The sequence below is a fragment of the Rattus norvegicus genome, chromosome 19, assembly GCF_036323735.1.
Source record: "Rattus norvegicus strain BN/NHsdMcwi chromosome 19, GRCr8, whole genome shotgun sequence".
Lineage (NCBI taxonomy): Eukaryota > Metazoa > Chordata > Mammalia > Rodentia > Muridae > Rattus > Rattus norvegicus.
This window is the reverse complement of record NC_086037.1, coordinates 70,855,972-70,927,575: the sequence shown is the minus strand read 5'-3', so window position 1 is coordinate 70,927,575 and position 71,604 is coordinate 70,855,972. Positions and strand designations below refer to the sequence as shown.

Below are 71,604 nucleotides of genomic sequence, written 5' to 3'. Positions count from 1 at the left end.
CTTTTGGGTCTATGACAAGGCAGCATATCATGGTTGGAGCATGTGGTATAACCCATGGCAAACCCTGCAGTCCCCTTCCTTCTGGGCAGCAGTGGAAGGACAAAGACCTTCACCTCTCCAATAACCTACAGACCTCTCATGAGGCCACTCCTCTTAAAGATGTCACCAGCTCCCAACACTGCTGCCCCATCAGATCAAGATGACAGCAGAGTAGACACAACTCAAGGTTGGATGGACAAGGACCCAAACAAGTTGTGTCTGTCACTAGATCTTCTGGAGCCTGCGGGAGGGCAACAGACCAGGTCCATCAGAGAATCTGTCAGCACCTTAGCTTTTTTTTAGCTTAAATCAGTAGGGAAACTACCCAGGAGAGAATAAAATTCTAAACCAGAGAAGACCAACCGTCCTTGAACAAGTAGGGTGAGTTGGGAAGGTAAGAGCTATAGTAGTGAATCTTCAGAAACATGGGCTTGTGTCTCCAGACACCTAAGAATCAGCATGTGACCCACAAGAAGAGCCATGACTTTGAGGAGCCTCATCCAAACCACTGTCACCAACCAAGTCAGGTCTGATCGGTGCTTGGTAGATATCCAATGCCGTCTGCCAAGGGGCACTCTCATTTAAACGTCTCTCTGAATAAACAAAGCACATTTCGGGTTGGAAATCTCTGCTCGCTCATTAAGGAGCTCCTGACACAGTCCAAGCACTATGCTCTCCACAGACTCTGAAAGTGTTTGTTCTCTGTAAATGCAGATAGTTCAGTTTTAAGTATTTGTCTCCTGTAGTAAAGTAAAAAAAAAAAAAATAAAGTCTAGACTTTCTCTCAATCTCTAAGAAAAAATGTAGTCACAACCACAGACCAGAGGGGAGATATTCCAAAGAGAAAGGCGATTTATTTAGCTCGTCCACATTGGAAAGAGGAATGCAAGGGTCCAGTGATCCCCACAAAGTTTATCGCTGGGGCCTCAACATTAGTTTTAGGTTTTAACAGAGGGCTAGAGGTATTCACAGCTAAGCAGTCCTGGTCAAGGTGCGGCCTTGCTGTCCCCTGACCCACCAAGGTCTTGGCTCCAGTCTCTTCTGCAGAGTGGTTTTTGGGAACATGGAGGATTGTAGGGAGCGGCACATATGGATAAAAAGATGGTGCTGACATCCGGTGGTCATTTGTGGCAAACAACCTTTCAGTGCATGTGTTGGCATACCTCCAGCATCTACAAGGCCGGGGTGATATTCATGCTAATGAGGTATTTCATGCTCCACCGATCCCCAGAGGACAAGTTTACAGCCATAGCCTGTTTTGTATATAAGGCTAGTGCCTTTGTTGCTCAGGGTCCCCGTATCAACAATGAGGTGTTCTTGCAATAAAGGCTATGTTGCGTCTTCCTTGCCGGCCGAGGTGGGCGTTACAGGAGGGGACAGAGACAAAGCTCCACACTGACTCTTCACAGCCTGAAGAGTTCTCCTCATCCTCCAAGGATCTCAGTTCTGGCCAGATCAAACAGGGTTTGTGGCTTCCATGCAGAAAAGAATTCCAGACTAGCTGATTTATGAAGCATAACTGAAGAGCTTTTTTAAAATCATTTGAGATTGTAATATAATCGCTTACTTCCTCCCTTTCCTCTCTCCAACCTAACCCCCATACTCCGTATTCTTTTTCTTTGTCATCACATGCATATACGTGTATACATGTGTGTTTAAATGCATAAATGCAATCTGCTAATCAGCTAATTACATAAGATGTCACTTGTGTGTACATGCTTTCAGAGCTGACTGTCTGGTACTGGATAACCAACTGGGGAACGCTCTTTCTCCTGCTCTTAGCATTCCTTAGCTGCCTTTTTAGTAGACCTTTTAGTAGACCATTCCTTAGTAGACCTTTTTGTAGGGTTGAGGCCTCCTGGGCTCTCCCCTTCACTTGAACATGTCTGTCTGTGGGTAGAGACAAATATTTAAATGTAGTTAGGGACTAGGCTGGTTTAATGAATTACAGATTCTTCTCCTAGATCCATGACCTCATTAGCTCCATGTAACTGGTTAGGTTTCCAGTCCCAGGCCTGATTTCCTGCTTGTCGAACAAAGCTTAAGTCCAGTTAGAGAGCTGTTGGTTGCTACCAGAGTATGTGTGACACTACTACATGTTTGGGTTGTCCTGCCCTGTCGGTCATTGTTGCGGTTCATAGCTGTCATAGCTGGTTAGGACTGGTTCATAGCTGTCATAGCTGGTTAGGACTGGTTCATAGCTGTCATAGCTGGTTAGGACCGGTTCATAGCTGTCATAGCTGGTTAGGACTGGTTCATAGCTGTCATAGCTGATTAGGACCGTGGGTACTTCCCTCCTTTGGAAGCTTGCATAGGGAGGGCCTCCTGGTAAAATGAAGAGTTGGAGTTTTATTTAAGTTATTTTAACACAGACTTGCAGTGTGAGGGCTAGGAGAAAGGCTCTAAGGAAAAAGGCAAGACATGCCCAAGTATGGGTCTTTGCTCCTCAAGAGGGAGCTGAAATTAGCAGTAGCTATATATACTATTTTGGTGGCTCTCAAGCTACATTTCAAAGTTGCTAAGAATTTCTTTCTTTTTTGATAATCAAGATTTACAGTGGTTCCAGAACTGCCTCAGGTGGATTATAGTCTGACCGTGTAGAACGAGGGGTCTATGGGGTTGTAGTCTGACCATGTAGAATCAGGGGTCTATGGGGTTGTAGTCTGACCATGTAGAATTGGGGGTCTATGGGTTTGCACACAGGATTAAGTGTGTGGTAACCTGTACATGGGATTTCTGGTGAGACTCCAGGAAAATTGTAGGCTTATGGTGGAAGAGAGAAAGGACCAGAGTAGTTGTTTTTTTTTTTTTTTTTTTTTTTGGTTCTTTTTTTCGGAGCTGGGGACCGAACCCAGGGCCTTGCGCTTCCTAGGCACAGAGTAGTTGTTAACTATGTTAGAATTATGGTTTCTTTGCTGGTGAAAGGCTTCAGCCAGACTCCATGGTGAGGGCGGGGTTCCTTTTCTTTCTCATGAACCCATAATTTCCCTCTTTCATCCCTGCCTTGGTCTGACAAGGTATAAGAGCTGTGTGAAATCTCTTTACGGGAGACAAGCTCCCCTTCTGGCTGACACCAAACTTTAACCTTTGCCTTTTCCCAGCCACAGGATTTCTCAGGGGAATTCACATTTTTTGGGGATCATTCTTCCACCAGTCCAACAGCCAGGGTGTAGTGAGGGGTATCTGTGTTTCTTTAGAATGTTTGTGTTCCTGCTGGGATTGTCATTGTTCAAGAGGCAGAATCTCATAGTGTTGTAAGCTATGATATCTGAATGTTCAGATTTGAATCTGTCTCCATCAGTCACTAAAAAGGTGTGACTGGCCAAGGTGTTAACCCCCATGCCTCTCTTGGGGCAGATAGGCAACACAGATGATAGCAACAGAGGGACGCTTAGAACAACACAAGTGCATGCTAAATGGTCATCTACAAACAACTGTTGTTCCAAGGACAGAAGGCAGAGTGCAGTGTGCAGAACTTAGCTGTGTTGAGGTTTACAGATGATGTAGCAAGCAGTTAGAAGCCAACTCCTGCTAAAATGCACTGACTCCCAGAACAGCTCATCTTCATTGTCGACTTCACAGAATTCAGAGTCACCTTGGAAACACACCTCTAGGCTTATCTATGAGGGCATTCCCAGACAGGGATAACCGGGCACTCTGAATATGGACAGCAGCACCCGTGGGCGGGAGTCCCTGAGAAAGGGAAAGTTCAGTAAGCCCAAGCATTGATCTCTACATCTTGACTCCAGATGAAATGTGACCAACTACCTCACTCTCCTGCCCTGCCTTCCATACAGCGATGGACCACGCCTTCTCTACCATGATGGACCATGCCTTCTCTACAGCAGTGGACCATGCCTTCAACCTGTGATCCCAACTAACCCTCCCTACCTTAAGTTGCTTTTGCCTGGCATTTTGTCACATCAATGAGGAAAAGAACTAATACAACCTGTCCCTCAAGTCCACAAGGTAAGTGAGGAAAACTGGTGTCTCCACTTTCATCACTTGTCTGTCTCCATTTTGCCCCAGACTTCTGCAGCACTCCACTGCCTAATTGTCATGTTCTTCAAGGCTGAAGGAAGGAGGGGAGAGAACTCATTGTCCTTAACCTTTCTTCTTGGGACTCCAAGAACTGCAGAACAGATTCATCAATATCTTTGTAACAAAGGACCAAAGCCACCTCTAGTGGGGAAAGCCCTCAGAACAGACCCCTAAGACGGGAACAATCATCTGCAATGGAGAGGGAGAGAAATGCAATCCCTGCAATGGGGGAGAGAAATCACCCCCAGAAGGTGACAGAGGTATGTCCAACCTTGTAGGACTGTTGCTAAGATACTTTGTCCAAGATAACTTATGAATACTTGCCTCATGCTCCAGTTCTTTCTGTGTTTAAACCTAAGCTATATCTGTACCCTATCGTACCCTAAAGCCAGATGTAGGGTCTCTGGGCTCCCTCATTATGTTCTTCCTAGTTGGCCCCACTGAGTGATTCTCCATTACATCCTCTTCCACTAGTACATTGAGGAGGTGACAGAGCCTGGCTTGTTAGAGCTACAAAGACTAAGGTATCTACCCTAAGACTCCAGTTTGAACGTGGGACAGGCGAGGAGGAAGATGACGTCTTTGCATTCACCCGGAGGCCAGAGACTGTGGCCAACTGTTCAGAAGAGGCCTGACCCCCCACCCCCTACCCAGCACATTGTGGTGCCACAGCTGTGGTCTGCGGGTGCTCTGGAGTAACGACGCTCTTCCTTGCACAAACAGAACGGGCTACCCCTTGTATTGGACCATATTCTGTTGTGACTTGGTTCCAGCCTTCAGATAACTTCTAAGAATGGACAGTGGGACAGCCAGAGAAGCCAAGTTCAGGGGCCGATGGGTTCTTACGATGAACAGGAGGAGGTACTTGCCAGAGTTTCAGCTGGAGACGAAGAATCGGAAGGTGAGTTTTTCTGATAAGCAACTTCCAACAGCTCCCCTTAAGCCCAAAGCTTTCTGCTGACAGGAGCTAGGGGTCAGAGGAACATCACATGCGTGTCTAGATGTGCAGAGGAGCGCATTGTCTAAACACATATTTTGGCACACCCCTGCAGACATTTCAGCCAGGCTGCACAGAGAGCCAGAGCCTCTGTGGAAGGATGCTGCATCCTGATCAGGGGCTTTGGATTCTACTGGCCAGAATAGCCCCCAATAGAAGGGGTCCTGAAGGATCCTGTTCACTCACAGAAGGACCCTCCCATGCCATGGTGACAGAACCTGTGGAGTGTGGCTAGCACACACCTCTTTGGGTACAAAATTGCCACTTTGTCAGGCTTTGAAATAAATATATGAACCGAATGTCATGCAACCACTGTGTCAGAAACACAGATAAATATGTTTGTGTCTTTCTACGGTGTCAGAATTTGTTGCCTAACAAATTCATAAGGGTCAGTGATTTCACAGACAGCAATTTGCCACATGGTCTGGCTTTTCCTGGACAGTGTGGCTGAGGCAAACGCAGTGTGTTTAGAATTTCAATCTGTCCCAGTGTCTACAGTTGCGGTAAAACATTTTGACTAAAATGCAGTTTGGAGAGGAAAGTGTTCGTTTGCCTTATACCTCCACACTCACAGGCCACACTGAGGGCAGGAACTTCAAGACAGGAACTGAAGCAGAGGCCATGCAGGAAATCTGCCTTCTGGCTTGCTTACCTGTGGCTTGCTCAACCTGCTTTCTCATACAACTCAAGGCCACCTGCCCAGGGGTGGCACTCCCCTGCAGAGGCCTGGGCCCCTGTACACCAAACAGTAATCAAGAAAATGCCCTATAGGCATATCCACATGCCAATCTGATGGAGGCGACTCCTCCTTCAGACTCCGTTTGCCCAGGTGTGTCTAAGGGTGTATGAAATTGCCAAAAACCAACTGTAATGAAAGCTGCATTACTAATAGTAACTCTCAGGTCACCCGTTACATATCTCATAGCAAATGCATGTGTGTGCTGGCAGGGGCAGGGGTGGTGGCAGAGTGAGGCCGTGGCAGAGTGAGAGATGTTTGTGAATTCCTAAAAACAGGAAAGCGGATAGAAATGCAGCTAGAACTCATGAGAGAGAGAAGTGACTGCTACAGCTGGATAAGTTGCCCCAGCTGCCATGTGGGCTCTGATTGAGCGGAGAGGTTAAATCCAGCTGCAGAGGTGATGGCTGAGGATGGGTCTAGGGACAAATGAGTGGATGACAGGACAAACAGATAAGCAGGAAGAAGAACAAGCAGTGGACAGACCACACCAACAGCAGGGCCAAAGCCAAGCCGAGATCCTTGGGACAGTCAGGTATTATCTACCTGTTTATCCCTCAGCTCACACACCAGGAGGTCAGATGACAGGTCACTGGGGACAGTTGTCATCATAACACTAGTGGCATATTTCTTCATGGGTCCAGGTGAGAGCGTCACACCATTTTCTCGGTCTGTTGTGTCCAGTATATACTGGGCGATAGTTTTCTTGATGTGGCCTTAATATGCCAGTGTACTCTGACAATTTCAATTCGGATTTATGGGATGGCAGGGAAAACGACTCCAGAGTGTTGTCCCCTGACCTCTACTCACACCATGGCTTGTGCACTCAACAAACGTGCTTCAAAACAAAGACACAAGCCTTTAAAATAAAGACACATCTGGAAGAGAACGTAGGAGAGAAAAAAAAGTGACCTTTTGTCTAACAAAAGACTTCCGGGGTTGGGGATTTACCTCAGTGGTAGAGCGCTTGCCTAGGAAGCGCAAGGCCCTGGGTTCGGTCCCCAGCTCCGAAAAAAAGAACCAAAAAAAAAAAAAAAAAAAAAAAAAAAAAAAAGACTTCCAAGTAAAGACACCAAAATAAAACAAATAAAAGAAAATAAAAGTTGTGAACTTCGCCGCCATTAAGACCTTACACCCAAACGTGTTGTCTGCATCTCAAGAGCCTTTGCCTCCGTGGGGGCGGGGAAAGTCAGGCAGACTCATTTCACTAATGAGGATCTGGAAACTGCAAAATAATCGGGACGGAGCCATTATCCTGGGCAGAGAATGCAAGGGCTGCAGAAACGCCGTGTTAATCAGGGCGGTAGTTACACTACGAGGTGCGTTTGTCAAAAACCCGCCGGGCTGTACACTTAAGAAGTAGTGATTCTAAGCGACGCCTCTCAGTTAACTGATACCTGAATTTTAAAATGGAGGACTTTGAGGTCAAGGGAGGTGTCAAATCGGACAACACAGTTGCCCAGAGGGACTCCAAATGGTGGAAATAAAGCTCACACACGGACTGAATGAGCGTAGAGACGGGACCAGCGTCTGAGAAGCATCGCACTTAGAACCTAAGCCTCCACTCACTTTGCCTCATGGCCTGAGACTGACAGGCTTGCACATTTGGACCCCTGACCCCAGATTAAGGTTCCAGTGGCAGCCAAACTCGTGTTTGAAGATGTTAACAAGTGAGTCTAGCTAGCGCCCAGGCATTGATCTTCCAAAATGATGCCTCGGGCACGGGAGGGCAAGGACGCCCCACACCTCTGCATCCTGTCTGGTGCAGAAAGTATTTAGCAAAAAAAGTGTGTTGGTCCAGCGTGATCGTTGACTCTGAGGGATTTAGAATCACCCTGGAAACACATACCTGGGGTACTTCTGTGCTGGTGTTTCCGGAACGGTTAAACTGAAGAGGGACAGCCCATGCCAAACGGACCTTCTCAAATCCCGTGAGCCTGGGCCTTAGACTGTATATTATGTGGAAAACCAGGGGAGTGCATTGGAGGAGTTAGAGGAAGGATCGAAGGAGCTGAAGGGGCTTGCAACCCCATCGGAACCACAATGCCCACCAACCAGAGCTCCCAGGGACTAAACCACCACCCAACGAGTACACGTGGACAGACCCACGGCTCCAGCTTCATATGTAGCAGAGGATGGCCTTGTTGGGCACCAATGGGAGGAGAAGCCCTTGGTTCTGCCAAGGCTGTCCCCCCCCCAGTGTAGGGGGATGTTGGGGTGGGGAGGCAGGAAGGGGTTGGTGGGGGGAACACCCTCATAGAAGAAGGGGGAGGGGGATAGGACAGGGGGTTTATGGACGGGAAACTGGGGAAGGGGACAACAGTTAAAATGTAAATAAAAATATCCAATAAAAAAGTTAAAAAAAACAAACAAAAAAAAACAAAACAAAAACAAAACAGGGGAGTAAACTGGTGACCACCTGTCATTGTTTTGCTCCCTAACAGAGGAGATGCTGTGACAGCCCCGTCACAGTCCTGACACTCTGACTTCCTGCCACGATGGTCAGTATCTGTACCCGAGCTGTGAGCCCAACTCGACCCACTTCTCCTTAAGTGCCGTTTTCAAGAGCTTTATCACCTGAGAAGAGAAGCCAATCCTCCAGCCTCTGCTTCTCTAGATAGCCAACGTCAACCAAGAGGAAGTCCCAGCCGTTCAGTGAGTTCAAAGCCGTGCTCAGTGTCTTTTCTCCTATTGGTTCTGTGATTCCATGCTCCCCACTTTTCCCACCTCTCAAAGGACTCTGCCCCTGCTCTCAGCGCAGGATTCTGCCTTTAGAATGTTGCTGCTCCAGGCCGATGGTCAGAGCTTCCTGGCAGGTGCTCACAGAATGTCTGAAAACAGCTTTGCTTCACCTACAACTAGAGAGGACTGCCTCCTACAACATTACTGTATTCAAATACCACTGGTTAACCATTTAACTGCCTGAAGAACATCCTCCAAGAAAGGGTATTTAACCCGGCCTTTCCCGTCACTAGAAGACTCTGTCCTTCAGTCTGGCCAGATTCCCAGCAATCTGACAGTCTTCCTCTCCAGGCCTGCCACTTTCCCTTTGGTTCTTCTGCTGAATGTGTTCCTTCTCTCTGGACTCCACGGCATTCATGTGCCCTCCCCCATACATGTCTGGGTTTCTGAGTGTCTGTATGTTGGGTGCTGACAGCCCTCAGGAGAGGAGACCCCAGGAGTGGAGACCAGGGCTGACTGGGCAGCTAAGGTTTGAAGTATCTCTCAAAATGTATGGGCTCAGGATCTGTGCACAGGCTAGCCTCAGATGCTAGTCAGCGCTATATGCTCAGTTCCTGCAAGTCTCTTCTTAATCTAAGCGTTTTCTGAAGAACTACTTAATTTTCCACTGTCAGAACTTACAGAGGAGTTTGGGCACAGGCCACCCATGTTGAGAATTGCAAAGAGTCATCACAAGCGAGTACAGCCAATAATTACTGAGCGCCTCCCACAAGTCAGCTGATTGGTGGGGGTGGGAGTGGGCAGCAATGAGGGGCCTGGAGTACCTAGAAATAAACCCTTTATGTCACAGCTGGGCAGAGACACTACTCTGAAGTCCAAGTTTATGGAACCCACGCGGGATGCCGTGTTTATCCCATCCTGACCACAGAGGGTGAGGGAATTTCTTGAAATGGGAACCTGGTGACCCGGTGCTAAACTGGCACACAGGACACATTTAAAAAGGCTGTGGATCCTCCATTCGAGACGTGCATGTTGCAGCTCGGTCTGTGCACCCTAACTACCGTGAGAGGCATGGGAGTAACTGAGAAGTGTCTCTGGACTGGATGAGATCTCTGCCTCTGACTGGAAGTAAACACAATTGGGTGTGACTCTGACGCTTCTAGGAAAAGGTATTTGATAACCAAAATCCATAAGGATGTTTGCTAAAGAAAAGCCCCCCAGGCTTCTAAATGTCTCCACGAAGCAAGTCAAGAGTACGACCGAAGAGAAGTCATCTTTCCCAAGAGAAGAATGAAGGTCGAAGACCATCAGAACGACTGACAGACTCCTCTCTCATCTGTGAGCACCTTCTGGGGGTGGGAATCTCCTGTTAGGACTCCAGACTGACCCAGAGGAGGACTGTGGCCAGAGACAAGTCCTGGCAGGCAGCTCTCTGTGCCTCGCTGAAACCTCCCCCACCCCGTCTTTGCTGAACAGTTTCTCTTATCTGCAAAGCGAAAGCGTAAAGTATGTGCTTTCCAGATCTAGTGTAAAAATCTGAGGAAGCCAAACAGATCAAAGACAATTCTGCAGGAATTGACCACTGATCTCAGCTACTCACGGCTGCAAAAAGACACAGAAACAAATGTGAATGGTGGACAGACTTGGTGTCCTGCAGTCCTTCACAAGCCATCAGCACCAGGACAGTGCCCTGTCCCTGTCCCTCTCCCCCTTCCACCTCCCTCTCCTCTCTCTCCTCCCTTCCCCTTCCCTCTTCCTCTTCCACCCTCCCCCTCTCTCTTCCCTCTCCTCCCCCTTTCCTCTCCCTCTTCCCTCTCCCCCTTCCACCTCCCCCTCCTCTCTCTCTCTCTCTCTTTCTCTCTCTCTCCCCTCCCCTTCCCTCTCCCCCTCCCACTTCCCCTCCCCCTCCTCTCTCTCCCTCCCCTCCCCCTTTCCCTCCCCTCCCCCTCCCTTCCCCTTCCCTCTCTCCCCCTTTCCTCTCCCTCTTCCCTCCCCCTCCCCTCTCCCTCCTGGGTCTGAGGATGATAAAGAGGCTCCCAGCCAGCTCCAGCTCCTGCTGAGGTGCTGCACTCCCTTAGCCATTACAGACTCTGATCCCCCTCATAACCCAAACGACAACAGCAAACAAACAAATCCTTCCTTAAGTTGCCTCTGTTCATGGTGTCTTATCGCAGCCACAGAAAAGCAACTCACATATCTTCTGCTGTTGAGTCTTTAATATATAATATATATTTAATATATTTAATATAAACGTGCCTTGTCATTAGGTAAAGGGCAGAAAAAATAGGCAGAATTATGAAGTAAAAAAAAACTGATCTGGGTTAATTATGTACCTTGAGAATATGAATGCAGTGCAAAAAAAAAAAAAAAAAAGTCAAGAGGCCGGGGAGATGCTGTGAAGATTGGTCACAGACTGAGGGTGCAAAATGAGCCAAGCCAAAATCTCTGTGGGCTCCATCTCTCCTTCCCCACTCCCCATCCCGGTCCCGGTTCTGACACCTTTGTAATGACAAACCACATGGAAGTCATAATCAATATATTTATCGACTATGTCGATGGGCACATCAGGTAGGTGGGCTTCAGCAGAGCAGGGACTCCACATCTGCAGATGTTAGATAAGGACTTACAACCTTGTCAGCTAGAGGAGACAACTGCTTCCCGGAAGTCACCTTCTTTTCTCTACATCTAAGTGTTGCCCGGTGGCAACAGAGTCTGACAGATGCTACCCTGCTTTTAGGAGTCTCTGTCTTGAGAACTGTCTCTGAGTGGTTAAGCTCCATTATGTTCATTTTTGTCTAAAGTCTTTTTCTTTTAGCAGCGGGAAAGAGAAATATTGAAGTGAACTAGGAAGGGTGGGAAGGAAAGGGCATCTGAGGGGAGAAGGGGATGGGAGGCCTCGGGTCTCTCATGACTTTGTGAAATGGCCTACGCAAAAATTCGGCCCCTGTGAGCCCAAGCGCTTGCTCTGCAGACGCAATAGACAAGGCTTCATCCTCTAAAGGCCCCTTGGAGGTCAGCGCAGCTTAAGGATATGTTGTAAGAGCTGCGTCTAGTCGTCACAAGGATGATGAGTCAGATAAAGAGATTGACAGGAAACGGTCATTACCAGTGACTAAAGATAGCCCGGGATAATTTTGGCTCTTGATCTTTAGTACTTCACCTCACCACAATCACGGTGATTTAGTCCTCCAAGGTCAGTTTGCAGGCTCTCCCACCGAGCTGTGGCTTCCCCAGACAGGTTCGGCTCATGAGAAGATTTCTTTAATCACATCACTTTGAAAGACTAAAAGGAAGCGTTAAACCCAATTTGGCCGTAATGATCTTCCGTGCAAATATGTTCATATCCTTACTTGGCCCACTGCAACTGAGCCCTGTATGTAAACAAGTATGGATCTTAAGAGGAATTTGTCTGTCTTGCAGCTTGCTGAGTCTCAATGGACGGCAGCAGGGCTTTCAGTGAAGCAACACTGAATAAGGTAGAAATCACATTTAAAGATCTTTATTACCTATATGTATAGGTGTGTGTGCATGTATGTGCACATGCATTTTGGTACCCAAAGAGGCTAGAAGAGGGAGTTGGATATCCCTTGGAGCTGGGGATATAGGTGGTTATGAGCCACCCAATGTGGGTGCTGGGACCTGCATTTGGGTCCTCTGTAAGAGCGGGAAGTATTCTTGACCACTGAGCCATCTCTCCTGCAGGAGACAGGATGGCACTCAGGTCTTCAGGCTTAAGCAGCAAGCACTTTCTCACCCTGAGATGTCTCCACCCCCTAGAGTTACTCTTTAAAAAAAAAAAGAAAGGAAAATAAAAGAAAAACAAGGAAGAGAGACGGGGAAGGACACGATAAACAGAAGACGACGCTTGTATGGAACAATTTCTCACGAACAACTCCATGACTCCACACAGGCAAGTCAGTCTGAGAGTTCTCACATAGTAAATGGAAACAGTGATAGGTCAGTGATCTAGCTTGTCAACACTGTGTGGTGAGTCATACTTAATAACACTGAGGGAGAGCCAACGTCAGAGAGGTGCTTTTGTGAACCGTGCGTTGGGAGGTACGTCAAACGTCACATTTGGGAATTCTTTTTTCCCAATATCTGAAATCACTTTGCTAAAAAACCAAAGCTACTTTAAAAAAAAAATAAGGGAGAACAGAAAAATTTCTCCTGCCAATAAAACAGTGATTAATCAATTCTCATTATGCTCCTTTCTCTATGATTTTCCACGTTAACCCATATTTAATGAGAGACATTCTACCACATCACGAATGTAATGAACCCACACAAGGTACAATAAACAAGGTGGCTATTAAAGGTTCCATTCGGGTCATCGTTAGTTTTTATCAAAATTCTACAGAAAAAAAGTTATTTTGGCCTCGTATATCTTTAATACAGTCTCAGGCATTTGTAGGATCGAAACATAATTTCGATATTTTTATATTCATTAATTTTAGTCAATTTGGCAGGGTTGCATACTCCTCGAAGTGTACACATCAACTTATCTGTCCTGCAAACGCAATGCTAAAACCTAGGGAGGAGGGCACCGAGGCAGCAGAGGTCACAGCAGCTTGACACAAACGCATCATTGGCTCTTCAGAAAGGCCAGGTATGGGTCATCCACCATCCCCTGGCACTGTTAAAGTAACAATGACATTGTTTTTGCAATAGCTGTCCCTTTAGTGAGGAGATTGGCACCATTTATTCCATAGCCTGGGGAGGACAAAGTCTGTCTCCAAGACCTTGTTAATAACTTCACGATATATTCTTTTTCTTTGTTCTGGCTAAAAGGCCTCTAAATCCATTCCTATGAGCACATGGACTTCATCACACTGTAATAGGGGCGCCCGGGGTTGTGAAATGAAGCATTTCCTTCTGAGCAGGTAACTCTTTGTGGTGGCACACACCTGTAACCTCGGCACTGGGGAAGACTGGAGCAGGATATTGAGTTCAACACTAGTCTGGGTTGCAAAGTGGCCTGGAAGCCAGTCTGGTCTATAGTGACCCAGCAGCTCCTGCTGAAACTCTCCATCCTTGAACTTGAACTCTCCATCCTTCTGTCTTAGTTCCCCAAGTGCTGGGATTGTAGACACGATCCACCATGCCTGGATGCATCATTCTACTTTATAAACACATAAACCACAGGAAAAACAGAGCCTGAAGATGGTAGATATCTCCGTGTGCAAATCGTTTGGCGCAAGGACCTGAGTTCAATACTTAGAATCCACACTAAGAAGGCCGCACAAGTTAGCTCTTGGCTTCCCTGTATTAATGTATACAGTAAGACTGTATTGTTGAAGACGCTTCACACTGTGGCTGCAGGACATAGGGGAACTGATCTTAAACCAACCAGGAAACCTCCTCGCTTCTGGGTAGCTGTTCATAGCATTGGGGGTGCTCTGAATAATACTGGGAAAGAGAATACATTGATAGTTTTACCCAGCTCTGAGCTCTGCACCCTACAATATTGGCCTGCCACGCATGGTGTGCCCACTTGTGTAGCAGTGGGCATGGGTGTTCAAGGGTAACTAACCACTTTCCGATTGCATTTAAGACCTTCTCCAGAGGAGGGAACTCCATGACTGGTACTATAATCTTGGACATGGCTAGGCCAATGAGAGGCCCTAGGTAGAACATGCCTACTGTTACTTTGCTGAATGGCTATCGTGTCACACTGCCTTGTGAATATTTATGTTTAAATCCATATTCTGGACTACAGTCAACCTTGTCCAGAGAAGTTTCTTTCCACAGTGGGCAGCAGAAAGCGCTGAGACACAGACGTGGTCCAAGTGCAGAGAATAAGAGACCGAGTGCTAAGCTCTACGCAGGGTGTATTAGTCAGGGTTCTCTAGAGTCATAGAACTCATGGGTAGTCTCTGTATAGCAAGGGAATTTGTTGTGATGACTTACAGTCTGCAGTCCAACTCCCCAACAATGGGCAGCTGTGAATTGGAAGTCCAAGGATCCAGTAGTTGCTCAGTCCCCAAGGCTGGTTGTTCCAGCTGGTCTTTCTTAGAAGTAGCTTCCAACAGATGTGCTGGTGGATAAACGCAAGCAGGTGAAGAAGAACCAATCTTCCTTCCTTCAGTGTCCTTCTGTAGGTTCCATTATAAGGTGTGTCCCAGATTAAATTTGTGTACCACCACGCCCGGATCTGGGACTTGTTTTGTCCCAGGCTGAGCTTGAACTAAGAGATCTCCTCGCCTTAGTCCCCTGGGATTCATAGCCACTATGCCTCAAGATCTCCATGCCAAGATCCTGGTCAGAAACTTGTATCTCTCAGCCTCAAAATCTGGATCACAGGTGAGCTCTCCAATTCTGGACTGGAGTTCATTCCAGATATAGTCAAGTTGACAACCAGGAACAGCCATTAAATGGGATATCTTCATCAACATCCCCCAAGACCACCTAGGCTCCTGGGAAATCACAGAAGACAGAAACAATGCAAGAGCAGGAGATCGGGAATGAATGTGTGAAATGCTGGTGTCTGCACACCACTGTTGTCCTCATGAACGTATGGTAGCTGGGGTTACCCGCACAAGATCAGTCCTGCCAAAACTCTGGCATAGATGGGGAAGGCTCTCTCTAGGCTCCACCCTTACAAAGGAGCTGTTGGCAGTTGATAGGTATTGAGGGAGGAAGAATCATCCATTTTTGAATGTGTAGCAACTGCAAGATTTCCCCTGCTCCAATGGGTGACACACACACCCATACAGATAGGGACAGCATTGATCACAGGTAGTGAGTTATAAAAATAAAAAAAGGATGTGGATTTTGGAGGGGGTCTTGCTGGAGGGAGGCACGGAGATAAATGCAATCATATTTCATTGCATACATGTGATTCTCAAAAACAATGTGTATGTATTTAAAGATAGGTGTGGTCCAGTCAGATGACTTAGCAGGTAAAGGTGAACGAATAAAGATTTTAAAATATCCCCCACTGACCCTGCTGTGAGGACAAGTGCACCTCACAGCAAAGAATAACATACCATGTTTTGGGAATGTAGCCTGGCTATAGCCACCACAAACCATCTGGCCTCAATAAGGCCTGACTCAACAGTCCTGAGAAAAACAAGAGCTAGGGTCAGCTTGCCCCAGAAGCGGGGTGGCCTAGAGTTGAACTGAGCCCAAGTTAGATCATGTGTGCCAATGTAAACCAACCAATGAAATTGCTTTGTGTGACTGTTGCCAACTGCCTATAAATACCTTCCCCCTAATTGGGCTTGGGGTCGACTCCTTTGTCTCCTGTGTGAGATACGTGTCATCCCCAGAGCTCTGGTTCCTCAAATATACCTCTTGTTTATTACATCAAGACCGGTTTCTCGTGAGTTCTTGGGGGGGTTGCGTCGTCTCGAGATTTGAGTGGGGGTCTTCCCCACCCCGGTGGTCTTTCAAAGGCAATTGTCCCCAAAACTGATGGCCCAAGTTTGATCCTTAGAACTTACAACTTGTTCTCTGATGTACACACACGCACACACACATGCACACACACTCACACACACTCACACTCAAACACACACAACACACAACACACACACACACGCCACAGAAAACACACAAAGGAGAGCCTGCTAAATAGAGCCTGTGGCAGCTGTCACATCTCTGCCAGTCCTCGAACGATGTTCTCATCACTGTGACTGCCTTCATTCTCCACCCTGGCTTGACAGCAGGTTTAAATGTCAGAGGCAAACAACATATTGGAAGTCTGAATCACAACAGCGGAGGAATGAGAAAAAATATTAGCAGCTACAAGCCCAAATCCCCACACCTCTTCCATGCCTCCTCTAACTGAACAGAGCAAAGCAGGTGCGGGGTTTCTCTAGGAAAACATAGTGAGAGCTGGAAACCCTTCGGCGGGAGACCTGGGAAGGTTGTAGACAGATGGAGATGAGCCCCACCTGTGGCAACACAGCCGTTGCACTTTCTCCAAGGTGCTCACACAGGCTAAGGACCACGGTGTATTGAAGATTCCCAAATCATGTTTACTTCTAGTGTGATACGTTCACATTTTGCATGATTTAAGAGGGGATCAGAACAGGTTGTCCTGGTAAGGTGGGAAGCCAGGGTGTGCATGTGGCTTTGCGAAGCTAGCAGCCTGCTATAGCCGGAATGCCTGGGCGTGCTACTCATTGCAAACAGCCCCCTGCTATAGGAGAAGGCTTGACAAGAGCATCAAGGGGTAACAAGTATGACCTGTCTCCATGGGGCATTGCCATCCAGTATTTACACCAATGAATTTAGAAACAGAAATTGGTGGTGAGTGGGTTGGGTTCTCATATGTCCCATAGGAGGCTGACTTGTGCCAACTCACACACATTACTGGCACACCAAGAGGTATAAGAATGGTGGTAGCTGCTTAGCTTATAAAGCAGGCTGGGTCCCACTCTCTCTACCTCTCTGCCTCTGCAGGCATAACAAAAGCTGAATGATACCAATCACCCCCATAATCCCCCAGCCTCACTCCAACTTCTCTGCCATTAGCTCAGATACAGTCCTTTAGCAGAGGACTCCATGATATCTGTAGTCCCTTCTCCCCAGGCTAACAGACATTGACACCCTGACACCCCGTGGAAAGCACTGTGAAACTCTAGCTAGCAGGCTTCTCACCTGAGGAGGATGGGGAGATTTCTGTGGATGCTGGTGGCCTTGCATGTCTCTTTCTACACCTTTCTTGAATTCTGTTGAGGAATCACTCTGGCTACTGACTCCCTATGAGACCCCCCCCCCTCTCAGACACCTATAAAAAGGGACACCACAACTCTGCCATGTGGTCCTGATTCCTCTTCAGAACCCTGTCCATACTGTTGGTCTGTGACTCAGACCTGAACTTCCCTTAGAGTCCCAGTCAGGCTGTCTGTCTGTCTGTCCATGGCTGTTATCACTCTTCTAATAGACCCCTTTAGCATCAATAGTTCATCTCAGTGTCTCTCTTGAGCTCCACATCTGAGATCGTTCAGCCTGCCCAATGGATGGCCCTATTTTTCAGAGTCTGGACACGTTCTCCGGTGCCTCATCCCTCACCCACGCTCTGTGAGACCCATAAACTTGCACGGAACCACACTGCCTCTGTCCGTCCTTGATGCTCTATCTGTGGTAAATTCATATTCGGTTGCATATCCCAGGGAAAGTTAATGCACCAGCAATGAAGGCTGGGACTGAGAGGCCAGCAGAAGGTCATGGGAGGGCAAGAGGACTGTCATTTTGCTTTTGTTTTTTCTGGTTTTAGGACAGCACCACGGTCCCTCTAGCACAACACAGCAATTACTTCTGCAAATTGCCATCCATTATAAAGCACCTTTGGATAAGAGCGCTATTAAAACGTGTTAAAATGCTGGCTTTTAACACCACATAATTAATAGTTTAAAAGCCTAGATGTCTAACAAAAGAGGAGAGAAAGCTAAGTTTTTCTGGGCCATGGAAATGAATCTAATCTTTGTAGCTAGTGAATGAAAGAGAAAAGGGCCTGAGGTCCCAGGAGGTCAGAGAATAAATCTTGCATTTGGAATTTAACAAGTGAAATGGGATGCCTGTATAGTGCGCTGACAGAAATCTTCAGAGTGGACAAGGTGTCAACTGCAGACTGACTTAAATAATTACACGGCAATTAAGAGAAGGTTAAATCCAAACAAGGTGTTATATACGATTAATTGAACACCCCAGAGGCTGAGACAGGTAAGCTCAGGGCCAGCCTGGGCTACACAGTGAAATCCTGTGTCAATCTTATCCTTCACACACACACACACACACACACACACACAGAGAGAGAGAGAGAGAGAGAGAGAGAGAGAGAGAGAGAGAGTCTACAATCACCTGAGAAAAGGGTCCTCAGTGAGGAATTATTTAGATCAGGTTCACCTATAGGTATACATGTCAGGGGTTGTCTTTGCTCTATTGAGGTGAGAAGCTCTGTCCACTGTGGCGAGGCACAATTCCCTACGCAGGTGACATGATAATGGAGAAAATGAGCTAAGTGCAAATATACATGCATCCATTGCTCGGGTCTGACCCTGAATGTCATGTGACCAGTCCTCTCATGCACCTCCTCAGTGTCTTCCCCACTCGGATGACGATAGCCTGGACCTGTGAGCTGAAACTCACTCTTTCCTTCTTAAATTGCTTTTGTCAGGATATTTTATCACAGTGATAGGAAAAGAAACCAAGACACTTATCTATCTGCACAACAGGATCCCCTCGCGCATCTGTGCTACCAACAGCAAGGTCGGTGTTGCCAGTTGATACATACTTCGATGACATATGTATTAAGTCGCCTTAATCTGTAAACCGATAAAATGGCAGGAGAGGCATTTCCATTGCTTCTCCTTGGACGATAAATGAAATAGGCGCCCTGTCTCGAAAGCCTGATCCTCCGAGATTTACAACCCAGCTGAAGTCCCAAGGGTGGTAAGTTTCTCATCCAGGCTGTTGGTTGATACCTTTCCTTTGCCCTGTGTGGTAGCTGTATTTGGACAAGTCGCTGTTGCCTAAACGTTACGGCCATCCTAATGCAGTAGCCTTCCCCCTAAGGAAGTCTCCGTCAGACTGTTGCTCACAGTGAGGTTCAACAAATATTTGCACAGGTGACCAAGCGGCTCACACAGCCAGACCTCTGCCACGGCAGCCTAAGACTTAGCCCAGTTGAAGCCTTTGGTTCTTTACTTTCCCTGCCTCACCTAGGCTTCATTTGTGAGTCAATGGTACATGCAGGATAAGACCATCTCATGTTCTAATCACATAAACAGCAAAATGAGGGCATTCTCTCAAGGTCCCTGGTGCCCCTGGTACTGAAGTCTGTTGCTGTGTTTAGAGACAGTGATTTCTGTCTTAGAATATTTGTTTGGTTTGCTCCTTGGTTTTTAAGGGTTTTGTGTTCCCATTGTGTGTGTGTGTGTGTGTGTGTGTGTGTGTGTGTGTGTGTGTGTGTGTGTGTTGGGGGTGGGGGTATGTACAGGTGAGCACAGGAAGTGCCCACAGATGCCAGAAGAAGGTATCTGGTCCCCTAAAGCTGGAGTCGCCTGCGGCTGTGAGCTGCCCAGTTGTTCTTGGGAAACACACTTGGGTCCTCTGGAAGAGCAGCCCCTTGAGTGTTTGTAGGAGGCTAATTGAGCCTGCTCTTTCATCCCATGCTTTAAGGCCAGGGAAATGTTTCTTTCACTCCAAGGACACAACTATGTATTTACCTTTTCTTTTCAGGAAAAAGCCTGGAAGTGCTTTCTATGAGTTTACTGTTTGCAACAGAGTCCACTGGAGGACTTTTCAATACGGTATCTTTCCACATTATATTAAAAATCCCCCTACTCGGGGGCTAGAATCTTCAAGGGCAGGAGAGACTTCATCTTCCTAAGCTTCCTGGTGATTCTAATGAGCATTCATTTGGGAGTGTGGAGCTTTGAAGAGCCCTCTTCAGTGCTTCTATCCTCCCCTCTCTCTGCCCTTCAAAACTGGCTGTCAGTCTTGTGTGGTCTAAGTGTTTCTTGCATTAAAATGTCTTTCTCTCCATGGAGTCCTTCTTATGCATTTAGCGTCTTCAAGTGTCTTCCATTTTCAACAGTCAAGATCTGGGAGATGGCTTAGCCAGGAACGTGCTTGTCTCACAAGCATGAGGAGACCAGTTCAAGCCACAGAACCCATGTAAAAACTCTGAGCAGGAAGGTGTGTGCTCATAATCCCTGATTTATGCAGGTAGAGACAGACTGGTGGACTTACTGATTTGCCAGCTCAGACTACTTGGCAAACGCCAGGTCAGGAGAGACCGTGTCTTAACAAACAAGGTGGTGGGTGGCTTCTGAGAATGATACATGAGGTTGACCTCTGGCCTCCACAAGCATGCAATTGAATATATTTGTGCACTTACACACACACACACACACACACACACACACACACACATAGGCACAGACATACACACACACACACATAGAGACACACACAGACACACACAGACACACACAGACACATACAGACACACACAGACACATACAGTCACAGACATACACACACACACAAATACACATAATCTCACACAGACACACACAGGCACACACAGACACACATAGACACACAGACACACACACAGACACAGACACACACACACACACACACACACACACACACACACCTGGAAACTGTGTCTTCTTCCCCCAGGCCTATCTGACCACAGGCAAATGACTCTCCCAGCTCCCTCTTTCCCAGCTCAACCCCCACCTCCTGGCTACGCACTTTTTAATTATACTCCACCCTGGCTTCTTGGTGGCACTGCTCCAGCTGTTTCTATGTTCTTGAGTCTTTGGGACGCCATGGCTTTTTTATAAATACTGCCTATCAAAAGAGGATGTACCTAATTCTGTAGAGACTTGATGCCCCTTCTCAGAGGCAAAGGGGAGGAGAAAGGGGGAGAACACTCTGAGGGGGCACCAGGAGGGGGCAACATTTGGGATATAAATAAATAAGTGAATAAATACTTTGTTTAAATAAAAGAGTTACACTTCTTTTCCCAGTTTACTCTTGTGTGTGTGCGCACGCGCGTGTGTGCATGTGCGTGCGTGCATACACCCATGCATATGCGTGTATGTTTTAAATGCCTTTGCTTTTTATTTTTTTCTTTTCTTTTTTTCGGAGCTGGGGACCGACCCCAGGGCCTTGCGCTTGCTAGGCAAGCGCTCTACCACTGAGCTAAATCCCCAACCTCTGCTTTTTATTCTTAAGATTTTCAAGTACATTTAAAAGCAAAGAGAACAGTACAATTGAAACAAGAGTTAGTTGCCCTAAGCAGTAAGGGCTGAGCCCATGGTAGGTCATGAGCTGTTTAGCACACAAGACCCCTGTCCCAGATGGACAAGTAACACTTGATCTCCCTAGCCACCCACTGTGTCAAGGGAGCTTGTATCCCAATAAAGACCACCCAGTCTCCACTTGCTTCTCTCTGTACGATCCACAAACCTCCACTGGGGCAGGTGCTATTCCTCCCTGGAAGACCCTCCCGCTCCCCAGAGTTCTTCCTCACTTTTTTTTCTTTTTTTCCAGAGCTGAGGACCGAACCCAGGGCCTTGTGCTTGCTAGGCAAGCGCTCTACCACTGAACTAAATCCCCAACCCCGTCACTTTTTCTTAATACATCTACCTTTGTCCCACCCACTCAAGAAAGGCTCCATCAAATCTACATTACAGTGAGGTTCCATGTGACCCCTTGGGGGCAGTTATCCATAGACAGACACGTTGTTAATCTATACCTCAGTCATTTCTTCCTCATGCCTAGATTGCTCTGAAGTACTTCCCAGACACCTCTCACTTATTCTGGAACTGTTTAATTTCAAAAATGTTTATAAAATATGTATGGTGCCTCTTTCACATTCTCACATCAGCGACTGCAGCTACTGCAATCCCCCATGTTCTTCTTAGGACAGACTATTTTCATGATTCATTCTGTGGTGGTTGTCTTTTAATCCCAGCACTTGGGAGGCAGAGGCAGGCAAATTTCTGTGAGTTCAAGGCCAGCCTGGGCTACAGAGTGAATCCTGGGACAGACAGGGTTGCACAGAGAGACTCTGTCTCAAACAAAACAAAAGAAAACAAAACACAGCACTCTAATAAGGAACAGAACATGAGATTCACTGTGCCCTTCATTCCTTCCGTTCTTGCTACAATGTCTCCATTGTTCCCTATATCTTATACTGAAGACCCCTAAATAATACACAAATCTGCCCTAAAATTTTTCACAAGATCTACATCCAGGCAATGCCTTGGATCTCATTTAATGTGCTTCTCTGTTCTTTAAGTCTCCTGGAAACAATTAATTTCATTTCCAGACAGCTGATCAGATAACAGTGGCATCTGAGTTCTCCATGGGAGTGTGTCTGCTTTGCTCTGCTTCTGATGATGCTAACAGGCAGATGGCCACTGAATTGCGTGGACTACAGTTGCGTGTGTTTTTAATAATTATTTTCAATTAAGAACTTTCTTTCAGAATGGATTTAGCCACATGACCACATATTACCACGTAGAAAAAGTAAGCTGGGGCTGGAGGGATGGCATAGAGCTTAAGAGAGCTTGCTGCTCTTGCAGAGGACCGAGCTCAGTTCCCAGCACCCGTGCTAGGGAGTTCACAATCACCTGTAGTTTCCAGCTGAAGATCTGACATCCCCCTCTGACATTTGTGGTCACCTGCATTCATGTTCACATGCCCACACATGGACACGCAGAGACATATACATAATTAAAAACAAAATAAAACTTCCTATAAAAAAAGAGAAAAGCTGTTTTCATTCTTTTCATTTTTCGGAATTCAAGTAGTACAGTTTTTCTGAGGATTAAAGATGAGCTTCAAAAACTGTCAATAATTTTCAGAGCTCAGGACTAAGTATAGTCGACATTTATTAGTCCCGAAGGTTGTCTGGATTAATGGACTCATCAATCCATTCTGGCTTGTGGCAATGTCTCATGTCAGCAGTAGGGTCATTTTGACATGACTCCAGGAGTCTCCCACAATCTCCTTTACTAGAATCTGACAAAGTGTTCCAGGATCATGATTTCCTGCCCCATACTGAGGACCAGACTGTTCCCCAAACTGCTGTGGAAACAGAGAGAGCATATGAGCTTAGATCCAACACACGCAGTGCTGGGGATGTTCCTTAACCACACCTACCTTCCAGCACTTGCAGAAATCTCATTTTGACAGCATTAAAATGACCCCTTGGTGAGTCTCATAAAGGCAGCACCATTGTGTGGACACAATCATGACCGCACACATGTCAGTATTCTCTTAATTTAAATACCCCTCTTTCTGGGCTGGAGAGATGGCTCAGCCGTTAAAGGCTAGGCTCACAACCAAATATATAAATACCCCTCTTTCCCACGGAATGTATCCCTCTAGGGAGGAAGAACATGGGATCTGTGTTTTAAAGTCACTTGGATCTGTGAGGACCTGCCACCAGACTGATTTGCACTTTTGGTTATTAAGGACTCTTAAATTTTCAATTGTATGTATGTCTGTGCAAGATCATGTGTGTGCAAGTTTGCCTGTGTGTGTAGAAGCCACCAGACTACAGTCGTGATTATCATTCCTTCTGTGATTTCCATCTTGTTTTGTACAGACAGGGTCTCTCACTAGCCTAGAGCTCACCCTACAGGCTGAGCTGGCTGGCCAACGAACCCTAAGGAACCTCCTGTCTCTTCCTCCTCAGAGCTGGGGTTACAAGGATGCACTGCCATGCCCAGCTTTTGTCTATCTCTCTGTCTGTCTGTCTGTCTGTCCTTTTATTTATTTTTTAACTTGGGTGCTGGGTGGTTGAACTGAAGTCCTCATGCTTGCAAGGCAAGTATCTTACGGCCTAGCTGTCTCCTCAGCCTGGAGTTACTTTTCTTCATTTTAATTCTGTTTTATCTTCCTTTTCATGTTTTTTATTTTTATTTTTGTTATCTTTGTGTGCATTGGTTTGTTGGCTCGCATGTATTTGTCTGAGTGTGTCAGATCTCCTGGAATTAGAGTTACAGACAGTTGTGAGCTGCCATGTGGGTGCTGGGAATTGAACCAGGGTCCTCTGGAAGAGCAACCAGTGCTCTTAACTGCTGAGTCATCTCTCCAGCCCCCATTTTCAGCTTTCTTGGTAGAATTTCTTTCTTTCTTCTCTCTCTCTCTCTCTCTCTCTCTCTCTCTCTCTCTCTCTTTCTTTCTTTCTTTCTTTCTTTCTTTCTTTTTTCTTTTCTTCGGAGCTGAGGATCAAACCCAGGGCCTTGCACTTGCTAGGCAAGCGCTCCACCACTGAGCTAAATCCCCAACCCCTTGGTAGAATTTCTTAACGGAAGACCCTGGACTCTCCTGTTTGGGAATCATGTAACATGTCACACAACTGGCTTTCTGGGTCTGCTAGACAGGAATCTCAGGGGGACAGGCTTAGGTTCTGGATCCTAGCAGGTGGTTTAGATCAGACCGTCTCAGTGATCTGATCATGAAAGGAAAATATGAGATGTGCATGCCCTTAGACTTCTAGTGTCTGGTGATGAGGTTAGTCCTGGGTCCTGGCTGTCTTCCTCCATGGATGGTCCCAGTGTTATCTCAGGCATCTCACTGATGGGCTCTTTTTCACATAGTCATGAGCTGAAAAGGTTGGGAGGGGTTGTCCTCTTTGACTATGGTGGTAAATCTTGATTAACAGATTGACGGGGACCTAGACTCTCCATGGAGCAGACCCCTAGGTATGCATGCCTGTAAGGCAGTTTCTACAGTGAGTAGATTAAGTGAGGAAGACCCACCCTAAATGGGGATGACACTGTCCTGTGGGCCAGCGACTAAGCACCAATATCCTCTTTCTTCGCTTCTTGACTCCAGAGGTCACATGATCAGGCACCTCATGCTCCCACCATCCTGCCTTCCTTCCATGAGGGATTGTAACCCCTCAAAACTGTGAGCCCAAATCGACCCTTCCCTCTCACACGATGTTAGTCACATGTTTGTCACCACAGTGAGAAAAGCAATGGGTGAAACAAGATGTTCCAGTGGAGCTTGGGGACCACATCTCTGGCTGTCTTTGTCTCGTGACCCCACAGGCCCATCCAGGATAGCTGCATCGGCTCCAGGACCCCATCACATGTGACTACAGAGTCACTGGATCTCATGACTGACATCCATAACCACCTCCAGAGCTTCATCAACAGTCATCTCCCGGATATCAGCTTTAAATTGCTCCAGATGCTCTGCAAATCCAGCACACATCGTGCCCAGAGCAGAGGACCAACTCATCTTTTACTGCCCCCTCTTTAGGCATCTACTAGATCTCTAGATTTGATAGATATGGGGCAAGGACTTCATTTCCTTTGCCTTAGACACTTCTCAGAACTAATAAAATTTTATATCCCAAACACACAGTAAGCAATAATTTTTACCTGAATTCACTCGGGAGCTTGTTGCTGTTCAGGTAGGAGGCAGAAACATTCTCAAGAGACTCCTGCGCTTCTCCCTTAGGTACCAGACTATCTAAAGAAGCCTCAGGAAGCTGGAATTTCTCAGGAATCATACATAAGCTGGGAGAAGGAAAGCCTGAAGCCTGGTGCCAGCCGGAAGAGAAACTTCTCTCCCAGGAAGAGATGTCACACAGTTCTGACAACTTGAGAGACAGACAGGAGCTGGCAGTGGTAGGCTGGTGATGGGCAGGGCTACACCTTGACCTGGACTGCTTAGCAATGCACACCTCTTGCTCTTTATTTAAACATAAGCTTCAGGGTTGGGTGTGGTAGTCACATCTTTAATCACCTCATCTGGGAGGCAAAGGCAGAGAGGCAGAGGCAGAGGCAGATGAGGAGCTTTGAGTTTGAGGCTATAGAGCAACTTGGTCTATAGAGCAAGTTCCAGGACAACCAGGGGGCTACACAAAGAAGCCTTGTCTTAGAGGGAGAGAAGGAGGAAAGGAGAAAAGAGAGAAGAGGGAGAGAAGAGAGAGAAAGAAACGAGAGAGAAGAGGGAGAGAGAGAAGAGAGGGAGGGAGGGAAAAGAGAAAAAGAGAGGAGACAGAAGAAAGACAGAAGAGAATAGAGAGATGAGAGAGGGAGAGAGAGAAGAGAGAAAGAGAGAGAAGAGAAGGAGGGAGAGAGGGAGAGAGGGAGGGAGAGAAGAGAGAGAAGACAGGGAGGGAAGGAGGGAGAGAAAGAGAGAGAGAGAGAGAGAGAGAGAGAGAGAGAGAGAGAGAGAGATGGAAAACATAACCTCATGTCAGTAACATCCAGAGGGACTCAGGAGTCACTGGATCACTTTGTTTCCCTACTCAGTGCAGCCACAATGCATGGCCGTCCTCCCCTGCCTTCCAGTCCTCCCCTGCCTTCAGTCTCTTTCTCTTCAATTGCCCTCTGGAGGAAAGGTAGAGAGCCTAGGTAGTTGAGACTGCCAGTTCCCGGGCTATGAGCCCAGCAGCTCCGGGAACAAGCTCTGCTGTTCAGTGACCATGTGACTTCTACTCTGCTACTTAAAGGCATTGGACTTGCACTGACCTGCTCTGCTCTTCTGACCACTTGTTTGTTTTTCTCATCTGAAAATCGAGGCTGAGCAATCCGTTTCACAGCCCTGTCTGTGAAGGTAAGCTGAGAATTCACCTAGTAAAAATGTCATGCAGAGAGAAGGCACTCGCCATTTATCAATGCTCCCCCTTGACACCAACCTTAAGAGGCGGACACCTTTCACAGATGAGGGACTGTGGACTCAAACAGGGGAAAGAGCATCCCCAATGCCATGCGGGATCACACCTGCCTTGGGCGGAATATAAGGGGGTGAAATAAGATTCATAAAACAGCTAAGCTAGATAGGACGTGCATTGTAATACCTTTTTTTTTCAAAGGAAAGATCCACTTATTTTTATTTCATGTATATGAATATTATTCTGCATGTGTGTCTTTGTCACATGTATGCCTGGTGCCCATGGGGGCCAGAAGTGGGTGTCGGACCCCTGGAACCCGAGTTACAGACATTTGTGGGTGGGGGGAATTGAACCCATGTTGTCTGGAAGAGCAACAGTTCTCCTAATGGTTCGTCCATCTCTATAGCCCCAGGTAGAGCCTTTTAAATCAAGCTCTTGAGTTTGGACGGCCACTCAGTTAGTAGGGTACTTGCAGAGCCTACGTGGAGCCCTAGATATGATCCCAGGACCAGATAAACCAGACTTGGTGCTACATGCTTGTAACCACAGCGCCTGGACGGTGGAGGAAGGAGAATAAAAGTTCAAGGCCAGCCTAGACTGCTGAACTAATGGCAAGAAGTGACCTCCGTCTGTGTTCACTGGCGTGTCTCATGTATCCGGAACAACTTCTGCCACCCCAAGGGAGCACTTCTTTGTTGGTAAAATAATAATTTACTTCCTCTTCTCATCTCCAGTGCTGTATCCACCGCGGACCTAATACTGAGAAAGTTTTGCTTTCCAGACATCTTCCTACATTAGGTGTGTACCGAGCTTAGCCTCACCGGGTACAAGAACTATTTCAGGCATGCTTAGACATGGCTCCCGCCTGGTGTAGTGACAGGATCATGTAATAGCAAACGCAGACATCCATCTGGATTAAAACAGGAAATCTCATGAGAGATGCTGCAAGGCCTGTGTGGGAAGGAGCTGGGGGGAGGGGGAAGGAGGGACTGGGTTTGGAGAGCATTTCTTCAAATAACATCTCTGAATTGACAAGAGAAGGATCTGGAAAGGAATGTCAGGTTGGTGGAAAGGCAGAAAGGAGGGAAGGCAAGGAAATTAGAAACAGCAGGGACAGAGCTGCAACTGACACAGAACAGATATGTTGGCATAGGCTGGCATAGGACAGAACTAGGCCGTCAGGACACCGGCTAGAGGCAGGCAGGAGAGATGGCATCAAGCTAGTGCCAATGAAGGTGAATGAAAGCTGAAGGGGCTTCAAAAGGGGGAGAGACAGACAGACAGACGGAGACAGAGGCAGACAGACGGAGACAGGGATGGAGACAGACAGCAGAGACAGAGACAGACAGACAGAAACAAACACAGAAACAGACAGAGACAGCGTGTGTGTGTGTGTGACATATAGCAATAGAGTATGTGTATCTGTGTGTGTGTGTGTATATATGTATGTGTATGTATCTGTTTTTGTATATGTACATATGTGTGTATGGAGACCATAAGTACACATAGAGACCAGTGATCAATATCAGGTGTCTTTTTCTATCATTCTCCATTTAGTTTTTTGTTTTGTTTTGTCTTGTTTTGTTTTTTGAGAGAATTTCTCACTGAACATGGATCTCATTATTCTGCTAGACAGGAAGAGCAGAAAGCCTCTGCGATCTTCTAGTCTCCACTTCTCCGACACTCAGAATACCGGTTCTGCCACTTCCTCTTATTTTTAAGAACTATGCTTTGGGAATTCAAACTCAGGTCCACAGGCTTACACATAAAGTTGCATGGCCAAGAGGCAGGAATTTAACATCTGATCGGTGATGGTGCTGTCAGACCTGTTCACACAGCCATGAGCATTCATCAGCATGGGTGCTGTCTTGCTGTGTGCTCAGTACTGCAGGGCATGACCTCTGGGCCTCTACCTCTAATATGCACAATATGAAGGGTTTGCATCATGCAGTCTTTTTACTCCAGCAACTGGCTGCTTCCCCTAGACATCTTAAAGGAACAAAGAAGTTGTAGATTATGGTACCTTTGAGATGCACAGCTCCAGGTAGTATGGAAGGACTTAAAACTCTCTGGAAGAATGCACAGTGTCAGTGACAGGACCCACTGAGCAAAGTATCTGCAGTGTGGACGAATGAAGACAGGTGTGTCAATTCTTCAGAGAGGAGGGGGAGGAAAGTCTCACCGTCTCCAGTTCAGTGTGGGACAGTGCATGATCTCCGAGGGCCTTCAGCCAGTCGAAAAGGTAAAAGAAAGTGTAAACAGGTGCATAATTCTCTAAACCAAGGCCTGCCTGGTGGAGGAGGGGCTCTGTAAAGTTTCACTAGTTACAGTTGTTACATTAGTTACATCCATTAGTTACATTTGTGTATTCATTCCAGAGGGAAACACACAGCCTGGGTCAAAGAGAAAACCACTGCCCACAGCACTTGATTCAACTGCCCAAGTCCCCAGGTCATGTGCATGTAAGAAACTGGGATACTTCCTAGTGACTGTCACCCAGATCAAGACTTATCACCTGGTCGAGTCCCATCTAGTAGTCAGGCCTCTGAGTATGCCTAGGAGGGGCCTTCTAGATTATGTTCATGGAGGTAGGAAACCCCTCCTCAGCTGTGGGTGGCTTTATTACAGAGGCTCACCCAGGGGAGGAGCCCACCTGGGAGACCCTGAGCTTATGAGGCAACCCTTCCACTCTCCCTTTCCTGTTCGGTATTGAGGGAAGCCATGGTGAGAGAGGTGTCTATTTTGGAAAGTAAAGAAAAAGTCTATCTTCTGGGATCCTGGCCATTCAGTCTTGCTTTAGTCCAGGATGGCAGGATCCCCACTAAGATATGATTGTGCAAGAATATTAAGATACAAATGAAGGGGGTGGTTCTAGCAAGAAAGGGCTGGCATGTCTTAATAGTTGAAGCTGTACTGACTCTCTCTGCTCACACCTGTCTTGAAATGCCTCAGTCCCTGTTGTATTTGCACCATCTTTTCTCCCCACACGTTTCTGTTTGCTGCCTTCCTGGTTATCCGCTTTTTCTCACCAGGGACCTGTGTATCTACAAAGACACCTCCCCCTACCCGCTGAAAGCCCAAGGGCCTAGGGTGTACCATGAACTCCTCTTCTTTTTTTTCTGAATCCTTAAGACTGTCTGACGGATGCTCCGATGCTTTTGCCCTTCCTAAGAGTGGAGGCCTGTGGTGCCTGTTCCATTCTGAGGAAATAAACTAAAATTCCCGAAGCAGTAGATGGACCCTCCGCTGTCACCCAGAACCAGCTCTAGAACTGTTGGAAGGAGTGTATGTGGACTGGAGACTGGATTCAGCTATGCACAGAAGTACTGATCGCCCCCTCAGGACCGCCCTCCCTCAGGCAAGCAAGACAATGAGGAAAATCCGAGACACCAGGGGGCTGCCGCAGCAGTGGCACTAAGTAATTATGAATACTATACTCCAAGGTTCCCCTTCAAACCATCATTGTAGGGACACGGGGCTGAGGAACGGTGTGAAAATTTAATGAAGCCAGTGAGACTATCATCAAGGAACCAGTAGGCGGTGTGATTATGCACAACTGCAGCTCTCCCGGATGTGATATCATCTCTTCTTGATGGGTTGAAAGACACTCAAGGGCCGGGGAGATGTCTCAGTGGAGAAGCGCCTGCTGTGCAAGCCTGAGAACCAGAGTTCGGCTCAGTAAACGCTGCCTGTGGGAGCACAGTTCGAGAACGCCAGCACTGGTGGATGGAGACAGGTGGAGCCATGGGATTTGCTGGCGACAAACCTAGGTGAATTACTGAGGTCCAGATCCGGTGAAAGATGCTGTCTCCAAAAACACAGTGCAGAGCAACTGAGGAAGACATCTAAACTCACTGGACTCCACTTGCACACGCATAAGTGTGTGCCTGCTATCATACATGCATATAACCACATGCACACATGCATACACTACATGTACACATTCACACACAACAACACACATACATTCACACATACATACACACACATACACATACCACATATATTCAGAGACCACACATGCACACATATACACACCACATGCACACATACACACACACCACATACATACATATATACATACACACACATACCACATACACAGAGACCATACATACATACACATGCACAGATCACACAGGCACGTACACATACACATATGCCACATATACACATATGTATATATGTGTCCTCCTCCTCCTTGTCCCACCAGAGCTGTTGTGAATATCAGTATCATTGCACAGCAAGAGCTATGAAAAATAAATTCACATATTACAGCTAGTTTGTTATTTCCTGGGCAGATGAGGTCATAAACCGTAGCATTTAAATACCAACAACACATAAAAAAACATTGTTTTAAATTTCTGAGGGGAAAAGAAATCTCTCTCGTGGTAGCTGATTTTAAAATAACCTTCACTATGATCGGGGTTCCCCCTATAAAAATGGCACCCGGGTTCTCCTATAGACCATGGGGGCAACTACTGTCATGTGTTCACAACAGTACTGTAGTTATGGGACATGGTCTCAGGGGTGCTGGAGGTACACAGACAATTTTGGAAATGGGTACATCTGTGTACACTTATCAGAGGGCATGTGCATGGGTGTGGCATGCTTGTGTTGGTGAGTATATGCATGTGCATGTGCACACGTGAGCACAGGCATCTGGAGTTCAGGGGACAACTTCAGATGTCAGCCCTTAGGCAACAACACCCCTGTTCTTCAAACAGGGTCTCTCACTGGCTGGGACTTTGTCAAGCAAGCTAGGCCAATGGGCAGCAGGCCTGATACCCACTTCTTTAAGCTTCTCTAGAATTAGCGTTGAAAATGTGCAGGTATACCTGGAAATTTCTTGAACACAGATCCTGGGGGCTTGAACTTGGGTCCTAATGCTTGTGTGGTGAACACCTTACCAACTGAGCTATCTCTCCAGCCCAGAAATGGGTATATTTGACAAATAACCTTAGCCAGTTAAATGCCGTAGGATAAAACAAACAAAACATCCTACGGAATGTTGTGAGAAAATATCCATGGTTGTGTTGGGTCTGTAATTATCCATCGTTCTACAAAATTAAGTCTTCTGAAACCAAGACTAACCACCCAGAAATACATTAGAATGACACAGGTGTCAGGTTTGGAAGCCTGTAATATGAGAATCCAGGCCATAGTACCTCATAGTAGCCTTTTTCACAGATACATTGTCTGTGAGCTCTTAGCTAACAGACTTCCAGGTCCCATGGTCTCTCACCTACAGAGGAAGTTAAACATAAGGGACTAGTAGTGGATGAACATCTTGTTCCCTACCCACTCCTACCTGAGAATCAGGCAGCCTGGCTGTAGGCTTGTGTCACGGCCCCTCCTTAATCCTCAGAAAAACTGTAAGACAGGAGCCCACTTCCACCACCAGAGCCTTGATTTCTTTTTTCAGGGGCCCACCATGCTGTCTGTCTCTGGTTGTGGCCTGAAGTTTCTTCAGAACCCCCTTTTTGCTGTTGTCTATCTGTCTGTCTGTGTCATAAATAACTCTAATAAACTCCGTACTCTAAAACCATCCCATTATCTCTCTTCTGTGAAGGGTCAAGCATATAATGTGACAGCCATTGTATTAAATAATTTGACCGCCCACAAGGCATCTAGACCCTGAGGACACAAAGGGGCTTTCCTGAGCCCCAAACTCAAGATGTAGCTTGAGTGACAGAGCCACAGGTGTCCACTCTGCTGGCTTTTAGACTTGAACTTTACCTGGTCTCATTATATGTCCTGATAAGCCAGATACACCAATGAACTGTTACTGTATAGCACCTATCCTGACATCGCAGACACACCGGTGACTTGTTACTGTACAATATCTCTAATGTGGGGTATACATGGACAATACACATAGAGGAAAACATCAGATATAGTAAGCCACAAGATTGCAATCTGCCATGATTTTATTGATTTCAGCTTCTAAACGTAGAATTCTCAGATTAACCTGACATAATTTGTTCGGGAGAGAGGGACACTGCCATTGTGCTTTAGTGTGAGGTGGGTAGAACCGGTGGTGTGCCCTCCGGGCCTGTGAGGTGGGTAGACCTGGTAGCATGCCTTCCATACCAAATAGATTCACCTTCTCACCAACCCTCTTCCTCACTTGTCTGGTCCTACGCCGTCGCAAGAGAGTAGAAATGTATATAGGAACAGAAAATCATCCTGATTTTCTCTTGAGTTTGTTATGCTTCCTAGCTTGTTGTGGCAATTCTGGGTTCTTTAGTATAAAGAGAAATCAAAAAGGAAAAAAAAACTCTTATCTTGGCTTAAGAAGTCCAGGGATATCTGGTAGCCTACACATATGCACAGAATATAAACATATTTATATGTTCTATGTACACAGTGGATGGTGACCTATTCATTATAAATAGAGTTAATTTAGACTTCTACAAAAATAATCATTTTGGATAGGCACATGCAAGCCGGGACACTTAAGCCTATTTATAAAATACATCTCTATAGATTTTTTTGTTTTGTTTTTAAATATAAATGTTGCTACCTAGCTGTCGGCAAAATGATTGGAATGCAAACCCAGAGTCCCCAGTTACAAAGAAAACCTGCCTCCATCCACTGCAGTACACTGTTTCAAGTATTCATCCCCAGTGTGTAATGCCAGGTGATGACATCACCTGTGAGTTACAGGTGCAGGATGCCAGGCGATGACATCACCTGTGAGTTACAGGTGCAGGATGCCAGGCGATGACATCACCTGTGAGTTACAGGTGCGGGATCCCAGGTGATGACATCACCTGTGAGTTACAGGTGCAGGATGCCAGATGATGACATCACCTGTGAGTTACAAGTGCAGGATGCCAGGTGATGACATCACCTGTGAGTTACAGGTGCAGGATGCCAGGTGATAATATCACCTGTGAGTTACAGGTGCAGGGTGCCAGGCGATGACATCACCTGTGAGTTACAGGTGCGGGATCCCAGGTGATGACATCACCTGTGAGTTACAGGTGCAGGATGCCAGATGATGACATCACCTGTGAGTTACAAGTGCAGGATGCCAGGTGATGACATCACCTGTGAGTTACAGGTGCAGGATGCCAGGTGATAATATCACCTGTGAGTTACAGGTGCAGGGTGCCAGGCGATGACATCACCTGTGAGTTACAGGTGCAGGATGCCAGGTGATGACATCGCCTGTGAGTTACAGCTGCATGATGTCAGGTGATCACATTGCCTGTGAGTTATGGGTGCACACCTCATTTGCCCAGAGATTAAAACCCACTCCCCCAGGATCCAAAGTTCCGTGTTTTTAAAATATTGTTAACAGTAGATATTTCTTAAAATAACATCATCTTAGCTTTGACTTTCTCGTAAAAATGAACACAGTCTAGGCTCTGCCTCATGTCCGGGGTCTGGTGACCCATGCTCAATGGTTTGCAGAGCCATCCTCATAGGGTGGTGACTGGGAGGCCACAAAAGGCTCGTTTTGCTTCTGCTCCTCCTTCAGGCCGGCCGCCTGCTCAGTGATGGAGGAAAAGGACAGTTGGTCATGCTCCATGATGTGAACTTGGTCTTCATCCTTGTCTTTCTTCACATAGAACATTTTCCTGAATTTCTTCAGCTCGTGGAGCTCACAGAAGGTTTCCAGGACAACCAGCATGGCTATGAGTCCCAGGAGCAGGTAACCTGGGGAGTCAGAAAACAGGCACCATCTTAGTTTGACCTAAAATAAAATCAAGATGGAGCAACTTCTCCCCCTCCCATGCCACACACAACGAGTTCTCCAGCAGGTAGGTCCACTCCAGCTGATTCCTCGAAGGTTCGAAGTCCACAGAGCTCATGGAGGAATGCAGAGGGGAAGAATGAAATGACTTAGCCACCCATGAACTCGGACTAGTCACACTCACAGGCCTCAGATGTGTGTGATCGAGCTTTGCACAAGTAGGAGGGTGTACCCAGGCACGTGAGTGCAGAGGCCAAAGGACACTGGATGCCCTGTCTGTCACTCTCCACTTTATTTCCTTGATGCAATGTCTCTCACTGATGCTGGCATTAGGCTGGCAGCCAGCAAGCCCCAGGATGGCCCCGCCTCCACCTCACCCAGCTAGGGCTGCAGGTACGCAGCCTGCTTTTTATGTGGGTGCTTGAAATTCAAACTCGGGTCCTCATGCCTGTTGCGGTCATGCTTACCCGCCGAGCCATCTCTCCAGGCCTGGCTTCAACAGTTGTCTTTAAGTGTTAAATACTCTTTATTTGACACCATACATAAACCACACCAAAATGGCGTTTGGTACTAAAAGACAGCAACCGTTGACACAGGGAATTCTAATTAAATCTTAAATCAGCATCGTCAAGAATAGCTGTTTCCCGAGGCTTAGCCATTGCCTGTACAGGCTAGTGAATACAGACCGAAACAGCTTGGCCTTCTACGTGGTTCTGAGGTAGTGAGGGGCTTTTCTCGTGTTTAAACACATTCGTGTTATACTAAATCTAAATATAAAACCATTCTATTGCTTTTCCACTGACACCTCATCTTTGTAGAAAGTTGAATGTTCAACAGAAACATTGTTATCATTCATGATCTGAATTCTAATGTATGAATTGAATTATGGTACGCATTAAAAGACGTGAGACAGAGTTTTGTAATAAATAAGGCAGGTGGTATTACTCATTAGGATAAGCCATTAGGTCTGTTCTCTCTCCCTTTTTCTTAATCCCAGCGAAGATTATGTCTATTCCAGGGTGGTACTTCTTGGGGTTCTCCAAGTAATCAGCATAGCCTCTCCCCAGGTCATGCCTTTGCTCTTGTTAGCACCTTGTGTAAGAAAGTCCAGAGGCCTGACCTGTCTTCTGCTCAAACAGACCTGGGGATCTGGTCCATTCTATGCTTGCCTACCCCTTCTGCCCTGGGCACACTTCTCAACAAGCATCTTCTTGCTTTTCCCAACAGCAGCCAGTTTTAATTTGCTCCCCGCTGCTCAACACCGCTAATGCCTCAGCCTGAAGCCAAGCTCTCTCTTGCTTCACTCTTAGAGGAAGAAAGCAGTCAATTGTGACTAGTGTGTCTTTCCTTAGGTCAAATGGCTTGTGACAGTCACCCAGTGAGACCCTTTCCTCACAGGCTCTAGAATCAGAGTCACAAAAAAATTTTTTTTTTTTTGCCTGTTTCATAAGCACCTTTCCAAGCACTCAATAGTATTGTCACAATTTCTGCTTCTGAAGCCTCCTGACGTCACTGTCAGTGTTTGGGCACATGGACCATTCATTGGGTAAACAGTTTTCTCATTCCTGAAAGGTAACCACCATTTCTTAGAACACATGATGGGCGAAGAGTGACCTCAAGTCAGTTTTGACATAAAAAGAAAGTCAGGCAATCTGAACATCTGAAGTACTCATTCCATGTTCCAGGAGTAAATCAAAAAAGAAAGGTTTCCAGAAAATGCAGACAAGGAAAGTTAACATTTGCATTGTTGGGGCTTGGGTGGGCCCTGGATATGTCGGGCACAGTTTAGGCATCTCCAGCTTTGACTGTTGGCTTTGGCAGTAAGCTGGTGCCACGGGGCCTTTCTTGTGTTCATGAATCTACTCCCTCCATGATTATTATTTAACCAGACTCTGGAACGCTGTCAGAAGAGCCCACGGGGTTCCAGGCAGGCGGTGGGATTTTATCCCACCTACATCTTCGGAACATTCACTCCTTACATGATCAAGTCCTGAACACTCCATGCATTAAATCTGTCCTGCTTGGCTGCCCAAGAAAACATGGTCCACACTGTAACAAGGAGAGCAGGTTGGGGGAGAATTCGGTATTCTGGGGAAAGCTGAGAGTTTGTGTGCCAGGAGAAAGAAGAGAATTATTTACACAGAGAAAAGTTTAACCAGAAGACACTGGACATTCTATATCCCTAGTTCATGAAGAAATTAGAAAGCAAAAGGAAGTTAAGCAATTACCTGCTAGCCTTTAAAAAAAAGTTAAGATGATATCTTTATTGTTATCAAAGTCAGATACTTTTTTTTTTTTTTTTGTTAGTGCCACCTAAGAAGGGTGGGAACTCAGATACCAATGATTGCATAGATGTGTGTTTCATTTGAGGACCTCAGAGTTGTGATCTGCGAGTCATTAAAAAAAAAAAGTATATTCATTTGGGACTCGTGATCTTATTTCTTAGAAAGATCTCAAATATAAGAAGTATAAATATAAAACACTGAGGTGCTTTGCCATGCTACCGAATTACAGGCAACTTAGTCAACAGGCAAGAAGGGTGGGCTGTGGAGTGGTCTCTGGGGTGGTCTCTGAGTCACACACAGACTCTTTGAGTGTGAAACCCTCATTGCAGGACCCTGGCAAACATTTACTGGGCTTGGACTGGAGCCAGAAGCCATGGAAAGCACTGGGGTTTTATGAGTGGTGGCTTTGTTCCTGGGGAACCAACCATTTCATGGAAATATTCAAAGACACACAGTTCAACCAACCACTCTGTGGGATTAAAACAGTAAAATGGGGTGAGAGCACCAGCTGTTCAAGAAGCCATGACTTCCTAGAAGCCATGACGGAGCTGGGTCACAGATAGAAAGATTCCAGAGAAAGCAGAAATGGAAAATGTGTTACATACTGCTAGCTACATGTCCTGAACGAAGAGCTCGCACAGAAAATAAGCAGTCTCTTTCAAGTGGATGAGTGACTTTTTTTCCAGCTTGTGTGTTGTATGTGCATGTGCATGTGCATGTTTCCATGGAGGCGTGTTTGCTGGTGAATATGGTGAATGACATTCTATGACTTCCCTGGCTCTCCCGCTTGTTTTTGAGATAGACTTTCATGCTGAACCTGGAGCCTGCACTTGGAGCTAGCCTGACTAGTCAGCGACCCTGGGATCCTCTGGTATCTGTCCCATTCCCGACATGTCACCACACCTGGCTTTTTATGCGGAGGCTAAAGGCACTTTAATCTAAAAGTCATTGTCTACTTCATTTTCCACACTAAATCCTAAAAACAATTGATGCCGGGTAACTTTGAAACAGAATAACGTAAAACTGAGGTCAGCAACCACTTTGAGAAATTTCCTGGAAAATTAAAGAACACGATGTTAGTGACAAGGGGTTTGGGGGGTTGTAGGCCCTATTTTCTTGTGTGTAAAATGTTTAACGGTGTAAAGTAAGTTGCTTTAATCAAAGTTGGCTACCATGCCTGTGACACCGTTGGAGGAATTGATCAGGGAGGGAGATGGCGAGCAGTGAAGAGACTCGCAAGTGTGAAGCCCTGAGTTGGATTCTCCAACCCCTTGGGGAAGATGTTGTCCTGGCCTGTGTTGCCATCCCAGAGATGGCGAGGTGCCGGTGGGGACAGGAGGGTCTCTGGAGCTCACTGGTCAGCAAACCTAGGCAGTTTGATGAAATACCGAAGAGCGAGCCTGCAGAAGGCGCCAGAGGAAGGGCTAGGGAGGTTGTCCTCCGACAAGCGGGGATACGTGCGCACCCCACATGAAAACGTACAGAAGACGCAGAGCATTGGAAACCTAACTAAGCAATAAGAGTTGTGAAGGGAACGGTGAGGAGAGATAGCCGTGGGAAGACAGAGGCAGAAAGAAAATACTCCAAAGAGAAAGCAAGCGGGCACTGAGGCTCAACCGTCAATCCCCAAAGTGGAACGTGGGGGACAGAAGAGACGAACAACGTGCCGCCTGCCACGGGTACTCACACGTGATCCCGATCTTGTACAGCTCCCGGAACTTCTGGTTGTAGCCTTCCCCTGGAACGTAGTCCCCCAGGCCGATGGTGCTCAGGGAGATGAAACAGAAGTAAAAAGATTCGAGGAAGTTCCAGTCATCCTCCAGCACGGAGAACACGGCGGCCGGGATGAAGAAGAAGCAGGACACGGTGACGAATCCCAGCAGAACGGCATGGACGATGGCCACCACCTGCTTGGAGAAGCCCCAGCGTATGTGGAAGTAGAGGACCGGTCTGCGGGTGACATGCACGGTGACACGCTGGACCACGGCCGTCAGGAAGAGGAGGGTGAACGGGATGCCAATGACAGAGTAGATGATGCAGAAGGCCTTGCCCCCATCTGACAAGGGCACCGTGTGGCCATAGCCTGTAAGGAGGAAAGGCTCTGTGAGTGCACTGGAAGCAGAAAGCAAGTTAGGAAACAACATGCACATGGGCGGTAAGGAAGAGAACACAAGATGATGGGTGTGAGCCTTCAGAGGCTCTGGCCTCTGGTGGTCTATAAAACTCAGCATGGGTGACACGGGTGACAGTCATTTGTGGGGCAAGATATGTGAATCATAAGAAAGTTAAAGGGAGCAAACAAGAAAGGCTTCATTCAGACTGTTCCCAACCACCCTAAGGATTGGACAAGCATGCTCCAGCAAACAGAAAATCAATTACCTACAACCTCCAAAGAAAAGTCCACCCTTTCTAATAATTCCTCTCTGGTCTTGGGTAAGAAGGAGCCCTAAACCCTAATCCAGGGTTCCTCACACATGCTGTGTGTCTGTGTGAGCCTATGTGTACATGAGTACAGGTCCCTGCAGAGATGAGCCACTTGAGTTAAGCATTGAGAATCGAACTGCTCTGCGCCATCTCTCCGACCCCCACTCCTACTTTTTAATGAATTTACAGTTTCATGGCTGTCATTCTGTCTCATGTGCATTTCCTCGTTCAAGATACAAACAGCTAGGACATCATGTCATGGGACACCCCCGACATCCCCTCTGAGGACATTTGAAATGCCCCTCCCCCTTTCTTCATGATATGGAACCAGCTCCTTTCATGCACAGGTCTCGGGTTTAAGACACACTAGAGGGCTGAGCAGGAAGTGTTGGGTGCTAAGGGACGAGAGCCACATCACCTCAGACCACCCAGGAAAACTCACGCCAGGACATCCCACTCATCAGGGTTGACCCCTCTCTCTCCCTGCTCCTCACAGGATCCCTGTCAACCTCTATCTCTAAGATGAACTACACTCCCATTTGAGCCAGATGACTCATGGAATGTCCCAGTAGGACAAACAAAGGTGTGTGAAGACAGCAGGCTGATAATAAGGGGGTGGGGTGGGGAGGGGCAGACACAGTAAAGGTATGGAAAGCAAAATCCCAGTCAATCAAGGGCTGGGTAGTTCTTTCAGAGAAAATTAGTCCACTCTCTTGCTTCAGAACTCATCAAGAACTCCACACTTTTCCCTCTTGCTATTTCCAGACAAGGAAAACTTGGCAATCTGCCCCACCAATAAACCACAGCAGTTACTTTAGGACTAGCGATTGATAGATTGTTACTTTACACTAGCAACTGTTATTTTAAGATTAGCAATTGTTACTTTAGGACTAGTGACTGTTAGTTACTTTAGGACTAGTGATTGTTGCTTATAACACGTGCCTGTTTTTCTTTCCTCAAAATCATTATGGAAAAAGCCTACGAGAGAACAAATATCAGCATGAGAGAACTCAGCCAGGCAGGAGGCTCTCTGAACCACTTCTGAAATCCCATAAGTGCTTCCTTCAGAAATGACCAATGTATGTGAACAAGTCCACTCAAGAGAGCTAGCTAAGTGCATTTAAAAAAATAAAATTAGGTTCTGAAAAAAATGACACATTAGTGTAATTGAAAAAGGTTTCAAAATGTAGTCTTGGGAATCTTGCTTTAAAAGAACAGTTCCACAATCCCTCAGTTGTAGATTCAAATTCTATTTCATTCTCAAGTATTTGATATTTTAAAAAAGGCCAAAAATAAAATCTCTCTTGGGGGTCAAGTGATGACATAATTGCCCTCAGCTCCTGAGGAGCTGAGTTCAAATCCCTGGTGCCCATGTTAAAGGCCAAGAATGACCACACATGTACCTAAAACCCCTGCTCAGTAAGGGGTTGGGGGAGCAAGAGAACCACCGATGCTTCCTGGCAACCAGCCCAACCCCATGTTCAGAGAGAAATCTGGTCTCATGGGAATTAAACCAAGAATGATAGACCAAGATACCAATATCCCATGTCCTCCAGAGACCTCTGAACCCTGTGAGCACATCACACACACACACACACACACACACACACACACACACACACACACACACACGAGAGAGAGAGAGAGAGAGAGAGAGAGAGAGAGAGAGAGCCTTGATTGTCCTGATAGTCTACCCCAGAGGGTACACGGCTCATGAGTGAACCACAGATCATCTTCTGAAACCTCGTGCAAATGTACACATCCACCCACCTATGCATGCTTTTGTGGAGTTCTCAAGAATGACACACGTCTCCAAGTGGTTAAGAACCATCGCTCTGAGCACCAATTCCTGAACCCATCTGGTCCCCACACAGCCAACAGCTCCTGGGAATGCTGAGGCTAATTTTGAGCTTGACATTTGGAGAGCTGGGGCTTCCACACAGCATCAAAGATGCCAACAGTGTGCCACATTCAGTCAGCATATGGAACAGGGAAAAGTTGGGTGTTTCTTTTAATGGAAAAGAATGAGACCAGCTGCCAGGCAAGCAGCCCAGCACACAGGGCCCTGGTCTCCAGAAACTGGAGCTTCCGCTAGGGGACAGGTTCCAGTGATCAGAGATAACCAGAAATAGACTCTGGACATAGCTTTTTATTGCACCACAGCAAGGCTGAGATTCAGGAGTGGAGTTGCAAACTTTTGGCTAAGAGTATGAGGCAGTGAGAGCATCCACAGGCCAAGACAGTTAAGCAGAGAGTTCAGGGATGGAAATGACTTTAGCAAGGAGTTTGTAGGGGAAAGAAACTGATCTGAGGTAGGAGATGAAAACGTGTGTGTTTGTGCTCTATTCCCTTTTAGAGGCTGTTTTTATGAATTTGCTATTGAAAGTGTTAAATGGGGCTGGAGAGATGGCTTAAGAGTTGAGTTGAGAGTTGCTGCTCATGCAGAGGACCTGAGTTTTGTTCCTAGCACCCACACGGTAGTTCATGACTGCCTGCGTCTTCAGTTCCGGTATACCCAATGCCCTCTTCCAGTATCCACAGACACTGCGTGTGGTAGCACACATACACACATACCCTCCCATGCACACTAAAAATAAATATAAAAACAAATACTTTTTAAAAAGTGTGCCACATCTACGCCACACAGCCTAGGACTTCTGTCTCCTCTGTCCCAATAAATAATGTGCTTGGTTTTCATGGTGGGGGAGTAGAAAAGTAAACAAAGTTCTGGGGTTAGGGGACCGGAGACATGGCTCAGGTGGAAGTGTAGCTTTAGTAACATGAGGGCCTATGCTCCATCCTCAGGCACTATTTTCCCCCCATGGAAAAAAGTCAGGCACTGTGATGGTTTGCATAGGCTTGGCCCAAGGAGTGGCACTGTTAGGAGGTGTGGCCTGGTTGGAGTGGGTGTGGCCTGGTTGGAGTGGGTGTGGACTTGTTGGAGTAGATGTGTCACTGTGGGCAGGGGCTTTAAGACCCCATCCTAGCTGCCTGGAAGCCAGTCTTCTGCTAGCAGCCTTCAGATGAAGATGTAGAACTCTCAGCTCCACCTGCACCATGCCCACCTGGATGCTGCCCTGCTTCTGGCCTTGATGATACTGGACTCAACCTCTGAACCTGTAAGCCGGCCCCAATTACATGTTGTCCTTATAAGACTTGTCTTGGTCATGGTGTCTGTTCACAGCAGTAAAACCCTAAGTCAGGCACAGAATATATACACGTATATTCCCAGGGCTGAGGCTTGAATTGGTAAGGCCATGGGCTAGTGAGAAACTCTGTCTCTAAAACAAGGTGACAGGACCTAAGAAACAATACTCAAGCTTGTCCTCTACCCTATGTGCATGTGTACGTGGTGTGCACACCCATGCATCACCCCTCACATACACACACACACTTACACACATGCACACATCCATGCATGCACACCTTCACACACGTGCACACGCAAACACAGCTTGAGGACAAAACTTTTACTCTGTCTTTTTATTATTGTTACCACACAGTAACAGGATCTGGCTGCAGAAAGATATTTTTATGGTTTAAATAGAATCCAGCTAAGAGGCAAAAAATTATGTGCATGCGTGGGATCCTGACCAGGGCCATTTCTTCTTACCCCCTTGATGTTTATATAAATCAGTTTGTATAGTGGAAAGTGTGAGGGTCAATTTTAATTACCAACTTGACACAGTCTAGAGTCACCCAAGAAGTGAGTCTCAGCTAGGGACTGCCTAGTTCAGATTGTCCTGCTTGGAGACGTTGTCTGGATTTCATCGTTTGCTGTGGGAGGACCCAGCCTGAAAGTGGGCGGCACCATTCCCTAGGCTGGAGATCCTGAACTTACGAGAGAAGTCAAGCTGAGCATGGCGAGTGTTCATCGCTTCTGCTCTTAACTGGGGGCTTCAGGTTCCAACCCCAGTCACAAACTGTCATGGTATCATGGGGCTCCAAACCCTTTCTCCTTTAATTTTCTTTTGTTTTTGCTTTTATTACAACAGGAAATGCAACTGAGACACAAACTACCTCCAAAAACAGCAAAAGTTAGATTCCTAGGAAGATGGACTTGGTTCTTAAGTTCCACTCTCTGGCTCCTTGGCTGCTCCGTTTGGTCGCAGCTTTGCACCTTTGAGTCTCAGGAGGGTATACACCAAAGGTGGCCATCTGAACATCATCCTTCTTCCCATTTGGGTCTTGTAACTACAGGCTAATCTCTTATCTGGGGCCGTAATCTTCTCTCTTTACTTTGATGGAATCTCTGAAGGAAGCATTCTATAAACAAACATGGGCTCCCAGCTTGACAGGGCACAGTCCACCAAGGTGGGGACAGTGTGGTGGCAGACAGGACCAGCTCTCGTGTGCTGGTGGTGATGGAAGTGTCTCGTATTTGGGAATTGGGACAGAAGACGAGGAGCCTGGACCAAGAATTGGGAGCCCAGGGTAGAAAGAAGGGAGACTAGAGTGGGAAGCAGAGACCCAGCAGTAGGAAGCAGGGAGACCAGGGGAGGAAGCAGGAGACCTAGGGCAGGAAGGAGGGATGGACTTTCCCCTCTGGTAACTCAATTTCTCCAGGTGGGTCAGATCCACCCATTATAGCATCGACATCTGAGGGGCAAATCATGCAAACACATGAGACCATGGGGAACAGTTCACACCTAAACCCTAAGGCCATGCTGACATGGGTATTCAGGTATTTAAATCGCCTTCACGCTATCTCAGAGAACCTTTGTGAACTCTTACAGGGCGGCACACCAGAGCAAGCAACTTTCTCACCTGTCCCAGATACTTCTGAGAGTCTATAGTTCAGCCAGTGTAGTAACTATCCTTGTTTCTTTAACTAGCAAGATATGGAACAATGAATCTTCTGTATGCTTGGCTTGGTGCGTGCTCACTGGGGAAGGAGGCCCAGGAAGGAACTCTAGGAACTGAAATCCACCCTAATAGAAATACAAACCAGCAGCTTCCTGACTGAGTTTGCAACCCTGGACTCTGCTTGTTTGGTTTTTCTCAGAACTGTGTGTCCCTATAAGGTGTTGGAAGGAACACATCCTTCTCTGAAGCCTCCAGGCTTCCAGCCTACAGAGAGCAGAGCGCATTGGCCTGAGAAGCAAAGCCTTTGATATCTAAGAGCAGAAGTCCCAGCACAAGGAGACAGAGAGAATTAATCTTTTGTTCAACATATGAAACATAACCAGATACACTGGTGGGTAGATCTCCTTAGCCTAACCCTCTGCTGGCCTCCTTTAGAAACACCCTCCCAGACAGACCAAAAATCATGTTCATAATGTTCAACCAGTGGACCTGTGCATCTTCCTGTCTGCCCCAAATAGTACTGGAGTTCCAGGTACACACCTAGCTTTTAATGTGGGCTCCAGGGATCTGAACCCAGGTAATCATGCTTGCACTGCAAGCCCTCCTAGACACTGAGCCACCCCTCAGCCCCCACCGTGACAATGTTAGTAACAGGGACTATGCTGGGGATGAATCAAAGCAGCCAGTAGGAACAACAGACAAAGCTCTCTGGCAGCACAAGAACATGAATTAGGCCTGCTGATCTACTGAGTAAAGTCTTACATCCCCCACCTGCCATTTCCCTGAGGTCCCCTCTGGGTTTAACATAACGGCCCCGAAGCCATCACTACCCTGAGGTTTCAAAATTAGGATACTGTAGAGGTTTCCTAGATGTGCACTTTCAGAACACGGTGCACCATCCCTGCTGCAGGCATTCCCCCAGGCACGGAGGCTGCTCAGACAACTCTGGATTTCATCTTTCTTCTCCTGGGAACTGCTAGGTGCCATGTGCTGGGAAGACAGACTGCAAACGTAATTCAGAATGCTGAAAGACAAGGAGGTGAGGTTTTCTTTGAGATTTATTTTATTTCTATTTGTGTGTACGAGTGTGTGTCTGTGTGTAGGTATGTGTGCATGTGTGCAGTGTGCATGGATGCCTGAAGTGTGTGTCAGTTCCCTGGAGGTGAAGTTACAGATGGTTGTGAGCTACCCAATGTGGGTGCTGGAAACCAAACTGGGTCCTCTGGAAGAGCAGCCAGTGCCCTTAACGATGATGCCATCGCTCCAGCCCATTTGGAGCTGGGTTTTCTTGATGCTGTGTTTGCATCCTTGATGATGTGTCCCTACCCACAGAAAAGTCGAACGTAGTCAAGAGAGCTCTCTCACTTGGCTCCAAACCCCAGCTCTAGAATAGAAGGTGAAGTGGTCCTCAACCCCCATTATGTGCGAAGAGTGAGGGTCCCCAGGCACTCTCCGGAGGGAACCATCTGCCAGCCTCCATTCCTGAGACTCACAATAGTCCTTTGTCAACATCCCTACTGGCTACAGGAGGATGTCCACTGAGGCTGAATGGAAACTCGGAGGCAGAAGTTTCTAGATTAGCATACTCTTCTGCTTCCCTGTTGGCTTCTTTAATCCTTCACACAGGAATCCTGAGAATAAAGTGGAATGATCCACGTGCTGTCTGTACTGAGCTCATATGTGTGCCTGAAACAACACGCAGCTGTTTTCACTGTTGCTGGAAGAAACAGCACCTTGAGCTGTCCCCACCCCCCATAGCTCCTAGTAGACCACAAAGGAGCCACCTGCCTGTTCCACTCTATCCTCTGCACACAGTTTAGTCCCCCCCCCCCACATCTTTATGATAACATCCTCCACTGTGATCCTGACAGCAATTGATCAGGGAAAAATTCTGAGCTGCCTTGAAATTAATTGCACAGGCTGGCAGGTGGGAAGAAGAAACAAAAAGACGACATTTAATCAGCTGCAGGTAAAGTCAACAGTAAGGACTGTGTGGAAGCTCTGGCTTAATTCCGTTGCAGCTGACCTCGAGGGACCTGCACCCTGTTTTCCTATTTAGAGTATAAACTTTCGAGACTGTTGCTCTAAATTAACAGCTATGAATCTCCTCTATGAACCACTGTACTGTTCCCCCTGACATCTCCATGAGTTATCCTACCCTTCTCAACGAGAGCCAACTTAGCTTGCCATACCTTCTCTTTCCAAAGGTATGAATGTGCTCTAGGGCTGGGGAGAATTCTCAGCCACTGAGGTGTTTGCCATGGAAACATTAGGACCCAAATTCCATCCCCTGCACTCGTGGGAAACATGGGCACAGTGCCATGCATTGTAACCCCAGTGGGCTGACGGGTGGATCCCTAGGGCTTGCTGACCACTCTGTATAGCTGAGCAGTTTTGCCCTCCACTTTCTCCTTACCATGATGTTCTCTGCCTCATCAGAGGCCCAACACAAGGACAGTGGGTCGATGAATCAAAATAGACCTTTCCTCATAAGTTACAGTAATAGGACATAATATATATATATACACATGTATATATATATATATCCCCTTATTCCCTTTTTGGAGCAGATATGTGTGTGTGTGTGTGTGTGTGTGTGTGTGTGTATCCTCTTATCTCCCATTTTGGAGCATATATATACATACATATATATACATACACACACACACACACACACACACACACACACACACATATATATATATATATATATATATATATATATATATATATATATATATATATATATATATATATATATATATATATATATATATATATATATATATCCTCCTCCCTCCAAACAAAGAAACTACAAAGGACTCTTTAGCTGAAGGTGATCAAATGCTTTATACCTCCTGTTTGCCTAAAAGCAAAATAGAAGTACACACACACACATACACACACACACACAATGTCATTTTGTCTTCCTCCTGCCTTTCTTCCTAAAGGCTGCAGAAAAATTTCAAGACTTCTTTATTGACTCAGAAACTCAGGACCAATGCGACCTACAGCTCCTGCCGTGAAATGTTTCTCACCTTGGATACCTGGGACAATGTCACCTGTGTCCCTTTGTCTCCCTGAAATGTGCTGCTCTTTGTGGAAATACTTTTCTCCCAGGTGATGTACCTGCAGCCTTAGTAAACTGATGAACTTTCCCCTTATTAATCCACCTATCGCTATAGGCTGTGTCTCAGCCACAAACTCATGCCAGCTGAGGAGAAGTATGTTTTTCTGTCTCTCGCTTCGGTGACTCAGGTGGGACTTCCGGGATATCCCACTTACCCCAGAGGAACCAAAAGAAGATGAGTCCATGCCAGGATTCTTGATGATCTTTGTACATGACGTCACCACTATCTGGAGCGGACCTTGATTGTTGGTACACATGGCTGGCTTGCTCACCAACTCCAAGGCTTGGCCAAAGTGAATGTGGAGAACCTTACGTAAAATTCCTATGCCACAGAGAGCCTTACATAAAATTCCTATGCCACAGAGAGCCTTACATAAAACCCCTATGCCACGGAGAGCCTTGCGTAAAATCCCTATGCCACAGAAAGACTTATGTAAAATTCCTATGCCATGTAGAGAGCCTTATGTAAAATCTCTATGCCACGGAGAGAGCCTTATATAAAATCCCTAGGCCACAGAGAACATTATGTAAAATCCCTATGCCACAGAGAGCCTTACATAAAATTCCTATGCCACGGAGAGCCTTACGTAAAATCCCTCTGCCACCTCGGTGTGATCCTTGAATTACCCCCACTGCCTTATTCCTCCTTTCTTCAAACGCTTATTTTATGTGAAAAAAAAATTTCGCTTGTTTATGTTGATCGTCATTCTTTTTTAAAATACATGCCAGGATGTCTGCCCGCTTGTTTTAGAGTGCATCCCAATACCCAGATGCCCTGCTTCATATTGGTTGTCAACTTGGCAGGATCTAGGATCACAGATACTGAAGCAGCTCCTGGAAAAGAAACACAATGTAGGTTCTTGCTGACCTTAGCTACCATGAGAATCTCATGTTTAAGGCTGGGTGGAACAATGACAGACAGCACCAGAGAACTGCAGGTATTTGAACACTCTTTGGTCTTTCTGAGCTGGGCTCAAGGGCACAAACAAGCCTTGTCCAGAGGACTCATAGAACATGGCCGATGGCTCCCTGGAGGGCACCTCTGAGGCCGGAGGTTTTGCTGTGCCACACGTCCTGGGCGCAGCGACCCTAAGAGCCCGGGTTCTACTTCGAACTACCATCCTGGTGATCACCTGCAGCTGCAGCAAACCCTGACAGGAGCAGCTTAGAAGGCGGAGAGGTTCCCTCGGGTTACAGCGTGGGAAGGCGGGATCCAATGGCCGGTTGTCCCTGCTGCTTTGGGCCTGTGCATCACAGCAGCATCCCCAGGCCGAGGGGGCTGCTCACCCCACGCACAGGAAGAAAGGGGGTTTGCCCTCTCTGCTGCTACCCTTCCATCTCAGAGTTTGTATCTAGAATGTTCCTGCAGACCCTCATGTTGAAGACTCGTTTCTCTAGAGCGGCACTTTGGGGAGGTGGTGGGGTGCTGAAGAGGTGGAGTCTAGGAAGCCATTTTCAGACCATGGGGAAAGGTGCCCTTAAAAGAGGATAGTGGGGGGGGGGGCTGGGGATTTAGCTCAGTGGTAGAGCGCTTACCTAGGAAGCGCAAGGCCCTGGGTTCGGTCCCCAGCTCCGAAAAAAAGAACCAAAAAAAAAAAAAAAAAAATAGGATAGTGGGTTACTGGATCACTGGGTCACTGGTTGGGTTTTCCGATGTTCAATTCCCAGGGCCCACACCGTGGAAGGAGAGAATTGAGCCCCAAATGCTGTCTTTTGATCTCTACATACATGCTCTGACATGTACCCCCCCATGAATGAATGAATGAATGAACGAACGAATGCAAGTTTTAAGAACGGTTGTCAAAAAAAAAAATTGTCAAATCCAAACAGATGCATTTTAACCCTGATTGATAACAAGGCTTGTCTGTGCCCTCAGAATGTTCTTGATTCAAAGCACAGCTCCCATCAAGCCTTGCAGACTCAGAGCCCGCAGCCCACTGGAAGTAAGTGCATTTGAGTCCCCGCCACCTTCTAACGTCTCACAGGAGACATTGGTGTGGTGTGGCTTCGGCTTTCCCATCAGAGACTGAAATAACAAAGGGCTGGCCATCTGTCTGTCTGCACGATGCCAGAGAACATGGAAGTCCTGCAGCAAGAGCCACCTGTCACGGCACAGCCCCAGGAAGGTAGATACTGCACTCTGCTTCCTATCCCCTTCTTATCTTGGCTGCTCTGCCAATCACCTATATTTATAACTTCTCACCCCCAGCGACTAATAAATGAACAAGTGGGCCACTGAGCAAACCTTCAACATAAGGGTCTGCAGGAACATCCTAGATGCAAACCCAGGTGGAAGGGAGCAGCAGAGGGCAAGCCCCTTCTTCCAGTCCATGGGGTGAGCAGCCTGCTCTGTCCAGAGATGCTTTGATGCACAGGCCCAAAGCAGCAGGGACAACAGTGACCTGCTGTCCCCTCTTCTTGCTCTGGAGGGAACATTCTCCTCTGGCAAAGAACAGAGTTCCCTTCCTGAGCCCTCAGATTTTTCTAGCCCTTTTTAAAATATCTGCTCCACCCCAACAAGAAAATCACCTGCTTACAAACAGAATGTTCCACACTAGAAATGATTAAAAATGGCTCCTCCTAGGGCTATCTCTAAACTCTGAATTAATGTGACATTTTGCAGGCGATGAGTGGGGGTTTTAGACACATTAGAATCATGATTTGATTTTTTTTTTTTTTAAAGCAGAGAACATTTTCCTTGACACTAAGACTACAAACCACGTCTTAGGAAACTGGCCACTTACGGGCAGCAATGCCGCCCAGCATTCCTAGATTCAATGAGATTTCCTGAATCCCTCAGACATTTGTATGAGGTGCCGACAGTTCTCAAACACACAACGTTAGTTTGGTTTATTTAGATGGGCTGGCCTACATGGAGACACCCTGAGGACAAGCTCCATGACACACACTCTGACAGAATGTTCTTCTAAAAATACACACACAAGAGAGAGAGAGACAGAAAGAGATGCATTTACACACACACACAGAGGGTGAGAGAGACAGACAGAGACAAAGATGTGCACACACACAGAGAGAGAGACAGAGAGATAGAGAGATATGTATGCACACACACACAGAGAGAAAGACAAAGACAGAGAGACAGAGACAGAGAGAGACAGAAAGACAGGCAGAGAGGCAGAGACAGAGACAGAAAAGGAGACAGAAACAGACAGAGACAGTGACAGAGAGGCAGAGAGAGACAGAGACAGACAGATAGAGACAGAGAGACAGAGAGGCAGAGAGACAGAGACAGAGACAGAAAAAGAGATAGAGACAGACAGAGACAGAGACAGACAGAGAGATAGAGAGACAGAGATACATGCACACACAGTCCTGTTAGGTAATTTCTAGGGAAAATAGTGGGCTTCAAGGGAAAGGATGTGTGGCCACGTGTATATATACATACATGTGAAGTACACAGAGGTGCTGGAACAATAGCTCAGTATTTAGGACCATTAGCCCTGCAATCATGAGGACCAGCATTCAGGTCACCACACCCACATAACAAGCCAGGCAGTCCCCAAATGCCTGCAACCCCATTTCTGAATGGGGTGGAGACAGAAGGCTTATTTGGGATTGTTGGCTTTTGCTCTAGTGCAGACACAAGCCGCAGGTTCAGGAAGAGAATCTGCCTCTGGGGACTATGTGGAAAGTGGTAGAAGAGGAAGCGGATGTCCTCCCCGGTCTCTGCACTCAAGTTCAGGCCTGCGTACCTGCACACCCAGGTGTGCATATACACTGCATGCACATAAATAAATACAAAGTACATATTACACACACATCATATACATATATTATAGATACATCACTGTACTGGCTGGTTTTATGTGTCAACTTGACACAAGCTGGAGCTATCACAGAGAAAGGAGCCTCCCTTGAGGAAATGCCCCCCATGAGACCCAGCTGTAAGGCATTTTCTCAACTAGTGATCAAGTGGGGAGGGCCCAGCCCATTGTGGGTGGGGCCATCCCTGGGCTGGTGGTCCTGGGTTCTATAAGAGAGCAAGCTGAGCAAGCCAGAGGAAGCAAGCCAGTAAGAAACATCCCTCCATGGCCTCTGCCTCAGCTCCTGCTTCCTGACCTGCTTGAGTTCCAGTCCTGACTTCCTTTGGTGATGAACAGCCATGTGGAAGTGTAAGCTGAATAAACCCTTTCCTCCCCAACTTGCTTCTTGGTCACGATGTTTGTGCAGGAATAGAAACTCTGACTAGGACAATCATATACATATACACATAGACATCTAAAACCTTGATTCTTGTCTGAAGAGGCACCCGTTAAAACTATTTAATATAGGAGTAGGGTTTTTTTTTTTTGAAAATGTGTGTGTGTGAGTGTGTGTGTGTACACCCACATGATGTATGTGAATGAGCATGTATGTCAAGGTACACAAGGAGAGGCTAGAAAATAACTCTGTGGAGTGAGTTGTCTTCTTCTGCCTTGATGTGGGTTCCAGGAGGAGAGCCCACATGTCAGGCTTGGAGGACTAGTTAGAGTCTTTACCCGAGATGAGCCATCTTGCTGACCCAGGACTAGGTTTCTAAGGTTTACAGAAGGAACTGCTATTGGCCTGAATGCTACCTGTAGGATGATGTCATCACGCAGATGTAGGCAGGTATAAGATAAAATGAGGCCTGTCATTGGACGAGAAGGAAGGAGTGGGAGAAAAGTTTTAGAGAGAGTAGGAGACTGGAGCGAGAAGCGGCAGAGGAGAGAACATGGAGGCTGATAAGACTCCTCTCTGCACATTAACAGGTTGTTATGAATATTTTTAAGGGATGGATTGTACAGGGCTTTGTATGTTTAGGTGGGCAATTATATCTTATCAATTGGATCAGAGGTCATTGTGTTGTGTGTTCTTTCATGTGGCGATTTAAGTTTAAGAGAGTGTGGCGGCTGGAGACACTGGGCTGCCACAGAATTGGGACGTGTGTTTCTGGCATGGTGGCAGCCTGACTTCGGAACTAGATGGGTAGAGAGATTGCTGCCAGGCTCAGAGAGTAGCCATCGGCAGTGTGATATGGGATGGAGCAGAGCGGGTGAGACGCTTTGCCGACTGAGATGAAGATACCTACCACGTATCTTGCAGCACTATGGTGCCAGACCTAGTGCAGGATAAAAGACAGCATTTTTAATAATTTTACAGCAACAGCTACCTTCCCCAAACCCAAGTTTTTCAGGACTCAGGGCTACTGCCCTACATAAAGCCAACAACACAGAGAACTTAAGATTATCTGAGCCTCTGGAAAGGCCAGGGAGCAATGGAGATAGAGAGCTATAGGCAGACCGGAGACCAAGGAAGACAGATTCCAAAGCCTTTTTAAGGGTGGGGACATTTTCCTGGCTAATATCTTTAGTGAAATGGCGGTGAAGAGATAGGACTGATGAGATGACTCCACCGTTAAGAACACTGGCTGCTTTTCCGGAGGACTGGGGTCCAATAGCCACCACCCTGTGGCAGCCTGATGCTTGGGGAGGTGGAGAAAAGAGAATCAGGTTACCTGGCGCTTGTGAGTCCCCTCCACCTTACGTTTTGAGACAGGGTCTCTTACTGAAATGGAAGCTCACAGATTGACTCAACTGGCTTGTCAGCAAGCTCCAAGGATCCCCCTCTCTCCTTCACACCGGATCTGGAATTACACGCCATGCCACCACGCCCAACTTTTATGTGGGTGCTAGGGATCCACACGCGTGTCCTTATGCTTGCACGGCAGGCGCTCTGTGCACGGAGCACCCTACCGATCTCTCCCAGCCACCTTTTGAGGCCAGCAAAGGAGAAGGGGCTCAGCAGATTCTAGAGCCCCCCAGCTCTCCTGCGCCAGACACAGAGCCCACAGCTCTCTGGTCGGTCGTGCTTCTGTGAGAACCTTAGCCCGACAATGGATGGGATCACCTTCCGCATCACTGCTTTGATGCAGAGCGCAGGCCGTGATCAGTTCTTTCTGCCTTTCAGTCTTCACTGCTGATTGGCCTTGGTACCTACCTGTCACTCACCAGAAGCATCGTGGCCAGACTGCTGATTGGCCTTGGTACCTGTCACTCAAGAAGCATCGTGGCCGGGACCCAGCCAAGCCCTGACCCTTGGAACCTTGGTTCTCACCCTATTAGCCAAGCAAATGTGAGGCGCCCAGTGAGTAGCTCCCCTGTGAGTCCTACCCTGCTCTTTTCAGGATGACCTGCTTGTGACATCTGCTCGCCACAGCCTCTATCGGAGTTAACACTTACGACGCAGGATAAGAGAGACGGGCTAAAGATAGAGGCATGGATGTTGCGTGTGTGCATGAACATATGTTTACACGTGCTAGCAGAGGCCAGAGGTCAATGTTGACTGTCTTCCTCAATCACTCCGCTCCATGTTTTTTGAGACAGGATCTTTCACTGACCTGGAGGTCTCCTGAGGATGTTCCTTGGGCAATACAGAGGCAACCCATGGCCATCTTCTCTTCAAGAATGCTGCGTTGGAATGCAGGCAAGAATGACATCATAGCAGACTAGGGGTGCAATGTGCAGTAGGCTCTGGTTGATCAGAGTGTTCAGACAATTCCAGTACTCACCCCTGGTTAACAGCATGAGCTCAGTATCAGGACTCTATGGTCCTCTAACTGCTTAGAGGTCACTGGCCAAACACATCCGTGTCACATGCTGGGGGTCAGGATATCTGACCTTGACATTAACAGAGGGATATTTGAAGGTTACACGGCAGGCCTCTAGAGAGTCAAAAGTGTTAGCCAGGTGGCAGCTCACACTTGTAATATTAGCATTTAGGAAGCTGAGGCAGAAGAATGATTACCAGTTCAAGGTCAGCTTGGGATACATGGCCAAACCTTGTCTCAAAAGGGCGGGGACTCCCTACCCCCAAAACCCAAACAAGTTTGATGGATCTCACTTTGTACTTCAAACACTTCTGTGGACCTGCTTGGTCCTGAACTGTGGGAGTATGTGCCTGTCATACATGTCGGATCAGTATGATACTCAGTTCCCGAGTTCACACCTTTTAAAGAAAGTAGCAAGAAGGAAAAAGAGACTTTGTAGGTTTGATCCCATGTGTGGTACTAAAAAATTGCATCTTTTGAAGATGCTGGCAGATCATTAACATGAAGGTGAATGGTGGCACGAGAATTGCATGGATTCCATGCCATTTCTATGGAACTGGAGCAGGACTTGAACCTGTGACATCCTGTGTTCTGAGAAACAGTGACACTAACCAGATGTTAGAGAAAAGCCAACCGCCCTCTCTCTGAGTCTAGAACACTAGGAAATTACCTTGAACAGCTACATAATACAGAGAATTGTATTTAGAATCCCCAGTTTCAGGGTGGCTCAGTGGTTGGTAAAGTGGGGACCTGAGTTCAATTCCCAGAACCCACAAACAGCTACAGTAACAAACAGGAGTGGTACATAGGTCTCAAATCCCAGCACAGGAGAGGTAGAGGCAGTGGGACCCCTGAAGCGTGTTTAGATAAAACGTGGATCTCCAGGTCAGTGAGCGATCCTGTCTCAAAAAACATAGAGTGGAGTGGTTGTGGAAGACAGCCAACATTGACCTCTGGCCTCCACTAGGACACACACACACACATACACACATACACCCATACACACACACACACACACACACACACACATGCTGGGTGTCCTGATAATAAAACTCCCCACTTGACAAGAACAAACACACACACAGCCCAGACACACACAGAATGCCATGTCTTTAGGGGGTGGGGACATCAGGACCCAGCTAAGATGTCACTGGTTTTTGTTGTGGCCTCACTGTGCTGTCATGGTTTTACTGGGACAATTACGAGCGTAGCAATCAGATGACCACCCACTTAGACCCACACCAACCGTGTGGAGATACTATCCGTGACTCATCCTGGAGCATTCACTAGTTTACACCCTTGAGAGCGTCCCCATCACCCCAGAGCTGGACCCATGAGAATCTGGGATTGTGAGTCCGACTTCCCATCGAGACCTGCACAGAACACCCACAGTTTGAGTCTTGAATAGCCTTGGTGGTATGTGTGTGTGTGTGTGTGTGTGTGTGTGTGTGTGTGTGTGTGTGTGTGTGAAAGCACTCAGAACACTCTATTTTCTCTCTCTCTCTCTCTCTCTCTCTGTGTGTGTAAGCACTCAGAACAAATACTCTATTCTCTCTCTCTCTCTCTGTGTGTGTGTGAAAGCACTCAGAACACTCTATTCTCTGTGTGTGTGTGTAAGCACTCAGAACAAATACTCTATTCTGTGTGTGTGTGTGTGTGTGTGAAAGCACTCAAAACAAATACTCTATTCTCTCTCTGTGTGTGTGTGTGTGTATGTGTGTGTGAAAGCACTCAGAACAAATACTCTATTCTCTGTATGTGTGTGTGTGAAAGCACTCAGAACAAATACTCTATTCTCTCTCTCTCTCTCTCTGTATGTGTGTGTGTGTGAGCGTGCACGTGCGCACGCGTATGTGAAAACACTCAGAACAAAGTGCTACTCTATTCTATAACCCTAAACCATGCATAGTCTCAAAGGAGGTGTACACCTGCCATTGGCAAACAGGGAGGCTGCATTCAGTCCTTTGTTCTATCAGTAATGACCTCAGAAGGGTGGCCCAGGAGCAAGCCCCATCCATACCTGTGGTTTCCTGGACCCTACATGCATGTGTGCATGCATATGTGCATGTGTAAATGTGTGTGTGCATGTTGTATTTCATGCTGTATGTTGAGGTCAGAGAACAACTTTTGCAGGGTGTGGTTTGTGAGACATGGTCTCTCTACATAGCCCTGGTTGGCCTGGACCTCACTATAGAAACTAGGCTGGTCTTGAACTCACAGGGACAGAAAACAACTTTGTAACCATCCTGTCAGGAATGGAGATATTCTAAAGAGACACTGCACCCTCCCATTGCCTATCAGACTATTGAAATAATAGACCCCCCAAGAGACTGGAGTCACCCCAGGAATCTTAAGAGGAAAAGGCTACAGCATGGGCCCACTAGATGGAGAGTCTATCTCCCAAGAAGAGAGATCTCACAGTTCTGACCACCTGTCAGACACCTAGAAGAACAGACTGGAGTCAGAAAACAATGGTCAGTGATGGGTGAGACAATACCTGGACCAGATGTACGTCACTGTATCATCTTGTCCTCTGTTTAAGTCTAAACCTCCTGTCAGGGCCCTGAAGAGGGACTTGGGGGCTCACTTGTCCTAAATGTCCTTTCTTGTGTGCTTTTCACTACTCCTGGTCTTTTTCATCAGCCTGCTGAGGTCAGGTGGCCAAGCCTGGCTCACTGGGGAGCTGCCAGGGCCAAGACTGTGACCCTAACAAATCCAATGACAGTGTAATGTTCTTTTTACATTTACCAGGACTCTAGGGAAGCTCTATGCACAGTTTGGCTCCCCCATCCCACCTTTCTGACCTGTCACATGCAGGGCCTGTGAGCAATGTCTCTTCTGTCTCTTCAGTCTCCTCAGAGCAAGGCCCTCAGTTTAGTGCAGCACAAGCCAGTTTTGCTTGATTTCGCTTTCCCTGTTCTCGATAGCGTGCAAGCCAGGCCATGCATCAGATAACAACGACTCCCACGACCCGTGAGTCAAGGCCCAGCCCTTCTTTACTTACCTGTACCTAACTGCAGCTGGCTCCTGTTGCCGTTGGCGTGGGTAGTTCTGGACTCTGGACTCGGGAAGACTACACTTTCGCTCTCTACGGACAGCCTCATGCCTGCCTCTGGACATGCGCACTGCGCAGATGTCGCGACAGAACAGCCTTCCTTCCGCATGACCAGCCCAAGCCCTCCCGTGTCTGTAAGTCAAATACCATTCCTGCCCCAAGACAGCTGCTCAGGTCGCTGCCCCCCAACCCCCCGCGTCAAGTCTTGTAGAGTCCCACCCCTGTTGCCAGGGGCCTCGCTCTCTTCCCGTCTGCAGAGAGTGCCGTTGGGGGCTCTCTGAGCCTACATGATTGTCTCTATACTGTGAACTCAATAGGAAATACCCGACTCAGAAAATAGGCCCCTGTGGCCCAAGTGGAACAGTGAGCTATGGAGAAACCAGGTCGAAGATGACCCTGAAGAGAGCCTAGCCCTTACCCTCGCCTCACGATGCCTTCATACCTACTGTCCCTGCATTTGGTCTCTCTAGACTTCCTCATCATGTCTGAATACATCATTACGTTAAGATTAGCCATGAAGCTGGAGATGTAGCTCAGCCCAGCAGAGTGCTTGCCTGGCATGCAGGGATCCTTAGGTTCCATCCCCAGCACTGCATATCCTGGGTGTGGTGGCTCACAGCTCTGAGGCCCGCCCTCAGGCAGAAGCAGAAATATAAGTCATTCTTGGCTGTGAGATCGAGGTCATCCTAGTCTCAAATCCGTGTCTCAAAAGATTACATTAAACTAAATGCTTAACAACAATGACTAATATTAGCAGTTAGTGTTAGCTAACTAAAATGAGTCTTGCTCTTTGTGAAATCGCACCGGATCTTTCTATCAGTGTCGGCCAGACTGACTCTTGACGATGTCGCTTCACCGTGTCCTTCCTACGGTCTTTGCCAGTGACACTCAGAAGGGACTGCGGACAGACCCAAGCATCACGGAGAGCAGCTGACAGCCTTGTGTGGCAGGAGACAGTCGCAGGAAACAGTGAGACAAGAGGAGACAGCCCAAGGCTATCTTCCCTCAACTCCCCTCTGCTGCCAAAAGAAAGAAGGTGGACTCACGTTGTCTTCCGTATGATGTGGCAAGATCACAAGATTTCTGGCCTCTCTCTCTGGTTTTTCCATTTTCAGTCTCTCTCTGTCTTTGACTGCTAAGCTTCAACTGCTCTAACGCGGCAGGAGGTGAGCTAGAACAGTGTGGCTGACAGATGGCTCGTCCACACAGCAAGCCCTTCCCTTCTGCAGGGGACCCTGCCATCCCATGCCCACTAGGAGGCCCATCTGTGTAGGCCACAGGCTGCCTCTGTGGCCTGGGTGGAGGGGCCCTTCCCTCAGCTCACAGCCTCCAGGAGCCACTCTGCAGTGACACATAGGCAGGCAGCTTGGGAACAGCTTCTCCTGTGTCTTTAATTAACTTAATCCACCTCACCATGTTCTTTAAATAATTGAGCACCTTGGTAACCAGGACTCAAGCACTTGAAGAATTTTGGTTACAAGAACGCTGGAACCTTTTAATTTTGGTTTAGGACACTTTACTTCCCCCCCTACCCCGTTCCTATTCCAAACCAAGGCTGCACCCAGAATAGTAGGTGGGGCAGGAGGAAGCTGCCCTGAGAGATGGAAGGCAGTGGTTGAGGAGAAAAGATTCCTTTAAACTGTGAAGTGGCCCAGGCATCTGGAGGGGGTGGGATGTGGCCCAGTGGTAGAGTGCTTGTCTGGAATATGTGATGTGAGGTCCTGGATTCAGGCCCCAGTACTGTAAGAGGAGAAGAGGAGAAGGAAAGGAAGGGGGATGGAGGGGAAGAGAGGGAAACAGAGAGAGAGAGAGACAGAGAGAGAGACAGAGAGAGAGAGAGACGGAGACAGAGACAGAGACGGAGACAAGGAGAGACAGAGAGACAGAAACAGAGGGAGAGAAAGGGAGAAAGAGAAAGAAAAAGAGAGAGGGAGGAGAGGAAAGAGGAGAAAGGGAGAAAAACAAAAGAGAGGAGGTAAAGGGGCAAGAGAGGGAGCAGAGACACCAAGATGAGACAGCCAGAAAGAAGGAAGAGGGAGCGGCATCTGCAGGCACTCACAGATACTCATAATTAAATCTTTTTTCAAAATTTCCAAAAGTTTAGGAATAATTTGTGTGAATCCTCTAATTTTCTCTGCTACTGATTAACGTCCACTTACACAGCAGAATGTCCTAATATGTCACATTAGAAACAGATCCAAATCAAGGTAGCATGCAGCTTAATGACCAGACCCTTGTTTCGAATAATTAAGGGCCTGGCTCGTACAACCCAGCACTGCCTGCCCAACATGGGGAGGGGTCTTCTAGGAATTGTAACTGAGTAAAGTCTGAACAGCAGCCCTGAACGCTATAGCTGTGTGGTGGAAACCTCCATTTACCACGAGATTGGAAATGCTCCAGAAAGAGTCTCACTATGTAGTTCTTAGGTGGACCTCTGTGAGTAAAGGCCAGCCTGGTCTACATTCTGAGTTCTATGCCAGCCAGGGCTACATAGTGATAGTCTTTGTGTGTGTGTGTGTGTGTGTGTGACACACACACACACTGTAGGTGTTTTTTCTAAAAGTTGGTGCTGTTTTCCTGTCCAAGACTGTGACCACATGTTTATTTGACAATGTAAAATGCTTGACCTTCTTGAAAACAAACAAACAAAACAAAAAAAAAAACTTCATGTTTGCATTATTTGGCTCCTAAGAGCAAGCTGCCTAGGTCTGCCCTATGGTGTCCTTCATGTTATCCAGTAAAAATTGTGCTGGGCGTATTTATTTGCTAGCATTCTGTCTACTGTGTGGGTGTGGCATTTTATGACGCATGTTTTATACAAGCTATCAAATATTTAAAGCATCCTCTGTGGGCCCTGTAAAATACAAAGCTCTAATTTTTTCAACCCCTATGCATCGCTTTTTCCGATATCAAATTAGAAACAGAAGCAAACACTAGATACTCTTCATGAGCATAGAGGTCAAAATATTTAAAACCATTGTAGCACAGCATTAACTTATCCAGAGAGTCAGACTCTTCAGCTAAAATCCCTCTCTCCTCTTGTTGTCTGTCCCCCCTCAATGGTGAGTGTCAAATCCATCTCTCAAAAGCATTCTGCCACCTTGGGAAACTGGGGACCATGGCAGGCGAAGTCTCCCACAGTTCCAGGAGTGACCTTTACTGTACCCTCATCGTAGCTGAGTATAACTGATGTAACCCACCCTACAAGGACCCCAAGTTCAATGGCTATGGCTGGATGCCAGACCTCACATGCCAAGCCCCCTCTTGATCATATAATATCTGTATGGAGGGGCTTTATCACAGTCAGTGTCCTCCCCTCCCTCAGTCATACAACCCTGGGCCCTCCCACACACACACCCCTTCAGACCTGCTAGAGGAAACCTTCTGGAACGTGTCACCTGTTCCCTCAAAATTTGCCAGGACATCCCACCCCACTGCAAGCAAGGACGGTGCCACCATGTCCGTCTCCTGGTCCTGGAGCCTCACTCAGCTCTGGCTAAAATGGCTTTTTGGCTGTGCACCAATTACAGATGGCGAGCTAAACAGCTGGGAGGAAGGGCAAGAAGCAACATAAGGTTAGAAGGGCAAAACCTCAGGTGAATTCCCTTCTAAGAGGACCCGAGACCAGGGTCCCATGCTCAGAAACTCTTGGGTAGGGTCTTCTGGGGAGGTGGGTGTTTCTTCCACCTCCCCTATAACCTCTTTTAGCTTTTCCTACAAACATAACCAGAGCCAGAAGAAACTTCAACAGACTTCAAGAGAACCAGAAGAAACTGTGGAGCCCATGAATGCGTGGATACAGAAGGCACATCACAACCGGGGCCTCTAACCTTGTCTCCACAGAACGGTTGTTACCTCAGGCGCTGTCTTATTACATAGCCTAAGCTAGCCTCAGACTCAGTAAAGCCCTCTTGCCCCTGCCTCCTGAGTGCTGGGATTATAGGCCCATGCCAGCACTCTAGGTTTGTGTGGTGCAGGGGATTGACCAAGGACTGTGCATGCTAGGCAAGCACTCCACCAACTTAGCCGCCTTCAGAAAAAGTCTGGGAGGCTGACTGTGAGTTGATCAAGCTCTCCTCTGAGCTAACCAACTGTGTCAGTCACAATCCTCAATGCTATGATGACAAAAGTCACCAAAGACAGGTCTATCGGTCTATCGGGGCTCAGCGTGAGGGTACTGTCCGTCATAGTGGGAGGACAATGAGGCAGTTGGTCACCGGGTATCTATCTCCAGGAGGCAAAGAGATGGCGGCTGGTACTCACCTTCTACCTTTTGGTCAGTCTAGGGTCCCAGCCAATGGGGTGTCAGCCCCATTTGTTAACCCAATATAGAAACCCTTTTATGGACAATGCCAAAGGTATCATGGACTGTCCCCCATCAGAGGCACGTCACAAGTTAATAACAAGACCGCATGTTCTTGTAAACGACTGTCATGAGCCTTCGGATTAATGACAACAACTCTAGCTGCCATTCATTAAGGGCCGCTAGCCACCCGTGGTTCTGACCACTTCACTCACATATCCTTGGGGACCGTGCCTCTCCAGATGGGGGAAACTGAGTCACAAATCGAGACTTGTGCTCTAGGTGACTCCAGATATGTTACCGACGCTATTTAACCATGAGGCAGCCTTCTTGGGGGCAGGCTTCTAATTTCCAACCCATGCAGAACGGATAACTCAGAATCACAAACTGTCTGAGACCCAGCAGAGGCAAACCGCAGAGCAACCTGCAGAGCATGGCCAGTGTCCAGCAGGAGCCCGCTGACCTTGTCAACACAGCAGTCGGCCGTTTCGAGAACGAAAATGTGTAAGCACGGTAGAGCTGGAAAAGAGCAGACACACTTGCGAGCCCAGTTCCCCACCTCTGACCTTCTTATAGACCTCGGGTCAGCATCACATCCTAGCAGCAGGCCAGTGGCGAAGTGGCCACCAACTGCAAGGACACAGTCTCCCTAAAATGAACAGGAAAGGCCAAAGCCTAGCTGAGCACAGGACGAAGGAGAGGTTCAGGAGAGGAGAATACTCAAACACCGAGTGTTTCACTACCTGGATCCTACTCCACACTGCAAGGGTCTGGGTGACCCTATTCTCTACTACAAGGGTCTGGTGACCCTATTCTCTACTACAAGGGTCTGGGTGAGCTTACTCCACACTAGAAGGGTCTGAATGACCCTATTCTGTACTGCTAGGGTCTGAATGACCCTACTCAACACCACAAGGGTCTGACTACAATTGTTGTGATGACTGACCCTGAATGTCAGTTTGGCAGGATCTAAAATGCCCTAGACTATGAACCTCTGGGCATGCCTGTGACAGAGTTAAATTAGAATAATTAAGGTTAAAAGAAAAAAAAAATCTGCCCTAAATGTAGGTAGCACCATCCCATGAGCTGGGGTCCTGGAGTGTATAACAGTGAAAAAACTCAACACCAGGACCCACCTCTCTCCTCCGAGTCGTCACTGTGTGACCAGCCGCCTCACTTCCACCATCAGACCTTCCCTGAAGACCGCGCCCTCCAGCACTGAATTTCCTCTATTGGATATTCCATTACAGTGGTGGGGAAAGCCGCCAAGGCAGCTGCCATTTACGGATGCCACTTGAGAACAAAACCCAGCAGATTGCTGCTATCGCCATGCCAAAAGTGTCAACTGTGGGTCTGTCCCTGAAGATCCACTCAAGGTGGGAGGCACCTTTTGAAATACGTTTTCTAGGAATGGGTCAAAAGAACTGACTGAGGGTAACTCTACCTGCTTCAGTCTGGATAATGTCAATTGTGTCCTGCAGGCCACAGGCACCTCCCCCCAGCACCAGTCAATGTTGTAGATACTCTCCGTTCCACAGTGTCCTGAGGGCCTTGCTGTTCCCACTGGGCTAATGGCACAAGGGAAGATTCTATTCCTAACAAAACTCGAAGTTTTCTTATTAAAAGCAAGGATGGAGTTGCCTGAAATCCACGGCCACCGCTTGGTTGTAACAGTATGTTCCAAGTTCTATAAATAGGTACAGAAACAGCAAGTTTGGGGCCGAAGGAGAAAAGAACCCTTTGAGATACTGAGAGACTGAAGATTCATGTAGAACAGATGGGATGGGTTTATACATTTAAACCTAAGCCTTCGTTCTCTATCTTTGACCAATGCTGGCCAGAAGCTCTCATAGAGTTTATTATATGCAGTGTGTGTGTGTGTGTGTGTGTGTGTGTGTGTGTGTGTGTGTGTGTATGTGTGTATGTGTGTGTGTGTACCTTTATGCAAGTGCATGCCCATGTGGGCACAGAAGCCAGAGGAGGACGTCAGATGTCTTCTTTATCTGTCTCCATCTGACGCCCCAGAGACAGGATCTCTTACTGCACCTGAGGCTGGACTGACAAATAAGCAAGTACCAGAGATCCCCCTGCCTCTGCCTCCTGAAGAGCTGTAGTGGACTGTGTGAGCTTTTGATTTGAATGCTGGGGGATTGAATTCAGGCCCTTAGGGTGGCACAGCAAGAACTCCCCACCACACACACACACACACACACACACACACACACACACACACACACACACACCCTACACAGTGTTCTTAAGTAGGAGCATGCTGAAGTGTGGTTTTTGGCTCAAGGGCATCTGTATCTATATTTAGCTCAGCAGGAGTGATGTCCTCTTTGAGAGCCATGCATAAGGCTTACAAGAGCAAAGACTCAGACATTTTTGTCTTTACTTTGTGTACTGGCTGGTTTTGTGTCAGCTTGACACAAGCTGGAGTTATCACAGAGAAAGGAGCCTCCCTTGAGGAAATGCCTCCATGAGACCCAGCTGTAAGGAATTTTCTCAATGAGTGATCAAAGGGGGAGGACCCAGCCCATTGTGGGTGGTGCCATCCCTGGGCTGATGGTCTTGGGTTCTATAAGAGAGCAAGCTGAGCAAGCCAGGGGACGCAAGCCAGTAAGTAACATCCCTCCATAACCTCTGCCTCAGCTCCTGCCTCCTGACCTGCTTGAGTTCCAGTCCTGACTTCCTTTGGTGATGAACAGCCATGTGGAAGTGTAAGCGGAGTAAACCCGTTCCTCCCCAGCTTGCTTCTTGGCCATGGTGTTTGTGCAGGAATAGGAACCTTGACTGAGACACCCAGCTTCCCTTCCACCGTGCCAGGACTACAGGTATGAGTTCCACACCCTGGAAACTTTTGTTTCTTCCACTCCTATGTCTGACCTTCCCCCTTACACTCTATCTAAAGGACAAAAACAACAAAACAAAACAAAAAAACTAAACAAACACAAACCAGTCAGAAGACCCCTGATTCTTTGCTAGGGCTATTTCTGCACAAGACCACAGACTGGTGCTCTAAAACAGAAATTTACTTTCTACTTCCTCCCAGCCCTAGAGGCCGGAAGTCCAACATCAAGGTGTTGTGGAGCGAGTTTCTTCTCAGGCCTCCCTGGCTGGCAGGTGGCTGATTTCCAGCTGGGTCCTCATTTTCCACTTATCAATCTTTCCAGTTCTATCTCTAAACCCAGACCCTGCTCCCTCCAGGTTTCCGGTTAGGATAGGAGCCTGGGAGCTTGTGGGAGACTCCGTCAAGCCGGTAAACAGCCTTCAGCAGGCAGAGGGTAAGAGAGATTGAACTCCTCATCTAGTCACAGCTGGGTCACTTATGGCTGTGAGCTAAGCAGAGGACTCAGCCTGTGGGTTTCAATCCTTGCCCCCCCCCCCCGTGCTGTGAGGAAGTGACCCCCTCCGCAGCCCGCGGTCTTTAGAACTTCACTTTAGTTTTGTAGGTCGTGGTCTGTCTGTCTTTCCGCTGCCTGTCTCCTGTATTGGCCTGCTTTCGTGCCTTCCCACTTCAGCCTGTGTGGGCTCACAAACCACACAGCTCAATGGACGAAAACCAAGACCAGGGCTGGAGAGATGACCCCATGAGATGAGATGAGTTATGAACTGTTGGCATTCTATCTAAGCTCCACCCCTACAGCTAACCTGGCAACTGCCAGGTATGCTCCGCCCCACGGTTGCCTGGCAACAGCCAGCTGTGCCTGACTATAAAGGGGGCCGCTTGCCCCCTCCTCTCCCTCTTGCTCTCTCTTGCTCTTCCTCTTCTCCTGCCTTCTTTGTCCCTGTGCCTTCTCTCGCCATTCCACCCTTCCCCCACGTGCCCATGGCCGGCCTCCTTTTCTTATCCCCTCGGCAGGCAACTCTTCGTCTCTCATTAAAGCTTTCCACGTGGAACCATGTTGGTTTGGTGTGTTCTGTCTGGATGCGGGCCGAGATTTAAAAGCCAACAAGAACCTGTTCGGTTCTCTCAGAGGACCCAAGTTCAGTTCCCAGCTCCTGTGTTAGCAGAGGGCTGGCAGCCAACTACACCTGCTGCTCTTGCTCCAGAGATTCGAACCCCCTCTTCCGGCCTCTGAGAATAGCTGCCCTCCTGTGTATAATTATGCGTAGACACAATCATATACAGACACATAATGTAAGACAAATCTAACAGGAGAAAGACCGACATGTTCTTTAGAGAATCGGGAGCCTCCACTCTGCCTCCAGGGTTACACCTCCACCCTGGCTAATGGAGACTTTCTTGTGGATTGTTTGCTTTCATCCCTGTTCTGGATAGAATGCTTTGATTCAGTCTAGTTTCTTTTGAGGCAGGATCCCACGTAGCCAAGGCTATCCCTGCCCTCGGAGCCCTCCGCTTCTGAAGTGCTGAGGTAATCAGCATGCCGCACAATGCTCTGCGCTCACTTTGGGTAAATAATCCCAGTGTGACCCATTGGAAAGTACGGGGATGTGCCACAGAGTTGCCTGAGTAACTTGGGACAGCCACCTATAGCCATAGGTTTCCCAGAAGGCTTGTGAGGGATCAGTATTTCAGAGGTGACATTCAGCTTAGCAGCCCCAAGAATTGTGAGGGTCACCGTTCCAGCTGTCTTATGGCAAGGGTGCAAAAGCCAAGGGCACTCACAGCAGCTCCCAGAGCTCTTTCCAGAACATTCCTAACAGGAATTACAAACTTGCTTTGTAAAGACACAGAGAACAGGTGTGTAGCCCTGTGGTTTCCACGACAACCTTTCAATTGTTCCAGAGAGCAGCCATAAGGAACGCAGAAATAGCAGGTGTGGCTGGGGTCAGTAGGCTTCTTACGCACCAGGAAAGTGGATTGTTGCCAACCTGTATTGTGCTCAGAATATTCTACTTTTGCTGTTCTCCCAGCCGTTTGAAAATATGGGGACCGTGCTTCAGGCCCCAAAAGGCTGTGGGTATAGCTGCACACCAGGTGCTAATGTTCCCTGTCTGCCTAGACATCTCGAAAACCCTGGCTGAGAGTAATGTCACATTCACCTTAAAGACAACAGGCTTAAAAGAACCACGAAGCACCCCCTTAATACCTGTTTCCATACCATTTTTTAAAACCACTAGTGATCCGGTAGTTGCTGCCCTAACTAACCCAAAAGTCTGGTGTCAAAAACACCCCCCCCAAACAACTCTCTCTTGGACACTTTTTTCTCTTGACGTGTGTGTGTGTGTGTGTGTGTGTGTGTGTGAGAGTGTGTGTGTGTGTATGTGTGTGTGAGTGTGTGTGAGTGTGTATGTGTGTGTGTGTGAGTGTGTGTGTTTGTGTGTGTGAATGTTTGTGTGTGTGAGAGTGTGTGTGTGAGTGTGTGTTTGAGTATGTGTGAGAGAGAGAGAGAGAGTGTGTGTGTGTGTGTGTGTGTGTGTGTGTGTGTGTGTGACAGAGTTCTACTCTGTAGCCGGTGCTGGCTATGAACTCTCAGCAATTCTTCTGCCTCAGCTTCTCTAGGACAGCAGGGAGAGCAGGGAATACAAGTGTGTGCCTAGTTTTCCTGGCTTTAGATGAGTCTCAAAGCAAGAAAGGGTATGTATCTGAAGATGGCGGAAGAGACTTTGTCATGTGACTCAGACACTGAGAAGAAGCAAAAGGTAGAGACAGCTCATGCACTGTCTGAGTCCTAATAGTGCGGTTACAAGACACCCATTATCATGCTGTGGCCACGCCTGCAGGCGAGGAGACAGCAAACCTGTAGTCAGCCCATAGCTCACACTGTTCCTACGAATGAACGGCAGCCTAGCCTGAGGCTCCAGGTCTTCCACCCCAGCTACTCCAGAGGTTGGGACAAGTTGATCTGGAGTTCAAAGCATGACCATCTGGGACACAGAAAAGGCCTGGGCAGCCTAGTGAGATACTATCTAAAACCAACCAACCAACCAACCAAATAAATAAACAAACAAACAAACAAAAAATCCCAACGGTCTTGGGGTGTGATTAGTGCTTTCCTTACAAGTACTATAGTGTGAGGCCTGGAGTGTGGGACCTAACAGTGAACAAAGCAAAGCACCAATGACAAAACAGAGAGGGGGAGGGAGGGAGGGGGAGGGGGAGGGAGGGAAGGAGGGAGAGAGGGAGAGGGACAGAGAGTAGGAGGGAAAGGGAGAGAGGAAGGGAGGGAGAGAGGGAGAGAGGGAGGGAGAGAGGGAGAGGGAGAGAATGGAGGGAGACAGGAAGAGAGAGTAGGAGGGAAAGAGGGAGGGAAGGAGAGAGAGGGAGGGAGGGGGAGGGAGGAGAGGGGAGAAGGGAGGGAGGGAGACAGGGAGAGACAGTAGGAGGGAAAGAGGGAGAGAGGGAGGGAGGGAGGGAGGGAAGGGAGAGGAGAGAGAGGGAGGTGGTGAAGTGGAGAGGGGGGAGGGAGGAGAGAAGGGAGGGAGAGGGAGGGAGAGTGGGAGAAAAAGAAGGAGAGAGGGAGGGAAAGAAGGAGAGGGAGGGAGAGAAAGGGAGGGAGCTAAGAATGAATAACATGGCTAAAAGTTTTACACAGTCACTGATGATACCAACAAGAACCCAAATCTGATCTCTTTGCATAAAAGTTGCATGGGTGCTGTGCCCTCTTCCCTCAGAAAAGCCTGGCGCAGGGCACGCTTTCCTCAGTTCTCACAAGATTTTGAGATGCTGTCCTGAAGTCTCACATTTGTAGGAAGGGCAGATGTGGGAAGACTGTGGTCACTCTGTTCTCTTCCCTCTTATCCAGGAATAGGCCTCCTCGGAGGGACCCTCATAGAAAGTGGGCAGGAGGCTTCTGTGCCCCTTCTGGGAGCAGCAAATAAGTGGAGAGGCCTCTCCTTGTCTGGTGCCTCAGCCAAGAACCTCGCAGTGGGAGAAGCAACCATCTTGTCTCCTCTACCGAAGAAGATAAAAACAGATTCAACTGTTTGCTAAGGACAGCAGGAGGATGTCCTCTTATCCAAGTACTAACCGGGGGGGGGGGGGGGGGGGGGGGGGGGTATGGGGGTCAGCAAACACTGAAACAAAACAAAACAACCCCTTGCTAGTCTATGCTCTAACAATGGCAGCCAGCAGGGGCATCTTAATGGGGTTTGCTAAGGTTTGCGTTTAGTAGGGATTGGGAAACCAGGTCTTACTACCTAACACACACTAGCCTCAAAAGCATACCAATCCACCTGCCTCAGTGCCGAGGCCAGCAGAAATGTATCTTTGTGAAACCTGCCATTACTGTTCCAGACAAGCCTGGGAAGGACCAAACTAGCTGACAATCACCTACTGAAAGAGTTTACTGTTAAAATCACGTGACTGGTACCTGCCTGAGAGCGGGGTGACTGCGGGCCATCTGAGGTCTTCTCTTGAAGAAAACAGTTTCTTAGCGATGAAACCCCACCAGCTTCAATCCTAGCACTGTCTGCGTCTCTGCCCCAAAACTACTTTGGAAACCATAGGTGCTATCAAATGTGTCCCATGATGGCATCAGCTCAAAACCGACTCACAGTCGGTACTCTGTTCAGAACACCGTCTCACTAATCAGCTGGTTTCATACACTGAGAGTCTCCTCCTTTGTCTGGCCTATCCCTAAGTGTCCCCTGCTCTCTTTTCTTAAATGAACCCTTGTTCCAACACCACAGCACAGACTTTCTTTTTCAGAAGGACAATGCAATACGAATACCAATAGGATCCCCCCACCCCACCCCCGAATATTACGGGAGTTGTAACGCTTCCTAATTATAGGGCCCACATTAAACAGACAAATATTTCCCAGAAGAAATAGTATCTGAACTAGGATACCATGATTACACAAGAACTTCGGCACTGCCACCTAGGAAAAGCATGCATTTCTTACCCCTGCTGTCTCCCAGCCCCCACCCCCAACCCCAAAGGCAGTCTTCATTCTCAAACTGCTCAGCCAATGTGTGAGCCGGTTGTGAACTTTCTGTAAATAGTTGTGTCTGTGCTGGAGGAAGGATTTACACTCTGGTACAAATAAAATCCAAAAAGACCTGACTGGTCTGGGTGATGTTGAATTAAAGTTGACTGTGGGCAGCGGGGGAGGAGGAGACTTTCTTTGGAAAGTGAGCCAACAGGTTTGTCTTGTTCCGGCATCCGTTTAGCACGGTTTTAAAATACCACAACACAGCCTGGAACTCTCCTTGGGTTTATTAAAAGTTCGGGAACTCAACCCCCGCCCCCCAGATTTCTGAGCAATAAATTTACCTGATCTGGCTGGAGACTGTGTGTTTACTCATTATTGGGTAATTAGTAAAAATAATTTACCGGGCCACAGCCCAAAGGAGGTTGTGAAGAGCCAGCCTAAGAGGCAGAGAGGAGGGTGAAGGAGCCTCCTGGAGTAACCCAGGTGCCCGTTGAGTCACTTGTAAAGGTGGGGCAGGGGCATAACACACTGTTCCTGGCAGGAACTCACAAGGCCCAGATTCCACAGTGTCCCTGGGCACTGTGTGACCTTGTGCCTGCCAAAAGGGACCGTTTCAAAGATTGGATCGCATGCATAAGGAGAAGGGACGGTACTGAAGCCCTTGGAGAGTCCCTCTGGCTGTCAACGCACCCATTCATGTCCTCCATAGCCTGCACGCATGGCTAGCTAGCACAGACAAAACCTGGCCTGTCTTCATCTAGGCTAACTGCTGTGCCCCGGGGCGTGTATGCTCGGCTGGATTTCTAAGTCTCCTGCAGACAGACGGTGGAGCCTCGAAGTAGAAAAGGAACTCAACCCACCTGAAGTTGAAATGACAGCTGAATCAGGAAGCCCCACCATGTGGCCCGGGTCAAGTGAAACTCCCTTCCCTTCTCCCACCCTTCCTCCTACTCTGAAACCCCCATAGGCCGGTCTGCTTAGAGGTCACCTGCAGAGAGCAGAGTGATGTCACCACTGTCCCCAAAACCGATCCAAAGAAGCCGAAATAGGTCTACGGTAGGGAAGGGAGTCACGCTCATGAAGGTGACCCATCCAAGGGTCATTGCTAGGTTCCTCAGACTGGGGTCTCTGGGATGGGGCCAGGAGGAGGTGATCGCTCCTTACTCTCCTGGCCCCTGGCCTTGCTCATCCCATGGCCTTGCTGCTTAGTTGCCAGGACACAATGTCGGGGACCTATCCTCCCATCAGCTCAGGGTCCTCACAAGTACAGAGCAGGGAATGAGACCCCTGCAGCCTCAAGGTCCAGGGTATTAAGAGACCGCTCCCAAAGAGTAACAGCTGCAACACCCACGTCGTGCTCCGAGGTCACCTCGCTGGCTGCCGCCACTGCGAGCCACCGCAGGATGCGCCCAGGGGAGGCCTGGGGACGCCGGGGTTCAGGGTGAGGTGGCAGCAGCGACCCTACCTGTGGTGGAGAGCACCGTGCTGGCGAAGAAGAGCGCCGAGGTGAAGTCCCAATTCCAATTCCCCGAGGCGTTGCTGAGCACCGACACTCCATAATTGCTGGCCTCCAGCACGCGGCCCAGGAACTGCTCCAGCTGGGGCTCCGACAGGCACTCGTGCTCCTCCAGGAAGCGCCGCTTCAGCTTGCGCAGCTCCTGGCGCAGCAGGTCCTCATAAGGCAGCTCCACGGACGAGAAGACCACGGCGCCGAACACCAGGTAGAGCAGGTAGCCCAGCACCAGGAAGCCGAAGCACCAGGCCGAGCGGTGCCGCTCCACCAGGCGCACGCACGAGCTGCCGGCCAGGGACTGCAGCATCTTCCCGGCGCCCGCGCTCCGCGCCTCCCGCCGCCGCTCCCTTTCCTGGTTCCGTGCAAATACAAGAGGCCAGATGATGTGGCGGTGACGTGGTTGCCGGCTCAGGTAGCGGGAGTTGGTCGGGCGGAGAGCTCTCACCCACTTGGCGGGAGCTGCTGGCTGCCCGCGCCCCCTACCTGGCTTCCGAAACCGGAAAGTGCAGGTTTGGTGGCGCCAGACCCTGGCCAGGCTACCGGGAGGCTGCCTGGCTCCCTCTTCCCTTCCTCAGTGCAGTCAGCAGGCCTGAGGTGTGTGTGTGTGTGTGTGTGTGTGTGTGTGTGTGTGTGTGTGTGTGTGTGTGTGTGTGTGTGTGTGTGTGTGTGTGTGTGTGTGTGTGTGTGTGTGTGTGTGTGATTTCTGAGCAACAACACTTGATCACTCAAGTCCCTATCCTAGCCATTTTTGTCCCCCAGGCATTCCTCCTGATTAAATAAATACCAAGGGCACAGATAGACCCTGTCTTCCGTTGTCTCATTGGCCGGACAGCTGAGCCATTTGCTACCAGGACTATTGAAATTACAGTAATCCTCACTCTACAAAGCAACTTGAAACCTCTCCCAACCCCAACCTCTACCTGGAACAAAAAGGGTCTGAGGGTAAAGGAAAGGTCTAAGGCTTTAAAGCACGGCCTCAGGATTTTAGCTTAAACACCACCCCAAACTCTAGGGACTTCATGGTCAGGAGGACAGAAAGGGAAATGTGTCCTGGGGCACCAAGGAATTGATGGTGGATGGGGATGTGTTATGAGTTCTACATTTCTGCACCGACGTGTGCGGCTGGCTGTGTGTTTTTAGAGTCACGGAGGGGGGTGTGTGGAACCTGACTGTGACACTTCCTAGGGAACGATAACTGTCCCATGCGTTAAGACTCAGCATTACCCTGTCCTACCCAATGTCATGTCATATACCGTACCTATCGTCTTAGAGTTTTTATTGCTGTGAGGAGACACCATGACCACAGCCATCCTCATAAAAGAAAATATTTACCTGGGTCTGGC

At 47.8% G+C, this 71,604-nt stretch overlaps 1 protein-coding gene and 1 long non-coding RNA gene across 5 annotated transcripts in view; one reads left to right on the top strand and one right to left on the bottom strand.

The window, feature by feature from the left end:
- Positions 1-821, top strand: part of LOC134483661 (uncharacterized) — a 6,611-nt gene extending 5,790 nt beyond the window's left edge. Inside the window, exon 2 of the long non-coding RNA XR_010060522.1 lies at positions 1-821. This exon is cut by the window's left edge and continues 688 nt beyond it. This is a non-coding gene — a long non-coding RNA (uncharacterized LOC134483661).
- A 31,701-nt stretch (positions 822-32,522) lies between these two features.
- Positions 32,523-70,591, bottom strand: Kcnk1 (potassium two pore domain channel subfamily K member 1). 4 transcript variants are annotated; one of them, NM_021688.3, is made up of 3 exons: positions 70,214-70,591; positions 38,288-38,683; positions 32,523-34,278 (listed from the first exon to the last, which is right to left on the bottom strand). In NM_021688.3, exons 1-3 carry the CDS (start codon positions 70,566-70,568, stop codon positions 34,019-34,021), a joined length of 1,011 nt encoding a protein of 336 aa, NP_067720.1. In that variant the 5' UTR covers positions 70,569-70,591; the 3' UTR covers positions 32,523-34,018. The 4 variants fall into 4 exon arrangements, with proteins under 4 accessions (NP_067720.1, XP_063134338.1, XP_038953888.1 ...); XM_063278268.1 differs by lacking the exon at positions 70,214-70,591 and adding an exon at positions 69,609-69,663; XM_039097960.2 differs by lacking the exon at positions 70,214-70,591 and adding an exon at positions 57,651-64,282.
- Positions 70,592-71,604: the final 1,013 nt, after the last annotated feature.

What these genes read in the sequence shown, in the direction of transcription:
- Kcnk1 (NM_021688.3), bottom strand. Translation starts at nt 70,568, where the DNA reads ATGCTGCAGTCCCTGGCCGGCAGCTCGTGCGTGCGCCTGGTGGAGCGG. An exon ending in CACGGTGCTCTCCACCACAG is followed by an intron (nt 38,684 to 70,213) that starts GTAGGGTCGCTG and finishes TCCTCCTTACAG; the next exon opens with GCTATGGCCACACGGTGCCC. An exon ending in GTACAAGATCGGGATCACGT is followed by an intron (nt 34,279 to 38,287) that starts GTGAGTACCCGT and finishes CTGACTCCCCAG; the next exon opens with GTTACCTGCTCCTGGGACTC.